This window comes from Plecotus auritus (assembly GCF_963455305.1).
Source record: "Plecotus auritus genome assembly, chromosome: 7".
NCBI classification, from domain to species: Eukaryota; Metazoa; Chordata; class Mammalia; order Chiroptera; family Vespertilionidae; genus Plecotus; species Plecotus auritus.
In genome coordinates this window covers 9854445-9910685 of record NC_137774.1, presented here as the reverse complement: position 1 = coordinate 9910685, position 56241 = coordinate 9854445, and the positions used below count along the sequence as shown (strand labels likewise).

At 55.4% G+C, this 56241-nt stretch overlaps 1 protein-coding gene and 1 pseudogene across 2 annotated transcripts; one reads left to right on the top strand and one right to left on the bottom strand.

Annotated features, from left to right (window-relative positions):
• Window positions 1-643: 643 nt before the first annotated feature.
• Window positions 644-55885, bottom strand: PLXDC1 (plexin domain containing 1). Its single transcript, XM_080680035.1, has 14 exons — window positions 55533-55885; window positions 48505-48683; window positions 29952-30095; window positions 29617-29686; window positions 28923-29045; window positions 28182-28300; window positions 27102-27201; window positions 15477-15572; window positions 12728-12809; window positions 9418-9478; window positions 7805-7940; window positions 6138-6173; window positions 3867-4027; window positions 644-2099 (listed from the first exon to the last, which is right to left on the bottom strand). Exons 1-14 carry the CDS (start codon window positions 55606-55608, stop codon window positions 1980-1982), a joined length of 1503 nt encoding a protein of 500 aa, XP_080536161.1. The 5' UTR covers window positions 55609-55885; the 3' UTR covers window positions 644-1979.
• LOC308254161 (U5 small nuclear ribonucleoprotein 40 kDa protein-like) lies at window positions 20342-21449 on the top strand (annotated as a pseudogene). The gene has a single exon. The product of its transcript is annotated as a U5 small nuclear ribonucleoprotein 40 kDa protein-like (transcript).
• Window positions 55886-56241: the final 356 nt, after the last annotated feature.

The following is a 56241-nucleotide window of genomic DNA, read 5'->3' as shown; positions in this document are numbered from 1 at the left end:
AACAGGGGGCCAGTTCACTGTTCCTCAGACCGTTGGAGGGCCGGACTATAGTTTAAAAAAAAAAACTATGAACAAATTCCTATGCGCACTGCGGGCCCGGGACGAGTCGGCTGCTAAGCAGGACAGGCAGCGGCACCCGGCGGGCGGGATAAATGTCCTCGGCGGGCCGCATGTGGCCCGCGGGCCGTAGTTTGAGGACCCCAGGTCCAGACGCTTTGCTGGTCAGGCAGAGCAACACTCACCCTCCTGCCGGCCAGGGCCGTGGGGAGCCCGGGTCATTTCAGGGCCCGGCTGTGCGTCTCTCCCTGAGGGCTGTTCCCGACCTTTCTGTCTCCAGAAGCTTGGAAAGAACCTGTTCTCCCCGTGGCACTGTCTTTTTTCTTTCTCACATTCTGACCTCCCCATAGCTGTCCCTGCTCTGGCTTATGAAGGAATACAGGTCCGAGGGCCAGCCTGCTTCCTACTCTGTCATCAGCGTCATGGGCGAGGATGAACCATGGAGTGACTGGAAGACCACCGCCAAGTGCTCGGATGTGGCTGGCTATTTGTGGACTCCCGACCCCCCCCCCCCCCCACCTCAGGAGGCCAGGTTCTTCCTTTTGCAGGGTCCCCAGTGACAATGCGTGAAAGGGCGTGACGAAGTGGAGGCTGTGACTTACCATTTATTTACTGCCAATATTTTTTACTTTGGATGAGGGTGAGCTATAGATTTTCATTTTATGTGTGTGTGTTTTTTAACATATTTTTCTATTGATTTTTAGAGAGAGGGAGAGAGAGAGAAATACCAATGTGAGAGAGAAACATTGATCCATTGCCTCCCGCACACTCCCCAGCCAGGGATTGGACCTGCAACCTGGGCATGAATTGAACTAGCGACCTTCTGAAGCACAGGAGCCCCGTGGGCCAGGGCTATAGATTTTTGTTTCAAATGCTCTTCAGAAACAGCCTCGCCTCATCTCTGGAACAGAATTCCCTTAAAACCAGCTTACATTAGGGAGCTGACCCCCAAACTCTGACCCCCAAACTTTCAGCAGAGCTGAGGCGGTGGAGGCAACTCTCCAGGTCAGGATTTTCCGTAGACAAGTCCCTCCTTCCCCTGTGAGTGTCCTGTGTCCCGACCGTTCCGGTGGCTTTGCTGCTCAACAGACTCCAGCCGAAGTTCTCTGCTGGATATGTCTCCATAAAACCACCCGCGTCTCTCTCATGGCTACCAAAATCCCGCGTGGAGGAGGAAAAACAGTAATCAGGAAAGCTCTGCACCGACAGAGGAAAAGGCCAGTGAACACAACGGACAGCACCCGGGCCGCTGGAATGAAGAGCCCTCCTGGGCCGCCCGGCCGAGGCTGCACGCACATCCGACACAGAAGTGGGTTCCCAGCAGAAAGGGCGCATTGAGGGAGCAAAGCCTAAAGATGCAATTTTCCCCCGAGTTTTTTTCTCCCCTCTCCTCTGGCTCTCCTCCCTCCGGCAGCTTGGCGAAGGGCTGAGAGCTGCTGAGCCTGTGTTCACGGATGGAGAGAACTCCTTCTCCAGGCTCCCACGGCCACAGAAGCAGGGCGGGATGCGCCGGATCCATAGCCACGAGGACCAGCTCTCGAGCCTGTGGACCCTGGAAGGTGGCGGCCCCAGTCAAGAGCTCAGTTTCTCTTGTGTCCTATGCAGGGGCGTTAGGTGACCAGGAGCAGGGGGGAGGGGGTCTGGTCATCTCCAGGTGGGAGGGGGTCTCTGGGGCAGCTACAGAGTAGACCATTGAAGGGGAGATCCCGGCATCAAAAGAGGATGAAAGTGGGTTATTCCTTAAAAACTCAAAGGGGGTTGCTTTTCTGCTCCTGCTTCCATATGGGGGGGTGAGGGCCAAACTGTAGCTCTGGCACCACAAACCACCGCTGTCCCATCTTCCCGGCCGGGGTATGTCCGGAGGAGGCCAACAGAAATCCCTTCTCCGCTTCCTTTCTGCCCTTCCAAGGTGGGACCTGGCCTCAGCACTGCTCCGCCTCCACGAAGCCCTCCTTCTCGTGGCCGGAGGGCTCCACCTCTGTGTAGGTGGAGTGGTTGGGGTGGTTGCGGAATCTCATGGCCGGCCAGTGGTGAGGTCTCCTCTGCGGGGAACAGACCAAAGTCAGCAGGGACGAGCTCACCAACTGGGGACCACCCCCCAGGGACAGCGGGGAGCACCAAGACTCTTTACAAGGACACGGTGCGGGGGGGGCCTACTGAGAGCTGGGCGAAGGTCAGGGCCCTCTCTCCGCTGCTGGGAAAGCTGCTGGGATGTGAGGGCTGCGGGACGCAAGGTGAAAGCTTTAGCAACACTCGGAGTGGAGCCCTGAGACAGTGGAAAGTGAGGAAGTAGGCGAGAGAGGGGATGGCCGGGGAGGCTCTGGAAATGCCGAGAGAACAGATCCTACAGCAGTCAGGTGCAGAGCTTATGAAATTGCAGATTCTTGGGCCTGCCTCAGACCTGCCCCAGCAGCACCCCTGGGGCTGGGGATACCAGGTCGGCTGAGGGAACAAAAAGGAGGGAACCACCTGGGCCTCTGGGTAATGAGGTCCGTGGGTTTGTGCACCCTGAGAAGGAGACAGTGGTCATAGAGGTGCCGCCGCTGTGCCAGGAGGAGAGCCGGTGAGAAGCCAAGAGTGGGGCTGGGACAGGAGCTGCTGAGCTCCGTGCCCCGGTATGAAGAGGGCTGGGCCTCGCTCCCATGCTTAACCGTGGGCTGGCTCTTCCAAATTCTGAGCCGTGCAAAACCGTAGCATCCTCGGTGAAAGCTCATTGGTATGGTGGTTTGTGGAGTCCGATCTGAGAAAGCCACACAGCAGTGTGCTCTCCCTCTGGGGGGCAGGCCCAGGCCTCTCTTCCCTCTTGGGCGCTCATCTCCTAAACTCTCAGGGTCCCCAGGAGACCTGCAGCCAGGGGAGCAGTGGGCAGCGGCAGCTCGTCCTGGGCTAACCCCCTGAACCAGTCTCCAGGCTGCCTTTCCTCCGACTTTCCAGTGAGTCGAGCAGCCCCGCCTACACGCTCTCCAGTTGTTTCCTCTGTCCTAAGCTCTTCCTGTTTCACTGTCCCCAGCTTTAGGAAACCTACTCTCACAAAATGATCCCATATAATAAAAGACTAATATGCAAATTGACTGAACAGCAGAACGACTGGTGGAACGACTGGTTGCTATGACACACACTGACCACCAGGGCAGACACTCAATGCAGGAGCTGCCCCCAGCCCTCAGGCCCCAGGCCAGCCAAGGTGGGTGCCAGCGGGGGCCTCCGATCGCCCCACCAGTTGCCCTGCAGAGGGAGGTGACCGGAGGTGGTGGCGGGGTCATCGGGGGGCAGGGCCGGCCAGCAGTCGGACATCCCCTGAAGGGTCTAAGATTGAAGAGGGTGCAGGCTGGGCTCAGGGACAACCCCCCCCCCCGTGCACAAATTTTGTGCACCAGGCCACTAGTAATAATAATAATTAAAAAACAAACAAAACCCTCACAGCAAAGAGGCAGAGACCTCAGTTCCATTGTGGCTTTGAATGAACACCGGGCCTGGAGTTTGGCCACGAGGGACCATAGACCATTAGGGATTGGCTGCACAGCTCTCCATGGCCATGTGAGGCCCTTCTGGCCTCATTTCCTTTCCCTGGGGCCTCATTTCACGAGAGAGAGAGCAAAAGCAGACGGGACAGGAGGCCTGGAGGCGTTCCCTGGGGCCTGGGGACTAAAAGGGCACTAGCCAGTGTGAGATGGGCCTGGATGGAGTCGGTGCAGGTTCCTCAGGTGGGAACAGGAGCCAGGCGTGTGGCGGGAGAGGGATGAGCTGGGGAGAGGCAGGTACTGAATGGCCAGGGAAACACAGATGCAGAAGCAGCGCGGGGAGCCAACCTCGATGAAGAAGAGCGCGGCGTTGGAAGTGGGGTGGCCGCTGATGTAAACCCCCGCCAGGATCATGGCCGCCACAACGAGGACCGCCAGCACGATGCCCACGATGGTGCCCAGGTGCACCGGGGGGCCCTTGGTCTTGGGGGACAGGTTGTTCTGAAGGCCTGTGGAGAGACCATTAGGGCAGGGCTGCTGCAGGGAGCAGGGAAGGTGGGGCCATGGTGTCCTGGGTGCTGACAGAGCCCCAGAGACGCAAGCTGACACCTTCGGTCTACTTTATCAAATACACACAAAGGTGGGGCTGGAGCCGGTAGAATCCTGAGCAGGGCATTCACATTCTTGGCACGGTTCAGGTGGTTTTTCAAAATCGCTTCCAGTTGCCCAAATGTCGATGGAATAAGGATCACCAAGAGAAGTTCTCGCTGATCCCCAGGCCACATAAGTACTTTTAGGGAATTCACACCGGGTATGTGACAGGTGAAGAGTTTGGGAGCTGGAATCTGGCTGCCTGGATTCAAACCCAGACTCTGCCCCTTACTAGCTGTGTGGCCTGGGGCACATTATTTAACCTCTCCGTGTCTCAATGATTGTTTATGCAGAACAAGGGTAATAATCACGACCTGCTGGGGTTATTGTGAGGGTTAAAACAAAATAATGCTTGTCAAGTACTGACAAGTATCTCAGAGGACCTCAATAAGCTCCAATAATGCTTGTCAAGTACTGACAAGTATCTCAGAGGACCTCAATAAGCTCCAGGTATTATGGTAGCAAAATGGCCACATTTTTACCTGTCACTGTCCATTACACCAGACTGTGACCCCCTGAAGGGCAGAGACAGTGTCTTATGCCTTTCTATGTCCTCAGCGCTTAGGGGAAAAAAGGCCAACCCATCGTAGGAGCTCAATAAAAGAGAGGAGCGAGGTCATCTGAAGGCTAATAAACCAGCAGCCACTCTCGGAGAACATCCCAGGCGTTTGAAATATATTCCACGGAGGAAATGGAGTATTTCCACAGACGGTTGAGCTAAGAAGCTCATCCAGTCCCACCTTCCTGTGTGGCTGAGGTCATGGAAGTACAGAGAGGTGAAGTGATTTGTCCAAGGACAGAGCCAGTGCCAGCTAACTTCCTGATACCACCTGGCTATTTGCTTCTCCTCCCGACCCTAAAGGGATGTGGAGATCACGGAATAGACACAGATGAGCATGCAAACGGCAGGAATATCTCATTGTATTTGCACGGCCAGTGGGTGGGATGGGATTTTTAAAAGGCTGTTACATGCATCCAAAAGCATTGCCCTCCCCAAGCCCTCTTCTCTGCAAGCAGAGAAAACCCGGCAGAGAAATTCCCCTGGGGGACTCGGCAGCATGGTCTGTGCATCTGTCTGCCAACAGGTGGGGGAGCTGAGGGGAGACATCCCCCCAAGGTGGCTTCCCCTGACCTGCCCAGCAGCCAGCCAGCAGCCTGCAGTGACCCTGGGGATCTGATGGTCAGGACTTGGGCTAATGCACACATGATGTAGAGAGGGGAATGTGGTCAGCTGCGCCCCTCCACCCTGCGCCCACACCCCCCAACACACACACACACACTCACACCTGCTGCCCACAGAAGAACACTCCACCTCTGGTGGGAGCCACCATCAAACTGCGCTGCATTAATAGCCTCTTCTCTCCTGCTGGACCCCAACCGCCCAGGCCCTGGAGTTAGGGGCACTCCCACCTCCCCTTTGCAGAGTTGGCAGCAAAGGCCTGAGCTGGCTCTGGGCAAAAGCAGGAAAGGTGGGGCCACCACACCTCATCAGCGAGACTGGCCTCCCAGGTAATCCCGGGGGAGGGGACCCCACCTTCCGGCACCCTATAAAAATGGTGAACAAGGTTGAGGTACTCTCTGCCAGCCCAGGTGGGGAGTCAAAGGAAAGTTGATGCGAGAGAAGATGCTCTTCGCTCTTGGTGAGGCCACAGGCCGCACACCACCACGCTGCCCTGGTGCAGCCCCATCGCCTCCTCTCTCTCGTTTTAGGGGGGTGGATATTCAAGAGCAGAGAACCACAGGAGGTTCCTAAGATGGGGAATTCTAATGGAGATACATGTTCCTTCAATCTAGGGGGCCTGTGCCGGGAAGCCCCTGCCTTCCCACCCAGCAGGAGGTGTAGGAAGCGCAGGCTGCTGCTGTTGCCCCTCCCCCACCGAGAATGCAAGCGGAGACCAGGCACTGCGGCAGCCCCTCTGGGGTGGCTCCGAGCTGGGCTCTGGAGAGGGCAGGCAGCTCTGTACTCACCATCTCCTCCCGCATGGGGACTCAGCTTAGTGTCATCTTCCAAAAGAAAGGAGAGAAGGCGGGAGATTAGTGGAATCATTACGGCCTTTGTCACTCTAGGTCTGGATGGGACTTCAGGGAGGTTCAGCCCAACCCTTCATTTCAGAGGCAAGGAAACTGAAGCACAGAGAGGGGAGGTGACTTGCCCAAAGTCACACAGCAGTGCAATGGTAGAAGGCCGTGAACAAGCCAGCTTTTCCTAGTCTCGTGTTCATTCATTCATTCATTCATTCGTTCATTCAGCAAATACTCATTGAGTGTCAGCTATGAATTGAGCACTGGGAATAGGCACTGAGGATAGACTTGGTCTCCGCCCTCAGGGAGTTAACAGGTTGGATGGAGGGAGGGACAATTGAGATTCAGCCTAATGAAGCTCTGACTGGGGGCCTCACCAGACCAAGGGAGACAAGGAGGAGGGCTGAGGAAAGGGTTCCAGACGGAGGGAAGAGCATGGGCAAAGGCCCAGCGTCAGTAAGAACTTGGCCAGTTGAGAAATAAAGAGCAGCCCAGTGCCCCAGGGGGTGGAGAGTGAGGCTGGGGTGGGGCACGGCTGCTTGGCACCGCGTTGAGGACCTTCCATGTTCTCCTAAGGGGCAAAGGGAAGCTGAGGGGGTGAATGTGTCACAAGATCAGATTTGCCACCCAGCAGGTGTGCCTCAGTGATTGAACATCAACCTAGGAACCAGAAGGTCACAGTTTGATTCCCAGTCGGGGCACATGCCTGGGTTGTGGGCTCGATCCCCAGTGCGGGACTTGCAGGAGGCAGCTGATCAATGATTCTCTCTCATCATTGATGTCTCTCTCTCTCTCTCCCTTCCTCTCTGAAATCAACTTAAAAAAATTTTTTAAAAGATCAGATTTGCCTGGAGACCTCCCCTAGGGTACGACGTGGAGGACAGATTTCCACACCAACACCCAGTCTCTCTCCACCTCAAGGTGTGTGTCCTGTAGCTTCCTAAATACGTTCCAGTGGCTGACCCTGCCTGTGGCTCTTCCCCGAAGTCCTATGGGGAAAGGAAAGCGGGGGTTCCCTGTCGGGAGAATGCTCTAAGACTGCTTTAAGCAGCAACACTCTAAACCAACGGGACCCGTCCACAGTTTAGGGCTGCCAACTTGCATCCTGTTCCTCTTCCCCCTCCAGCACCTCCACCACCATCTATGTCATTTTATTTTATTTATTTTGTAATAGAATTTTATTTTATTTCAGAGAGGAAGGGAGAGGGAGAGAAACATCAATGATGAGAGAGAATCATTGATTGGCTGCCTCCTGCACGCCCCCTATTGGAGATTGAGCCCGCAACTGGGAATAAGAATTGCCCTGTCCTTTCACAGATGAGGGGCCTGAGGCTCAGAGACCCCCCGTGGGGTCACTTGCTGGTGAGAAGCAGAACCAAGTTTAGAAGGAGGGGACGCCACCCCAGGCTCTAATGCTGTGCTGGCCCACGTCAGGGCTGCGGGGGGAGGTGATTGTCCAGCCCAGAGCCAGGGATTTCGTACAATATCTCAGTTCATCTTACTAGCAATCCTCACAGAACCTTGAGGCCCTGAGACAATCCCTGTCAGAGAGGGTGATACTCCAGGGCAGTCGCCCTTCCCCAGGGCTCCTCTCCCTCCTCCCCCGACGTTACCTTCTGTGGTGAGGCTGTCCAAGGAGAGGGAGGAGGAGGTGGTGCTGTGGTCTCCATCCAAAGGGCTGAAGGAGCTGCCAGGGGAAGATGAGTAGTGGCCCTCGTCCTGGAAGTCCTCACACGTGCTGCCCTCTGCCTGTAAGAGAGACCGGGCTGCCCTGGACAGAGGCCTCGCCGATGGGCGCGCCACACACATGAGGACGGTGGGGGCACTTTCATCCCTGGGTGATCAGAACATTTAAGGTTCCATGCATGGTCCAAGCATGGCGATCCAGCCAAAGCTGTGCCCTGCATCCTTTAAGCTTTCCACTTTATCCTGAAAGCAGCTTATCTTTTTAAAAGTATATATATATATATATATATATATATATATATATATATATATATATATATATAGTGATTTCAGAGAGGAAGAAAGAGGGAGAGAGAGATAGAAACATCAATGATGAGAATCATTGATCAGCTGCCTCCTGCACGCTCCCTACTGGGGATCGAGCCCACAACCCCGGCATGTGCCCTGACAGGGAACGAAACTGTGACTTCCTAGTTCATGGGTCAACGTTCAGCTGCTGAACCACACTGGCCAGACCTGAAAGCATTTTATCTTAAAGGGCAATGAGTCCGTCTGCAGGGGTCCTCAAACTTTTTAAACAGGGGGCCAGTTCACTGTCCCTCAGACCGTTGGAGGGCCGGACTATAGTTTAAAAAAAAAACTATGAACAAATTCCTATGTGCACTGCGGGCCCGGGACGAGTCAGCTGCTAAGCAGGACAGGCAGCGGCACCCGGCGGGCCGGATAAATGTCCTCAGCGGGCCGCATGTGGCCTGGGGCCGTAGTTTGAGGAACCCTGGCTACTGTTTTGAATCCTTCCTCAAGGAAGGCGCCGAGATGCCAACTTTAAATAAACAGAACAAATCTGTACATTCACCAATGGCCAACGGTAGAAGTAGGCCGCTGGACAAGATTCTTTTAAGGCCAGAAAAAGACTGCTCACCCAGCCTTCCTAATAAAACAGTGGGACCTGGGGGTTTACGTTCAAATGCTGGGCCCAGCACCTTTGCCCTCTCACCAACCGTGAGATGCAGGCCAAGTCACTAAACCTCTCTGAGCCTCAGTTTCCCATTCTGGTCAGTGGGGCAGCAGCCCCAGCTCCTGGGGACATGTGAGGAGTAAATCAGAGCAAACGTAGGGCAGCATGCTGGGGCGTGTGCTTGCATTGCAAGAAGAGAAGGAGAGGGGAAGGGAGGGAGAAAGGACACATGGATGACCCACGTGTTAGTATAAGGGGTGACAACAGGACACTCCCCACCCAGGATCAAAGTGCGGAGCATTCTGGGAAATTCCACTAGTGAGAAAGAACAGGTATGGGATGCTAAATGGGAGGAGCCTGGGACAGCCTCCTCACACCCAGAATGACTGCCGCCCCCAAAAGCTGAAGGCTGGAGCCGCAGTTGCTTCACGAATGTCACCAGGGGTACAGCCTCCCAGAGGATCCAAGTCCCAGGTGGAGGGAACAATTTCACCGAGAACCAGACCCTTCGAGAAGAGCTACCAGGCGAGGGCCTGCTGACAGCCCTGCTGCTCCCCACAGCCTGGCTCAGGTAAGCCTCACCTCCTGGGCACAGCCGTAGGCCAGCCACTCCTGGCGGTAGCGGTCAAAGCCACTGGAGCACCTGCAGGGGGAACCAAAGGTCAGAGGTGGAGGTGGGGGTGTGGGAGTGGATAGAGAAGCTCGCCCCTTCCTTTCCCCCCATTCAGCAACAGCTCTCCCTGGGCTCGGTGGTCAAGCTCCCCGAGACCACTGGGCAGCTGCCCTCAGCACCAGGCAGCTGTGGAATCAGGAGTCAGACCCTCCTGGCCCCTCTATTCCTTTCCCAGGAGGAGGGGAAGGCATTTGGGAAACCCTCGCTTTCTTTCTGACCCTGCTCCGGAGGACCAAGACCTCCCCTGCCCAGACGAGTGTGTAGGGGGCTAGACAGACCCCATGACCTCCAATGACCTTTCAGATCCCCTTGAATTGGGGCCGCCGGAAATTGCTAAAAATCCAGGGAATTCACACGCGTGTTCTCATCTGGAGAAGTCTTGTTCATTCCTCGAGACCCCTTTTTTGGCATGGCAGGGCCTGAACTTGGCAGGGAGAGGCTGGGTGACGCTGGACATCAGCAGGTTTAGCCAACACCCTGCCCTGTGTGACATTAAAGGGCAGACAGGAGGGTCCTGCCACAGGCTGGCAGAGATGAAAAACTGGCCGACCAGGGCTCCCGGAGAGGACATTGCGCAGTTCAGCTGGGCTGCAAGGCGCCGAGCACTTGGCTAGGGAAGGGGTGGCGGCGTGAGGATAAACCAGAGAATGTTCTCCATGGCCTCGTGCTCAAATTTCCGATCTCCACTCTTTGGTGCCAGGGGAATCCATCAAGCCCTACTCAAGTGCAGGGACATCTGCCTGGGAAAATAACATCACGTGCCACCAGTGCGAAGAAAGGACTCATGGCTAGTTCACTTTCTGCACCAGCAACTGCCTGTGCGTCTGCCCGAGAACGGGGCGGCTGAGGGCCGAGGCTCCTGGGCACCGGCAGCGTTCCTTCTGAAGATGCCTCTGAGCTGCTTCGCCTGTTGCCCCGAGCCACCCACACTCCTCTGTCTCAGGTCCTCTGTGCCCTTGCTGTGGGGGACGGAGGGTTAGGGGCACTATTGGAGGATGGGAACTAACATTTCTTTTAAGCCACAATGATCCCTTCGAGGACTGAGCCTTTATCATTGGTCTAAGAGCATCACATCCTAAGCCCTGAGCCAACCAACCCAGATTCAGAGAAGAAGGGCATCAGCAATGGCCGTTTATTGAGTGCCTTCTGAATGCCAGGTGCTGCCTCAGCCACATGCCGCTCCTGCACCATCTCCTGGGACCCTCCCAATGGTGTGGGAAGGCTCGTTTCCTGAGCCAGATCCTGGAGTTAAGGTCACCCTTAGACTCCAGAGTGGGCCACCGGGGGGCAATGTGGGATGACAGGAAAAAGGTCAGTGAAATTGTCTAAATCAGCTCCAGGCCCAGGGCAGGGAGGGGAAGGCCTGGGAGCCTGCAGAGGGCCGAGCCGGTGGAGGGCAGAGGGTGAGCCACGGGTCCACATGGTGATTGCAAGCAGCTGTTGGTGGGAGAGGCCACGGTGGCCGGCCCCAGTATGCCAGCCCTGCCCTCTGACCTCTTCGGGGCTGGAGAGAGCTCTTCGATGGAGCCGAGGCTCCAGAGAGCTGGCAGTGGCTGAGCCCAGGCCCACGGGCACCTGAAGAGCGGAGGTTTCCAGAACCACGTCAGCCTTGCACACTCTGATGAAGCACCTCTGTCCTGTAGCTGATAGACGACGGCAAAGGCAGTGACCACACCGAGGCCTGCCCTCCCCCAACCTGACCGACCCTATGAAACTGGCATGGTCCCTGGCACCAGAGTGAAGATCTGGGATTGGGCGCATGCGTTCCGTGGGGCTGTCAGTGAGAGGTCTGCTTCCATCTGACCCATTTTGCAGTTCTCATGGCTCAGCTGTCGCTGGATGCTGAGTCACGCCATGGCAGCCAGCCCCAGGGTTCCAGGGCTCATCCGAGCGCCTCTGGGTTATCGCCCCATGCCGCCGAGACGGTGGCTCTCGAACTTCAAAGTGCACAAGATGGGCCACGCTGCGCGAGGCTCCACTCATAAAAGAACCCACCTGGGGTCCCCCCTGTGTATTCTCTCTGAGGCTAACTTTCATGCGAAGGGCCCTGGACACTTTGCAAAACGCTGTTTGGTATTTGAGGAGTTAAAATAACGATGCATTCCTCACTCATGTTTCTCTGACCACATAGCCCCAGCCCCTCTTACAGAGAAAACAAACAGTGAATAAAAGCTGTGGGAGGAGCACCTGGGAGGCGTGACGGGGAAGGAGGTGGGGGGCGGGGGGGGGGGCTCTCTCTCCTCCCAGCCGGACCTGTGTCCTGTGTGCTGGCAGGCCGCCTGTAAAGGCGATGGCTTCTATTTCTACGCCAGGATATTGGAAAGGAGCAAAGAAACGCTGACAGATGCATCACAGCTGTAGGGGACTCGGGGACGCTGTAATTTGCAATTTTCAAGATTGCCTTAAAGGCTCTCGGAGTTCATGGGCCATCCCACTCTCATGAGAGACCTAGCGGCCCTCTGCCATTTGCTTATCTCGGACAGGAGAACAGGGCTCAACTTCTGAGCCTCATCTGGGAGGAAATGATTTCAGGACCAGGAGGGGAAGATGAGCTGGGTTTACGAACTTGATCCCTGAACCCGCCTCTCCTCCTCAAACCAAGCAAACACAGCTTTGTTTGCCCCGGCTTCCCACTGATGCCTGGCATTTCCATTCCCCTGGTTTTCAGGAAACCCTGCTGCAGCCTGAGAAAGCCCTCCTGGGGTCCTGGAGCTCTCACCCCAACAGCAATGGGTCTTTGGGTCACCCCGTCTCTGAGCCGGCAGGTCTCACGCGTGTGTGCACATGAGGCACCACGTTGACATGCAGGCTCCGGGGCTTCTCTCCCAGAGATGCCGATGCAGGGCCTGGGGCATGTCCCAGGGATCCACGAGCCTCAGCTCTCGGATTCCGGAGCGCTGGAGGCTGAGGGCCTCTCTGAGAAGCCCCGCCCTAGGACCAACCAACCCTTTCCAGGTGTGAGGAGGGGGCTGCGGTAGCTGGGATTTCTAGGAGTCCAATGTCATCAGAGGGACCCCGCCACACAGGCACCTAAACTGGTCACAAGCCGCAGGGAGAAGCTCATTTCTGTGACCTTCTTGTCCTCAGGGTCAGAGTGGACTAGCCAGCGATCCCGTCACCTTGGCAATGAGGCCTGAGGCAAGGAGCCGGGCCATGCTACCCTCTGCCCCTCCTCCACAGACTGCCTGTGGGAACCAGAGGGTCAGTCCGGGCACAAACCTCTGGAGGACGTGGCACCAGCTGCAGTTGAAGGTCAGGTCCGAGGACATGCAGGCATCGCAGCTCCGATGCTGCAGGCAGGCTGCAAGAGAGAAGGCAGGGGCCCCTCAAGACCAGGCCCCCCCAAAAGTACAACTTTCCTGAGTGCCGAGTCCTTACTGAACTCTGCAGTTTCCGACTAGCAGGGACCCTGGAGTTCCCTCACTTGAGTCCAACCCTGATTCCTCCGCCTCTCCCTCCCTTCTTTCCCTCCCTTCTTTCCCTCCTTCTTTCTGTCTCCTGGGGAGGGGGGCAGGGGTTCAGGCCCTGAGCTGATGCTGCCACAAAGCCCACGCACTTTTTTATAAGGAGAGACAGGCCCTCACCCAGAAAAGCGGCAATAGAAGGCTCATCTCATGAGCAGCTGAACAGAGCACATTGATAGAAGACGCGACAACCAACTACAGAAAAGTGACCCCTCGTTCAATAAACATCATTTCTTCGCTGTGTGCGTTTTCATGGGACTCTCCCACAATCCGTCAATCAGGACCCACCACGATGGAAGCTGGGAACCAGCCCTTGGCGAGTGGGAGAAAAGCCGTCGTGGGCACAGAGTGGACACCATTAGATGCTTTGTGGGAGGGACTGACTGCAGGCGGCACCGCGTCCGTTTGTCTGCCAGGTCTTTGCAGGCCTGGAAGGGTGGATGGAGAGCCACAGGCAGGAAATAAGCAGACACTGGCCTGGCCTGAGAATGAGAGCTCTGGCCGGTTTGCTCCCTTGCGTGTCCAGAGGGCCTAGAACAGTGCCTGGCATGTGGGAGGCAGTTAACATGTTTACCGTTATCTAGATGCTGTTGTTGTCCCCATTGTACAGAAGAGGGAACTGAGGCTTGCGGGGAGTCACTGAGCTAAGAGTGGCCGGTCTGGGTGTGAATGAGGGTCTGTCTGAGCAGAGGGTCTGAGCACTCAGCCTCTGTGGGGTCCCTCTGCCCCAGCACCTGCCCTCACCCCACACTGCCTTTTCATGAGCGTCTTCTAGAAGAGGGACCAGCCAAGGAGTGCAGGGGCTTCGAGATGGCCTGTCCACACCTCTGGAAGAATCTTGGATAATCCCAGCCTCAATAGGTAAGGGAGCGAGCCTGGGCTGGGGGAGTGGGGGATGCAGTTTTCGGAGGACAAAGCTAATTGGCCTCCCAGGGGCTCCAATCACAGCCTCCATAACACTGTCCCCGCCCCCACCAGCTGCACCCACAGGGGAGTCCATGTCCTGGCCAATCCCAGTGACTCTGCAGGCCCCTAAATGGCCCTGGTTAAACTGAAAACAAACCCTGGGTGCCTCGTGGGTGTTGATAAGACCCACTGACCTTTATTTCTCATCTGCATTTCGGATGTCCTGCGTGCTAGTCAGTGCTCACCACATCCACTGGAGCGGTGGGAACAGCTCACACGTACAAACAGTGTCCCAGAAACTCATTCCCAGGACAGTTCACTTCTTCCGCCCGCCCAGGCAGTCAGTTAGCCCTGTTCTTGGATGTCCTTGCTCCTACATGAAGTGTTATTCAAGCCCTAGGATCTGAGATTTGCTCTCAGCAGTTCTTAAGAGACCACCAGTTCTCAGGCCCCAGGCCTTTCTGGCCCAGAGGGAGGGCTGAGGCCTGCAACTCGTCCTAGCCCTGTGACCCCATGGTGTCTGGGTCCTTCCTCATTTCCAGGGGAGGACATGTGACCTAGCATTCGAGAGCCTCCTCTTCCTCTTCTTTCTCCACCCTCTGTTCCCACAGCCTCCAGGGAAGAGGGGAAGGTGGGGGTCTTTCTCCACCCTCTGTTCCCACAGCCTCCAGGGAAGAGGGGAAGGTGGGGGTCTTTCTCCACCCTCTGTTCCCACAGCCTCCAGGGAAGAGGGGAAGGTGGGGGTCTTTCTCCACCCTCTGTTCCCACAGCCTCCAGGGAAGAGGAGAAGGTGGGGGTCGGGGAAACAGGCAAGGAATGGCCCCGAGGGCAGGGAAAAGGCCATAGCCTCCGAAGCTGGGAGGTACCGCGAGACAAAAGAAGTTAAAACCCTCTTTAAAAATCCAAGGTCGGGAGTGCTGTCCTCTCCCTCAGCCTCCCAGCTGCTCCGACCGGATCCTGACCAGCATCCCACCCTGATCCTTTGGGTAAACAGCAGCAACAGGGGCCTTGGCCATGACCTGCTTACACCTGTAGGTGCGTGGGGTGCAGAGAGGGCAGAGGGCCAGGGCCCATGGTTCTTGGAGAGCTGCTGGCAAAAATCCTCTGATGGCCTCTGACTCCAGCATCCCTCTCCTCTGAGGAAAATACACCAATAATGCATTGACCCATAATGCATTTCCACCCTTCTCTCCCTGATGGATCATTCTGCTCCTGGATTATTTTTCCTGGGGCTCCGTCTACGTTCTGAGAGACACCTCTCTCCTGGATTTCAATGATGTGTGAACAACAGTAGCTGTCGTCTGTCAAGCACAGACCACACCCCAGGCCCGAGAAGTGCCAGGTAGTGACAGACCTGCCGTCTGTGTCCTCAACTCTCCCTGCTGTGGTTCACACCCTGACCAATGCTCCGGGAGGGAGGCGGTGTTAGGCCCAGGTGACAAATGAGAAATGGAGGCCCAGAGTTGCTCGGTGGCCATACCCACACAGGGGTCAGTGGTGGGCCTGGGAATGGCACTCCGTCTGTGACTCCAAAGATCTTTCTAGGCCACAACTGTCCTAGACTGCCTTCCCTGTCAGTAGGAATCACGCCTGCTTACTTGGCAATGGGGTGAACTCCACGGCCGACGTGCTGGTGACCTTGCTGGGGTCCAGCTCCACACGGTGGTATTCAAAGATGGCCCTTCGCCGGGATTCTGAAACAGAGGCAGAGTCTATCATCAGGAACAGGTCACGGGCAGAGGGCTTTGAGGCCTGTACCAGGAGCCTGATGGGGGAGCAAGAGGTTGTAGGGAGTGGAACTGAGGGCAAGAAGTAAACCCTTCAAGCTGGGATAATGATGCTGGTGCTGCGGGGAGACGGAGGACAGGAGTTGACCTTGAGAGAGCTTTGTGTTATTAGCAGGTTTACCTACTCAGTGCAGAGGTCTGGCTGCTCCTGGGGTCAGGACAAGGAGATGCACGTTCCTGTGTGCCTCTGTGCCTTCACAGCTGCTGCTCCCTTGACCCATAATGCACTTCCACCTTCGCTCCCTGTCAAGCTCACCCTTCTACATCCAGCTCAAAGGCTACTTCCTCTGACAAGCCCCCCTGGGCCACTCCCTCCTCTTCCCCACCCAGGCCAGGTGCCCTCCTGCGGCTGCACTCACCACCCTGTGTGGTCACTAGGTTTTATCTGGAGGGTGGGGGCATGAGGCGTGAACATCTGGTCCTGAACCTGACCCGCAGTGAGCACTCTGCACATGTCCGGGGAAGGACAGGCTGACCTTGGAGAACCTCTTCCTTCCTGGCCAGAGTGAGGTTCAGGGCCTGGAGCCAGGCTTACGTCCTGCCTCAGTCCCTGAAGAAACTGCCTACAGGACCTCAGAGTCAGGACACCCCAGTTTTGATTTGAGTTTTGTTCCCAACTCACTGGACAACCTTAGGGCCTCAGTTTCTTGTCTGTGAAGTAGAAAGACAAAAATACTTGCTATAACACCCTTTGGAATTGTGGATGAAAAGACTTTTCCTAAAATGGCAATCTGAGCTGCTCTGATATTTCCCACCACACCCCCATAATCACCCAAGAGCCGTGACTTGGGGTTGGCTTCCTTTGGCTCCGAAAAGCAGGAAGCCAGCCACTGAGCTTTGTGAATGAGCTTCTTATGAGGGGAAAGGGCCACTTAGTGCTTGGTCGACCCAGCACCCCTCCTTCTTCTGGATTGCTTCTTCTATTCCCTTTTGGGGGAACTTCCCCCAACCCCTGCCTACATGGCCTGTGGAAGTTGCCTTCTTCCTCCATGACCCTGCCTCCCTGGCCACACAGTGATTGGTCCAGGGCTGAGCATCTGATGGAAACTGGACCAATCAGAGACCTTCCCTGGGACTTGGCAACTGTAACCAAGAGCCCCTTTGCTCCCTACTAATGAAGCTAAGATGCAAGCTTGGAATCCATGAATGGCCACAGTTCCAAGCTCATGGGGAAGGCCAGAAAGTGAAACTATCTTGTGGAGAGAAGCAGAAAGTACGGGTTGCATTCCAGGCTCTGGAGTTCCAGATCCTGCCCCGGTCCCTGTCTTACCAGTTGCCAGCTCTCCTGTGCTCTGTGGGCCACATCAGTGTCCCCACTGGACCCTTTCCCCCACATATCCTAGTCCGAGTTGGGTTTTTGTCACTAGAAGCCCAAGTAGGCGAGGAGATAATTTTCTCATTCAGCTGAAGGGGGTTTGGAGGAAAGTTCCCCAAGGTGGCAGTAGAACTCAGTTGGGGCATCCATGAAAGAGAGGGTGTCCTGTCAACTGCTGGGTGCCCCCATTTCCCTCCTTTATGAAGAATCTGGGAGGGGGAAGGCAGCTGCTGCTTAAAAAAATATCTCCTCGTGGGGTGGTGAACACACAATACCATGTAGAGGAGGTATTATAGAATGGTACACCTGAAACCTATATAATTTTACCGACAAATGTCATCCAAAAAAATTAAATTAAAAAATTATATATAAAGAATATCTCAGCTATGTTTCTTTCAATATTTATTCCCTAATCTTGGAATTGCTCCTTCCTACTTAACCCAGCATTGAACCCCAGGGGGGTCTGATGCCAAAGCAAGCTCTCTTCCCATCTCACCCCACTGCCCCACTGCAGAGTAATGGCGGACACCTCAGCCCCTGAAACACACAAGACGGAAGAACATCCTCGAAACACATTCCATGCAAACTGCTCTGGCTTCGGTGCCAGCAACGCTGCCCTGGAACTAAACAGAAATCTGCAGGGCCCCCCACCCCACCCCCTGGAGGCCTGTGCCTGCAGTGCTGGTGCTACCCGCTCGCATGCCACTAGGAAGGTCTGCTGCCCACGGGTCAGGGTCTGCTCTGGGCCGAGAGGGAAGGGGGAAGAATGTGTGGGGACCGACAAGCATGTGGAGGAAGAGAAGTTCTGCATCAGGAGAGGGACCACACAGGGAGGGGAGGGTTAGGCTCTGCCCTTACCATCTGTGTGACCTTGGACAAGGGACTAAGCTCAGCGAGCCTCATCCACAAACGGAACCAGTTATTCTATACTTAGGGGCTTGTTCTGGGAATGCAACTCGGGCCAGAGGAGCCACTCAGCATGCGGGCTCCTTTTGTTTGGTTTTCTTGTGGCGGAGACTCTGGGGCACTTTCAGCCTCTCCCAGCCCCTCACGCTCTGGCCAAAGAACATGAGGGAAAAGATGGCACGTTTCTTTCCTCCCCCCACCCAACCCCAGCGTGTTTCTTGTCAGCGATTCTCGAGAGGGTCCCTCAGCTCCTCGGCAGCTCCCGAGGATGTTGTGGATGGAGCGACCCCCTGAGAGGCAGCCGACCCCCGGGAGTATCAGGGACCCTCCTCTGAGCTCCACGGTGCCCTGTGCAATGCCCAGTGTCATCTGTTCCTCTGCCCCATCAGCGTGCACTTTGCTGGCCACCTGCCCCTCCAGGCTGCAGGCTCCCACGGGCAGAGCCTGTAGATTATTTGTCTCTGTCTCCCAACTCCAAGCACCAGGCCCTGCACATAATAGGACATCAAAAAATGGCAGTAGCCCTAGCTGGTTTGGCTCAGTGGATAGAGCGTCAGCCTGCAAACTGAAGGGTCCTGGGTTCGATTACGGTCAAGGGCACATGCCCAGGTTGCGGGCTCGATCCCCAGTAGGGGGCGTGCAGGAGGCAGCCAATCAATGATTCTCTCATCATTGATATTTCTCTCTCTCCCTCCCTCTCCTTTCCTCTCTGAAATCAATAAGAATATATATTTTTAAAAAATGACTGTGAATGAATGCATGAATGGGTTACAGATAGAAAACCTCAGCAACATATTATAACTTCAGCCCGCAGCCCAAAGGAAGCACGCCCTTCCTCCCCAGCCCACCACAGATTATGGCCTTTCTCCGAAGGGCCACTCCACTGGGCCAGCGAAGGCCAGACAAGTTAGAGCTCCAAGTAGACGAGTTGACTTGCGGGACTTCTCCGCCTGCAAGGATGCAGGGACAGCCACCCTCGGTTAGAAGGAAAGTGAAATGGAGGGACAAAGGGGGTCAGGGTTGGGGCACAAAAGGAGACGGGGATCTGCCAAGGGAGACAATTTCAGAGACAAAAAGCAGCATCCAGGGAGAGCTGGGTCCCCAGCAGAATCTGGGGGTGGGTCTCCCCACCAGCTGGGCTCAAAGTGCAGTTGGGGTTGTGCCTCAAGTGAGGGGCAGCCAGAGGTGGTCAGATGTCCTCCAAAAGCCACCACAGCCCGCCCAGCAGGGCGGGGGGACCAGTGTGGCAGGAAGGAGGAGGCGGGTAGGTGTGCGGAAACATACCTCCGATTCAAAATACTTGCTCATTTCAACTGCCAACTTATACAGCTTTGGTAATACTTTTCTTTCTCTATAAACAGAACCCTTAACATCCCCGCTGGACTTATTTGCTCCTGGATTATTTTGCCAACATCTGGGGCTCACCCGAGGACAATGACGTCTGTCTGAATGACCAGCAGATCCCTTCCGGAACGGACACGGCGGCCACCCCAAAGCCACATATTTGGCAGTTTGAGACGTTCTGTTTTATCTCTGCTTCCACTCATCGAAGATTCAGAAACCGTAAGGTCCAGACACGGAAAGTCCTGCACCGGATTAAGAAAGCCCATGGTGCGCAAGAGGGGTTTCCGTGCCCCATTTGTTTCCACGCAGGCACCATGGAAACGGCATCTTTCAGAAAAATCAGACAGATAGGCCCCGCTACAAACGTCCCTCCAAGATGGGTGGTTATGATATAAAAAAATACCAGATGTTTGGGGGAAAGTGTTCACCCGCTCATTCACGTATTTGCTCATTTGGTTATTTCTTCAATAATTAGGACTCGAGCCCCAGAGATAAACACGACGAGGGGCCTGCCCCCGAGGACGTCCCTCCTCAGCACGAAAGCCAAGTAGGCAAGGGGCAGACTGGGGGGGGAGCAAGAAATGGCCAGGCTCAGCGAGCAGGGTAGAGGGAAAAACAGCAGCGAAAAGAGGGGAGGGAGAAAGGCCCCCAGACGGATAAAAAGCTCCAATGGAGCGTTCTGTGAAGGACCCTTTATCCGGAGAGGCCAGAGGCGAAACAGGCCCGATCTGGGGATGACAGGTCCCCGCCCACCACGCCCTCACTTGGCTGGTCCTTCGCCCTCTTCGGCAGCCAGTTCTGAGCCTCCCACCCCACGGCCGGCACAGGCCTCTGACACATTTCTGGACTCACATCTGCCTGCGAAAGGAAAGGAAAGTTCTGGTAAAGGAGAAGGCCCACATGTTAAGGGCCATCCAAGGCCATTCTGGGGCCAGCCAAGGGGCAGCCTATAATTTAGAGTCTTTAATAATGAAATCTCCCTTCATTGATTCCACTTACTCAGAATCTGTCAGTTTTGCGCAACTCAAGTTGCTTTTTTTTTTTTTTTTACTGTCCATAAAAGAAAAGGCTTCTTAAACAAATGAATAGGCCGAGGAGAGCGGCTACTGCCATGATTGAACAACAGACGTGCAAGGGTCCAGAGTTGCCGCTGGTTCCAGTCAAGAGGCAGCGGCATGAGTGGCTGTTGGGAGTGGCGGGGTCGGGCCCCGGAGCGGGACAGCAGCAGGCCACACCAGGAGCTGTGTTGCCTGCGGGGCCTCCAAGGTGTTCCTCCCTTAAGCCCCAATCATGCTTCTCTCAGGACATGAAGGGGAAGTGTACTGCGGCAAGTTTCACCCCAATGGATCCACCTTAGCATCTGCAGGATTCGACCGACGGATACTGTGGAATGTCTATGGTGACTGTGATAACGGTGCAACACTGAAGCGACACGGGGGAGCAGTGATGGAACTGCATTATAACACAGATGGCAGTATGCTCTTCTCAGCATCCACACACAAAACAGTGGCAGTGTGGGACGGTGCAGCAGGTGAGACGGTTAAAAGGCTGAAGGGACATACCTCCTTAGTGAATTCCTGTTATCCGGCCAGGAGGGGCCCCCCGCTTGTCTGCCCTGGCAGTGACGACGGTACAGGTAAGCTTGGGGACATCTGGAAGGAAGCAGCCACGCAGACATTTCAGAATACCTACCAGGTGTTAGCTGTGACCTTCAATGGCACAAGCGAGCAGATTATTCCTGGTGGAATAGACGATGATATCGAGGTCTGGGACCTGCGTCAGAACAAGCTGACCTACACCACGAGAGGCCATGCAGCTACAGCGTCTGGCCCGAGTTTAAGTTCTGAAGGCTCTTGTCTTCTGTCCAATGCAATGGACAATACAGCGCGGGTCTGGGATGTCCGGCCATTTGCTCCCAAAGGAGAGACGTGTAAAGATATTTCAAGGAAATGCCCACACCTTTGAAAAGAAATCTTCTGAGATGTTCTTGGTCACCTGATGGAAGCAAGGTAGCAGCTGGCTCAGCCGACAGGTTTGTGTATGTGTGGGATGCCACAAGCAGGAGGATTTTGCATGAGCTGCCGGGCCATGCTGGCTCCATCAATGAAGCGGCTTTCCACCCTGACGAGCCCATCATGCTCTCAGCATCCAGGGACAGGAGACTGTCTAAGGGGGAGATCCAGTGGAGATCAGGAATGGAAGACTCCAAGGCCGCTTGACCTCAGACTGCATCAGTGGCATTAAGTGGTGCCCAAGCCAGCATCCTCCCTTCAGATGAAGATCAAGAAACCAGTAGGAGGTGGCCGTGTTCCAACAACCACATGCATCCATTTCACCAGGATGGATGATGAAAGCAAGCTTACAGAGGCCTCTAAAAACCACTTGCCAGATTTCAGGGACTGTTTGGGTTTTTTTCTTCTTTACTTTTTTTTTTTTTTTTTTTTTTCTTCAAAGGGACAGACATTAGTTGGTTTGTAGCTTCCTGTTTTCTCAACCAGATTGAAGATAGGGAATGTGACTGAAATTTGCTTCTTGGGGATTTATTTTAATAATTGGCTTGTATATTTTACTTCTGTGTTTCTCTGAGTCATTTCGTATTAAAAGCCAAATAGATGTCTTTTTACAAGAAAGAAGACACACCACACAAATGAAGAGAGGAAATGATATGGACTTCTGGGACCCCCTCCGGCCACATAAAGAGTGCGTTCCGTGCGCCCCTGCAGAAGGATGCTGCTAACTGCACACGACTCCTTTCCCTGCGTCAAAGCACCCTCTGCAGACACTGCTCCAAGCCCGCGCAGCAGTTTATAGAAGGAAGTGATGGAAAGACAAGCTCTCCTCCCCTCAGCCCTAGGAGCGAGAACGCGCAGAATTCCCCGGCCCTCAGGCTGGGCAACGAGAAAAGAGAGATGCGTGAAGATATTTCAAGGAAATGTCCACACCTTTGAAAGTCTCTGGATAGGCTGCTGTCATGGGGGGATTTTTTTTTTTTTTAATGGATTAAAGGGTTTTGTGCTTTGTTTTTTTTTAATATATTTGTATTGATTTCAGAGAGGGAGGAAGAGTAAGAGAGAGAGAAACATCCATGATGAGAGAGGGAAAGCGGCTACTACCACTGTTCGGCTGCCTCCTGCACACCCCCTACTGGGGATCGAGCCCGCAACCTGGGCATGTGCCCTTGACCGGGATTGAACCCAGGACCCTTCAGTCCACAGGCTGACACTCTATCCACTGAGCCACACCAGCTAGGGCTGGACTCTTGAATAGGGACGAACCAAACTCCACTCCTCACAGTGCCCCAGGCAGGGCGGAGCCGAGCTTGGGAACAAGGACGGCGATACCACCCATTCTGTACCTAGGTGGGCTTGGACCATGGGGTCATCCTTGGTGACCACAGGGTGCCGACCACAGCACTCCCCCAGAACTCCGTCTTGGGTCAGCCCCGGCTGTTTGGGATTTCCTGTTATCTGCAGCTCAACCAAATCCAAACTAATTCCCTGCCTCCCCGGTTGCATATCAGACCCAGAGGAACCTGACCGCTTAGCCACGTAAAAGCCATTTTAGCTGCCATTTAGCTGCCTAGCTAGCTCCACCCGCAAGGGTAGGCCTGGATCCCCAAGCTAAACACCTTGACAGACAGATGCAATGACCAAAGCACGCCCCCCCAGACTCGAGTGGTGTCAGGCCCTGCTCTCGTTTGGGGGTGGCAGAGAGCAGAGGCCAGTGGCACTCGCTCTTGTGTGACTCACTGTTGGAGCACCTGCCTGCCACAGGTGCTGGGCAAAGAGCTGGGGCCACGGCGAGCTCTGGGGAGCACACGGCTACCTGGGGAGGAGGCGGATGAGCAGGTCGTGTGATGGGTTTAATATTAAAGGTATTTATTTATAAAGTGCTAGGTTAAGTGGAAAAAAGGCAACCAAGGATTTGATGGCAGGGAGGTGGCAACAGCTGAGCTTTGCCAATTGATAAAAGAGGGGTAGTTTATCCAAGGAACTGTGCCACAGGAATTTAGATTGCCCTTGGCACGTTTGGGGAACACGGGGCATACACACCAGTGCTGCCCGGACAGAATGATGGGCAACAGGAGGGTTTGGAGCTGAGGCCATAACGTCAGGCTGCAGGCAGCTGTACGGGGCCTCGAGCGCCACTCTAAGGATTGGGACTTGGTGCTTCAGGCAGCAAGGAGCCAGAGAATGACATGATCAGATCTGTCTGGTAGTGACAAGAAGGACTGGGGGACAGAGAGAAGAGAAACTGGAGCCTGGGAGCTGCTGGGCAGGGACTGGGGTCCAGGCTCAGGCTTCTGTGGACACAATAGCCCAGCACAGAGCACCTGGAGTCACCAAAGCCAGCAGTTCCCACGACAGAGCCCCGGGGCCTTCTCCGCGTCTCTCAGGAACAGGCGCAGCTGCCCTCCTGTTTTCTCAGGTGCACGGTGCTTCCGCCCGCCACCCTTCGCTCCGCCTCCCTGCGTCTCCCAGGCTTGCTCTAAAACAGCCTTTCATTCCAGAATCACAGAGAAGCCTCAGATGCAGACACTCCCAGGGGATCCGACTTCCTCTAATTCACCCTCATTCAACAGCTGGATCCAACACACATTTCCTGAGATTCTGCCGTGCACAGCCCTGTGAGGGAGACACAGACGGAACAGACCAGATCCTGCCCAGCGGTTCAGTGATGCACGGGCGGTGGGAGGGTGCACCGCTGTCCTGGCTGGGGTGTGTGGGGAACTGAGGAGGAAAGGATTCACCCCTCTGGGTGGAAGGGAAGTGGGTCAGACTCAGAAGTCTCGAGGATGGACCCTGAGGTTAAAGAAAAACACCAAAAAACCCAGAAGATCTGGTTTTCATGTCTCCCTTTCACAGCTGTGTGACCACAAGCAAGTCACTCCACCTCTCTGAACCTCTGTCCTCACGTACACAGGCACAAACATAGTCGTCCTCCTTTATCTGCGGGGATATGTTCCCAGGCCCCCAGTGGATAGTACCAAACCCTCTCCATACTCTTTTTTCCTAGACCTACATGCCTGCGATAAAGTTGCACTTATAAATTAGGCACAGTAAGAGATTAACGATAATAAAATAGAACAATTATAACAATATTCTGTCATAAAAGTTATGTGAATGGGGTCTCTCTCAGAATATCTTCTGTCTGTACTCACCCTCCTTGTGATAATGTCAGATGATACAAAGCCTACGTAATTCGATGAGGGGAGGGGAATGATGGAGGCATTGTGATGTAGCATTAGGCTACTACTCATCTTTTGTTATTTTTATTTATTTATTTTTTTAAATCCTCACCCAAGGATATTTTCCCATCGATTTTAGAGGGAGTGGAAGAGAGAGGGAAAGACAGCGAGAAACATCGATGTGAGAGAAACACATCCGTTGGTTGCCTCCTGCATGCGCCCTGACCAGGGCCCAGGCCAGGGAGGAGCCTGCAACTAAAGTACGTGCCCTTGACTGGAATCGAACCCGGGACCCTTTGGTCCTCGGTGGATGCTCTATCCACTGAGCCAAATTGGCGAGGGCTACTCCTCTGTTTTTAATTAAATTTATTCTGTGACATTGGCTAACAGAATCATAGGTGTCAGGCTTCGATTTCTATGTTACAAGATCTGTACACTGCACTGTGTGCCCAGGCGTCGTCCATCGCAATATATGAACCCCCCCACCACACACACACACCCCTCATCTTCTGATGAGACGGCTACTAGGTGACTACGGGGCAGGAGTGTACGCAGCGTGGATACGCTGGACAAAGGGATGATTTATGTTACCAGGCGGAATGGAGTGGGACGGCGGCAAGAGATTTCATCACGCTACTCAGAACGACGTGCAACTTAAAACTTACGAGTTGTTTATTTCTGGAATTTTCCATTTAATATTTTTGGACTACGGTTGACTGTGGGTAAAAGAAACCATGCAAAGCCAAGCCACGGATCAAGGGGGGACCACTGTACGTTCGCTCACAATGTTGGGAGGAAGATCCGATCAGAGGCTCAGCGCCTGGGGACGGGGTCATAATCCGTGTGGGAAGCAGCCCGCCTCCTGGTATTGGCTGGACCTACTGACATATTCCAACCAGTGGACTACAGCAAGGAGTGACCGGATGGCACGTCTGAGATGAGGTGACAAAAAGCCTGGCTCCCATCTTACTCGCCAGCCCCGGCTGTCTGCCTTGCCTGCTCTGACGGGAGCCAGCTGCCAGGCCGGGAGCTGGCTGAGGGGAAGTCCACGTGGCAGGAACTGAGCGGGGAACTGGGTTCTGCCAAGAACGTCCTGAAAGCTCTCGGAAGTGTATCTCCCCCCAACAACGGTTGAGAGGACTGTCACCCTGGCCTGTGGGAGACCCTGAGCCAGAGGACCGGCTAAGCTGTGCTTTGCTTCATGATCCCCAGAAACGCTGAGGTAACGCGTTTGTTGTTTTAAGCCGGGAAGTGTCCGTGTGATTTGTTAGGCAGCAGCACAAATACAATCAGGGTGATACTGAGACTATTAAGCAACCAGCTCAGCACCAGCGTTGATCAGTTAGAGCAGATGCTGACAGCAGCAATGGAGCAGGGTTGTTTTTTTTTTTTTAATATATTTTATTGATTTTTTACAGAGAGGAAGGGAGAGGGATAGAGAACTAGAAACATCGATCAGCTGCCTCCTGCACACTCCCCGCTGGGGATGTGCCCGCAACCCAGGTACGTGCCCTTGACCGGAATCGAACCTGGGACCCTTCAGTCCGCAGGCCGACGCTCTATCCACTGAGCCAAACCGGTCAGGGCTGGAGCAGGGTCTTGCAGATCCCTGCTGAGCTACTCGCTAGAGCACGGGTTCAGGAAGGGGGTCAGGGGAGGGGAAGGGGAAGAGGTGGGGATCTATCCATGGAATACTCACACAGGGGTGTAAAAGTACCTGCTTGCAAGACTATTCACTGCAGCATTATTTATTTTTTATTTATTTTTTTGTGTTAATCCTCAGCCAAGGATATTTTCCCGTTGATTTTTAAGAGAGTGGAAGGGAGAGGGAAAGACAGTGAGAGAGAGAGAGAAACATCAATGTGAGAGAAACACATCGATTGGTTGCCTCCAGCCTGCAACCGAGGTACGTGCCCTTGGCTAGAATTGAGCCCGAGACCCTTCAGTCCACAGGCTGACACTCTATCCACTGAGCCAAACTAGGGCGGACTGCAGCATTATTTGTTGCAGCAAAAGATTGGAAACAATTGAAAAGCCTACACCCAGGGGACTGGCTCAGTTAAGGACATCCATGCCGTGGGCTGTCATGCAGCCATTGAACAGGATGAGAAACGTGCTGATGTGGGACGAGGGGCAGGATGTACTTTGTTCAGGAGAACATGGCATCATAGACCACCATTTGTGTTAAATGTATGTACACACACTATCGGAGGGCTTGTTGCTCCAGAAATAACCGGGTAGCCCTGGTTGCCTCAGAAAGGGAAACTGAGGGTGGGGGTAAGGGATGGGAGAGAACCCCGATTTTTCTGTCCCCTGGAGCCCCCTGTGATGTTCCTTCCATCACCTGGGTGGGGAGGCAATTACGGCTGCGTTCTGGGAAGACTCCTCAACCCCGACTTGGTGTCTGGAGCGTCTCTAAATTGGGGGGTATTGAGTGGAAGGGCTCCTGCTCATCTGCCCCTCAGTAACCAGAGCAGTGCCTCCTGCTGGAGCTTTTATGGGGAAAATGGTTCCTCTGCTTTAATGAAGAAGCGCTGGGACCTCGCGATGCCCCCTTTCTTCCCTCAGTTCCCACTCAACTCTCCACCGTCCACCTGCTCCCCGCCACCCCCACCCCCAGCCTGGGTCTGTCTGAGCTGAGGCCACCCCAGTGGAGGTCTCTGCTGGCTCCCTGGGGACTCACCTGGAACGTCTGGGGATGTGTTGAGCGTCATGAAGGCGTCTGACAGGCCGGCTTTGACGGGGTGCTGGGAGGAGCTGATTTCCAGGACAGACATGGGGATCTGCAGCAGGGAGAAGAGGCTCCATCTATCCCCAGACCCTCTGGGGCCAGCCCAGCTTCCCCTCGCAGCGCTTCCCCTCGGAGCACCAGCCCCACCTGCCTGCTTGGCGCCGCCTCCTGGAGGGTGTGAAGACCTCTTACACCCAAGGGGCCCCGTTCACATTTCAAGTCTCCCCCACACCACCTCCAGCACATTTCCTTGCTCTATGCTCCATCTTCGTGAATGGCACCTCACGCAGGCCTGGGAATCACCCCTGCCTTTCCCTTTTCTTCATTCCCCCGCTCTCCCATCTAATACATCTCTAAATCCTGTTAATTATCCAGCTAACTGGCTCTCAAATCTGTCTAGTTCTGTCAATTGTTCCCCCACCAGACTCCAAGTTGGCAACACCTCTTTCCTAACTCACCTCCCAGCATTCCCTCTGAGCCCCCAACAATCTGTTCTCCGCTCAGAAGCCAGAGTAACCTTTGTCAAGGGCAAATCGGGTGTTCCCTTGCCCTGTCTTGCCCCTCACTCGCTCCCCTCCAGCCATGCTGCCTTCTTTCAGTGCTTTGTCCCAGCCAGGATCGATCCTGAAACAGGACCTTTGCACATGCTTTTCTTCCTCCTGGAACACACTTCACGCTCCCCTTGGCTTCCTTAACTCCTGTGCCTCCTGCAGATGTTAACTCTTTTCCTTAGGGAGCCTCTCCCGGCCCCCATGAGAGAAAGAGCCCCATGACAGGCTCTCATGCACCAGGCACCTCGACTTAAAGCACTTGTTACAGGGGCAATTGTACATTTGTCTCTGCAATTGCTGTCCATTGTCTCAACAAGACTTACCCTCTACAAGGGCAGGGGTCACAACCATCTTATTAACTGCGTATCCCCAGCACCACGCCCTCTGCCAGGCACATTTCAGATTCCCTACAAGTACTTGCTGAATGGGGTGTGTGTGGGCGGCGGGGAAGCTCCCTGAGACCCAGGTATCTCTCACTCACCTCTTTGTAGCCAAATACAATGCGGCCGTCACGGTGCAGAGCCGCCTGGAAGGTGAAGCTGCCCCTGTCTTCCCGGCCTTGGAGGTAGACGTGGTCCCACTGAACAACAAAGACTGTCCCTGTGGAGAGCAGCAGAGACCTGGCTGGACGGGGGGTGGTGTGGGGAGAGGGCATTGCAGGGACAGTGGCCTACGTGGTCGGGCCCCGTAGGGACGATGCGGGCAGTTTGCAAATTTGACTAAAGGCAGGAGCTGGGCAACCCACCAACATCAGCCTGGCTTCCATGCTGGAGAGGAAGCAGAACACCCTCTTTCAGCCCCCAGACACCATGCTTGATCATCCCTTACCCCAAGCACGCCCCTTCCTGCCTGCCTGCCTATCCTGACCCTTGAGATAAAAAGGAGGAGAAATAGAAGGAATGCCTGTTCTGGGATGGGAGGGGGTGTGTGGGGGACAACGTGGTGAGAGAAAGAAACAATAGAGGTCCCTAGTATTTATTTCACCTCCACAAAGAGCCAGGCATTTTCATCTCGTTATCTCATCAGATCCTGCTAGGTAGCCAGCCGGCAGCCTGCTGCCACCGTATAGGCGAGGAAACAATACGGAAAGGTGGGTGGGTGGCTGCCTTGCTGTGTGACTGTGCCAAGTCCCTTGCCCTCTCTGGGCCTTGCATGCCCCCAATGGGGCTGGGCCAGGGGAGCCCTGGTGCACGGTGACTTAAACTCTGCAACCTGGCCTCACCATTGTCAAAGTAAGCAACCGTGGAGTTGTCAGAGTAGCCGGGGTTGAAGTTGGCCATCAGAGGGGCCACGTACTGAGTCGCTGTGAGCATCCGATGGGTCACGTCACCAGTGAAGATGAAGCCTGGGAGGGGAGGAGTGCGGAGGAGTCACCAGAGATGGCCCCGAGGGGGTGCTTCCTATGCTCCTCCCCCAAGGGCAGGAAGGAGCAGTGCGGGCAGGCAAGTCTTGAACCTCTGTCCTCTATGCCCAACGGGTGGGCTCAGGGTCAGGTGTGTATGAAGCAAAAGGGTCCCAGGCCAGAGAAGGTCCTCCCTGCCCCTCAGGTGGACACAAATTCCCACTCTCCCTTCCCCTGGGAACACACACAGGAATCAAAGATGGGCCCCTGCTCAGCGCGGTCTCCCTTCCCCTCTCAGGCACAGACTCAGAAGCACAGGGACCACAGGGACTGCCCACACTGGCTTGAGCTGGCCCAGAGGGACACACACACACGAACAAGTCAGCCGATGTGAAAGAGGTATTTGGACACAATCACTCACCTCCCTCCTAGAGTGGGCTCCCAAGAGAGCTAAATGGGGGTCCCTCTCCATTCCATCTCTACAACCTTATCTCCAATGTACCTCCCCAGGTAGGCCCCCAAGTTCCAGCTGAGAGCTCCAAATCCTCCCCCAGCCCTACTGGCACAGCCTTACCTCCGGTTGCTATGGTGATCTGCCGCAGAGGATGCCCGTAGAAAGGGAAATCAAAGGACAAGACCACTCTCTGCGGGGGATGGGAGAGAGTCAGCCTGGGCCAGGCTACAGGCCAGGGGGCTGGGCATCTACACGACCCCCATGCTTGTCTGGACAGGGTAGGGGGCAGGCTGCCAGACCACAGGTGGGCACCCCAACTCTGGTCAAACCACCCAGAAACCCCTGGAAGGCACCTCCCAGATCACAGACCGTAGGCCATGCCCACGGACCAGGTGGTGTGGGTTGGTCCCCAGCCGCCCAGCCCAGGGCAGCGCTGCCAGGAACCGGGCACTCACCGAGGCCTGCCGGTGGGTGTTGGAGAGGATTCTGTGGACCTTCACGTGGCTCCGGTTGGCCTCGGCCACGTCCACCCACAGCTCCCGGCTGCGAGGCTCGCTGGGGCCGTACAGACGGGACACGTAGTAGCTGTGGTTGTCCTCCTGTCACCACCCAAGACAGAGCCCACCGGAGGCATGAGGGGTCAGGCCTGCCAGGAACCACCCACCCTCTGCACCCCCCCACACTCAGACCTCTGGATACCAGAAATCCTGGCCCTCCCAGGAAGCTGGACCACTGGCCCAGATGGCTGACTTAGGCCTGTAGCCCCTGGACTTCCCTGGGCCCCCAAAAGCTTAGTACTTGGCCCCTAGCCATGACCATGCAGCTCTGGCCCCAGCCAGATCCACACCTGTTATACTCAGGCTCAGCCCTGCCATTCCCAGAGAGGCCAGGAGGCTTCTCCTGCGGCTTGAGTCCCCGTGAAGCACCCCAAGGCAGAGCTTGGCTCAAGGCACCAAAGAGAAACAGAGCAGCCCCAGACAGAGCCTTTTCTTCAGGGAGCCCCCAGACTGAGGGGGAGAGCCCCTGCTCTGGGAAGTAGTATATATAATTGATCTCAGAGGAAGGGAAATGGGGAGAGAGATAGAAACATCAATGATGAGAGAATCATTGATTGGCTGCCTCCTGCACGCCCCACACTGGGGATCAAGCCTGCAACCTGGGCATGTGCCCTGACCGGGAATCGAACCGTGGCCTCCTGGTTCCTAGGTTGATGCTCAACCACTGAGCCACGCCCATCAGGCTGGGGAGTAGCCTTTTTTTTTTAATATATTTTATTGATTTTTTTACAGAGAGGAAGGGAGAGGGCTAGAGAATTAGAAACATCGATGAGATAGAAACATTGATCAGCTGCCTCCTGCACATACTGGGTATATCCCCGCAACCAAGGTACATGCCCTTGACCAGAATCGAACCTGGGACCCTTGAGTCCATAGGCTGACGCTCTGTCCACTGAGCCAAACCAGTTAGAAGCTGCCAGTCTAAAGATGGAGGCAGGCCCTTGATCTTGGGGAGTTGCTAGAGTCTAGAGTACGGAGGGAGGAGGTGGGACTTATGCAAACAGAACACACAGACACAGACCCTCAAGCCGAGGGTGACACAGGGCCCATACTGCAGTCACTACAGGGCTGAGAAAGGGGGGAGAAGCAGAAAGAACCTCTACTCTGTGCCCAATGCAGACAGAATAAAGAACAAGCCGGAACACAGCCAGCAGCCGTGACTTCGGCAAGGCCTCCTGCATAGGAGTGGTCAGCGCCAGGATGGAAGAGGCCGGGGAAATGGTGGGCAGAGAGGGGGAAGAGCCAAGTGAGGGGGCGACGTCACAGCATTTCAGCAGGCGGGGGGGGGGGGGGCGGGGGCAGGCAGCCTTAGGAGAAACGGAGGCAGCGCGGGCAGGTTCACGTGGCAGCTGCCACGGAGATGGGGCTGCTGACCCGTGAGGCGCCCCGAGCGCCGTGGGTCATCAATCAGGCTGCCCAGCGGCAGCGGCAGCGGCTGCAGACACAGCAGAGCAGACCACATTCGCTCTGCCAGCTGCCAGCTGCCCAGCCAGCCCTTGCCCTGGGCCCAGCATGAGCAGAGACGGCATGCCTGCTCTCCCCATGCCCCAGCAGGGAGAGTCTGCTCTTTTGACAAGTGACACTCTGGGAATCTGGGGTCGGGCAGAGCCAGGGAAGAGGAGCAGAAGACATGTGTAGACGGGGCTGGGGAGGGTAGATTTCACACTACCATTGCCTGGTTGCACATCCATCAAATAAATTTAAAACCACATGGCTCTGCTCACAACCCACCGGGGCTCCCACTGCCCTCATGACAGAGCCCAAACCTCAGCCTGGCATGCAAGGTCTCATCAGTAGCCAGCTCCGCATTCTCCCTGGCTTCCCTTCTGTCTCCGTCTCTCCTCCCCTTGGGCATCCTTGTGCCCCCCCCCCCCCCCCCGGCTCCCACCAGACCAGGTCTGCAGTCCCAGGCCACCAGTGGTCACTCAGGCCTTTGCACATGCTGATCCTCCCACCTGAATGACCTTCCTTGCCTTCTCCTCCTGGTCGATTCCTGTTACTTTAAGGCTCAGCTTACACTTCACCTTTTTAAAATGTTTTTATTGATGTTGAGAGAGAGAGGAAGGGGATAGAGAGATAGAAACATCGATGAGAAGCATCAGCTATCAGCTGCCTTTTGCATGCCCCCTACTGGGATCGAGCCCCAAACCCGGGCATGTGCCATGACCGGGAATTGAACCAGCAACCTCTTGTTTGTTTTAAATATATTTGTATTGATTTCCGAGAGGAAGGGAGAGAGAGAGAGAAACATCAATGATGAGAGAGAATCGTTAATCGGCTGCCTCCTGCATGCCCCACACTGGGGCTCAAGCCCGCAACCTGGGCATGTGCCCTGACCGGGAGTTGAACCATGACCTGGTTCATAGGTTGATGCTCAACCACTGAGCCATGCCAGCTGGGCCCTTTTGCCCTTTTATAAGAGAAGGAGGAGGGAGCAGTGCCTGGCTTTGGGTTGAAATTTTGGAAATAAACCTGTCTCCCTAATGCCTGGGCATCTTTTCATGCTCTGTGGGTGAGGGGGAATGAGTGGCCGAGCAGAGCGAAGCAGCGTCGAGGGGCCAACTCCTGGGTGTGCTCTCCTCAGGTACACTGTGTCTCACAAAGACGCATGCTCCAGCCCCAACCCCGGTACCTGTGACTTTATTTGGAAATAGAGTTTCCGCAGGCCCCGATTCCCATGATGGATGTCCTTATAAGAGAAAGGAGAGGGAGATTTACAGAGTCACAGAGGCCACACAGGGAAGAAGGCCATGTGACAACAGAGGCAGAAATTGGCTTGTAACCTGCCTCACCCCAAAGAACACCAAGGGGTGCCAGGAACCACCAGAAGCTACGAGAGGCGAGGAAGGACTCTTCCCTGAACCCCGAGAGGGACCATGGCCTGGCTGGCGGCTTGACTCAGACTCCTGGCCTCCAAGACTGTGAGAAGACATTGCTGCTGTTGTCAGCCACCCAGGCTGTGCTCATTTGGAAACAAATACATTTGCCCACGGTGTGTTGCTGCGGCTCAAGCGGGGTAACCTCAAGTGGTCTCCCCCTTCCGTGTCACTGCCCTGTGGCTTCCCAGCTGCTCTCAGATTGAAGGCCACACTCCGCACCACGACTCACAGGGCCCGGTGGGGCGGGCCCCGGATGTTGCCTACCCGATCTCCATTCCCCCCTCCACTTCTTGATGAGCAGAACATCGATTCTGCAGCCAGCAGCAACGGAGCCAGGTAGAAACCTCATCCCCTGGGTGGGTTATGTGTGACACATGTGACATGGGACACGGGCTGGCTAATGAGATAAACTGAAGGTTCTAGCGGTGCCTTTTGAAAGAGGTCAAAGTCGACTGCTTGGCTCTCTTGCCTTTGCCCTTCTTATCCCGCCTGGAATGGAGGTACGATGGAGGGAGCTCCGGCAGCCATCCTGTGAGCATGAGGACAAGAGCCACAACCTAAGGATGGCGGCGTGAAGAGCTGGTTGGAACCTGGGCCCCGGAGGACATGTTGGAGGGATGCTCATTAGCCCTCAGTTACACACACACACACACACACACACACACACACACACACACACCACCTCCCTTCCCCCGGCTCTCTGCACGCCAGCCCTGCTCAGCTTCTCTCGGTTTCTGAGCTCACCCAGTGCTTGTCTGCCTCAGGACCCTGGGGTTTCCTGTGCCTCAAAACCTCTCTTCTTCCATTCAGAAGCCGCTGCCCCTTCCTGTCCCTCCGGCCTCAGCTTCACGGTCCTTGGCTCCCTGAAACCCCGGTTACACTCTCGTCACCCCCTGGGCTCCTCCCGCTCCATGAGCCGCACACTCCTGGTGATTTATTTGGCTGTTAGACTTATCTCCACACCTGCCTTTCCGATAAGTTGCCCACAGGTGAGGTCAGCCTTTATCTCTGGTGCTGAAGCCCAGAGTACCTGCTCAGTGGGAGGATTTGTCAATGAATGAATGACCATTCCGAGTTTCATAGTGTAGCGTGTCCAAGGCCTGGCCACCCTGTCTGATTGCCGCCGCCAAGGCCTGGCCACCCTGTCTGATTGCCGCCGCCATGGGTTCTGGGGGCGGCGCGGCATGGCGTCACCAAACAGGGCAGGACAGCAGCGAGCAGGGGCCAGGTGCTGTCGGCAGTGGAGGAGCCCATTGCACACAGCTGCCCGCGAGGAACCGGGCAGGCCTGTGCTTGACACGGCTGTTTGCAGGCGGGGAGAAGGGGCCCGTTTCCATCACCTGCTTCCCAGGACGCCCCGGGGGGAGCGTGCACTGAGCCTCACGTGGTGGAAATGAGGCCCTGACAGAAGCCACGCTCTGCAGCTGTGAAGCCCAAACATGCTGACGTGTGTCTCGCTGCCTCACCTAAGGGGCAAGCCGTGGGGTGACTGGGGACGCGGCTCATCAGCCCGTTGCCATAACTCCTCTATATCCCATGAAGGAAAATGCCCCACCCCCCCACCCCCAGCTGGTCCTGCTCCGCTGAGGAGCCGGGCTGGGTGCAGCTGGGGGTCCTCGGACAGAATCACCTCACTCTTAGAGTTCCCAACGACACACAGTGGCCGTTTCGCTGACAAAAGGTCTTTGTCTATGACTCAAGGAGAGTCGGAAACTAAAGAAGCTGTTGCCTCTACCTCCTAGACCCGTGGTCGGCAAACTGCTGCTCTTTGGCCCCTTGGGTGTGGCTCTTCCACAAAATACCACGGCCTGGGCGAGTCTATTTTGAAGAAGTGGCGTTAGAAGAAGTTTAAAAAATTTGGCTCTCAAAAGAAATTTCAATCGTTGTACTGTTGATATTTGGCTCTGTTGACTAATGAGTTTGCCGACCACTGGTCTAGACAGTTTCTCTCCGATGAGTCAGCAGGTCCCTGGGAGAGTGAGGGCCTCCGTGTAGACAGACCACGCGCAGGCCCAGTGGGTGAGGCCCAAGCTCTGCTTCAGGCCTCAAAGTGCCAATGCAGCGGGCCTATCAGGGGAGAACTGCCTCAGGGCACGGCCCCACGCAGAACCTGCCCCGCGTCCCACACAGGCCCCCGCACGCCACCGCTCCTGGCAGGGTGACTGATGGTCCCCAGGGCAGTGGCCAGAAGCTGTATCTGTCAGAGCCCTGGCCTGAGGATGCTCCGTGGGGATGGGGGAGGCCAAACTGCAGCCTAGAGAGGAAGGGACAGCTTGGAGCTGGGGTCACTCCTGGGCAGAGCCGAGAACCAAGTCCGAAGGGTTGGGGGGGTGGGTGCTGGGAGAACTGGAGGAGAGAGGAAGGCAGCCGGCGTTGGCAGAGCTGCGACACTTGCATTTCAGATGCATCACCGCATAAGTACTGACATTAGTCCCATTTTATAAATGGGGAAACTGAGGCCTACAGATCTATCTGCATCCATGTCAGCCTCAAAGACAGTGCCCTTTCCTCTGTCTACGTTTCTCAGGTCTTTAAGTCACTGCCCCACGGGAAGAAGACTTAGACCACCTGTCTGTCGTTGGTTAAAATGTGTCCCATCAGAGGGACCAGCATGGGCCCTTTAGGGAGCACAGAGCTCAGGGACCGTGGCACATTCTCCTCCTCACCCCTAACACCTGCCTAGCGCAGGGCCTGGCACCTGGGCATATTATAGACATCAGGCGTCTGCCTGCCGCGTGAGTTCAATCACGCAGATCCCACAGCTGATGGCGCCGCCGGTTGTGCGGGGAATGTGCGGCATGGCTCCAGCAAGGAGAGCTTCCTCCCCCACCCCGGACAGCAGGCGGCACCAGCACCTCCTGTGAAAGACCCGGCTGCCTCCTCTGGGAGCCCAAGTCCATAGAAAGCATATTCCCGTTGCTGGGACAACCTGCACACAGGAAGGCATTCCTCAAGCTTGTGGACAGAAAAAAAAAAAAAAAGGCCACATGTACCAGCTCAGGGGAGGCCTGCATGGCGGTCCTGCAAACTTAAAGACCTAAAGTCACCCCAAAGGATGGTCTGAAATTAAAACTTTAACTGAAAGCGGTTCTAGTGGGTAGTCATGGCCTCGGCCGGTATCTTCCCTGATGAGGTCAATTTTTACCTTAACTGAGCCTATTGCCTTTTGGCATCTAAGATAACATATCCCTGAAATGTCTGGGTAACTTGTAACTTCCCTCGTTCCGGATCCCTTGGGGCACAACCTAACGTGCCTGGGTGCCAGGACAGATGCCACAAATTCCTTCATTGTTACTGTTATCTTGTTAGTTATCTTGTTAGTTGTTAACTATCCTACATCCACCGAAGGATGTGTCTTATCGTTTTACTTTTTATCCCATCCCAGCGGCTTGCCCGCTTTGCTCTCTCCCGCCTCTCATCTACCCCCGAGGGGTTTCACGTAGCCCACCTCCTTCAACTGCAATGTGTAAAAATAGATGAAAAACACGCCGTTCTCTGGAGCATTATCCCAACCCCAATCCGTTGAGATACTGCTTCCCGGCAATTGTCGACAGTTGGCTCCAATAAACTCACAAAAATTCTCTGCAGGTTTGAATGTTTTTATGTTAACAAGCTCTTCCCTGGGAAGTGAAGCTAACATGGGGGATGCTTCGGGGTGAGGAAGACAGCCTGGCTCCCCGCAGCTTAAACGTGGAAGAAATGCCTTTGACCAAGTGGCTGGCCGCCCAGCAGGGCAGCACGCAGGGCACACGGGTGACTCTGATGTCAACAGGGTATTGTCCTAAGTGTAACGGCCGGTCCGTAGGAAAGAGAAGGACCTTACAGGCATCTGACTTCAATACCTATGTGCTGGGTACGTGAAAAGGGGACGAGATGTGAAGCGTTGGGGGGTGGGGGGGAAGACTAGAGAGACAGAGACGGCAGCCCTGGTTTCCAACAGCTTTTCAGGTCCCTGAGGTCAGGCTGTCCTTCCTCTCCTCCCTGGAGCCCAGAGTAGGTCCCTGCACCCTCAATGTAAACCTTTCTCCCGAGACGACTCAAGTGGGTCCTTGGAACCAAAAGGGCCCTAAGCAGAACAGTCTTGCTCATGGGGTGATCAGAGGAAGGACTTCCCGGGACTCCCCGATAGCCCTGCACCAGCACAGACAGTGCGAGTCCGAATGGGAAGAGGGAAGTGAGAAACCCCACATCTGAGAGAACTTTTCCCGGGCAACGCTGGCTGCCAAGGTTTTTTTGATTCTACAAAGTCAATCACTGCTAGCTTCTTCTTCTTCTTTTTATGGAAGTTTACTTAGAAAGCCACAGAGGTAGAAGTGAGCCATAGAAGATTTGGGTTCAGGAAACAAATTACAGAGGCAAAGAAAGGGGCCTTGGAGCTTAGGAGAGGAAATGACGGTGACTTGCCTGGGGGTGGGGGGAGGAGGCGAGGGGAAGTGAAGGTGAGGGCAGGCTCTTAGGAGTGAAAGCCCTGCTGGGTCCGCCACCCTAAGGGCTTTTAAGCGTGGACCCAATAGAATATTCATCAGCTCTCCAGGTGTGTCCTTTCTGGGTCCAGGTCCCCACTGATTGGTCAGCTCGGCTCCGGGACAGGGGTCATTAGTCAGTGCAGCTGGCCCTGAGGTCAGCCCGAGCTTCGCTTGTCTGGTCTCCCTGCTGGAGCTGAAGCACAGCTGAGGCCTAGATGTGTGATGAGGGCCAGAATCTCTTTGTCCTGGGGGCTTAATGCTTAAGGGAGTGTTGTGTTGTAAGGGCCCATATGGGAGTCACAGGAATCCACTCTTTGGCCCCCGTTCATCCTCCACATGACTGGCAACATGCCAGGGGAGCAAGGTCAGGGGAGGGTCCAAACTGAATAGCAAGCTGCCGGCTTCCTGAGTGACCACCCGGACAAGAGTCACGTGGTTTGGAACTCTCCAAACTTGGTGGCACTTCCCCTCTAGCACTGCAGGCCCCTGCTCATGCTGCCACTGACCTTACAGAGGGCCAGGGAGCACAAGCCAGACCACTTGGCAAGTCCACCAGAGGGAACCAGGCTTCCTCCAAACGCACGTGAGAAGCCCTGGTCAATAATCCCCCTTCGTCTAAGGAAGCAGCATGATGATGTGATTTCAAACATCTGGGGCCATGAAATCCTTTCTTCCAATTCATCTTCCATGGAAGCTCCATACATAAATCCCATCAGAGGGAGGCCACTCTGGGAGAAGGAAAGAGAAGGGCCTGGAGCTCCACTGGGAGACTTCCTTCTCCACGCCCTCAATCCACAGCAGCCCGGGAAGCACCTGTGGGAACCCTGAGGGTTCCGTGGAGTGCAGTTTGAAAACCACCGCTCTGGGATCCAGGGCAGGGGCTGTGGCATCAGACAGACCCAAGTTCAAACACTGGACCCACTGGAAAATAGTCTGTGCCACGCATGGCTCTCCACTCCTGAGTCTGCGCTGGCACTGCCCTTTCTCGCCGAGTCCATGAAAGGATTCCAGAAAACATGTCGATGGCGAGCCCTCAGCCCAGTGCCTGGCCCACGGTGGATGCCTGGTAAGTGGGAGCTGTGATGCTGATGTTGTGGGATCTTTCTAGGAAAAGGATTTGATTGTGGAGGCTGCCTCCTCAGAGCCATCCCCAGCTCCATCCTAAACGTCTGCTGTTACCATGTCGCCCTGTCTCAATTATTCATGCCGGAAGCCTGCCAACACTTCATTTCTGACAGCGGGGCAGCATTTACCTTGGCTGAGCTCAAGACGGTTCTGGACAGGAATTCCGGCTAAGCTGTCACCATCGGCCCATCACCTGCCTGCCAACTGGCAGGTGGAAATGCCAGGGCAGGCAACCAAGGGCATCCCGCAGGACCTGCTGGAGAGGCCGGGCCAGCCAGGCGTGTCAGCTCCAGGCAGCTGGGCTCAACCCAGGAGGTGCTGATGGGATTCGTGGGGCAGGGGCACCCCAGCCCCTGCCTCTACCGTTCCATGAGGCCTTAGCACACCGACAGGAATATTTTCTAGAGCCCTGCTCCTCGAAGTATGCCCCGGGGACCAGCAGGATCTGCACCACGGGTGGCTCGTTAGACATGCAGAATCCTGGGCCTAACCCCAAACTTGCTGGATCAAAACTGCATTTGAACTAGTTCCCCCAAGAGATTCTTTTGCACAATAAAGTTTGTAAGCACTGATCCGGAAGCACCCTCTGTTTAGGCTAATACGTCACTCATTTTTGCCCAGGAGGAGACAGTGGTGAAACGTTCAGACTCCGAAGACAGAAAGACCTCGGTTTTGTCCTGGCTCTGCCACTCGCTAGCTGTGCAACCTTGAGTAAGCTAAACATAGAATTACCAGATGACCCAGCAATTCCACTCCGAGGTATATACCCCCAAATAGTAGAAAACAGGTACGCAAACAAATACATGTACACGTGTCCATAGCAGCTCTAGTCACAACAGCCAATAGGTGGAAACAGCCCAAATGTCTATGAATAAATGAATGAATAAGCAAAATATGGTATATCCAAACAATGGAATATTATTCAGCCATAAAAGAGCCTCAAAAACATGCTAGGTGAAAGAAACCAGACACAAAGGTCCTATATCGTCTGATCTCTTTATATCTGAAACTTCTAGGTTAGGTAGATCCATAGAAACAGAACAGATTGGTCGTTGCCAGGGGCTTGAAGGGAGGGGAGGATGGGGAGCAACTGCTTTAAGGGTATAGTATTTCAATATTTCCTTGTAGGGTGATGAAATGTTTTGGAACTAGACAGAGGTGTGTTAAATACACTTCACTTTAAAATGGCTAATTTTGCCCAACTGGCATGGCTCAGAGGTTGAGCATTGACCTATGAACCAGGAGGCCACAGTTCAATTACCTGTTAGGGCTCATGCCTGAGTTGTGGGCTGGATCCCCCGTGGGGGGCATGCAGGAGACAGCCAATCAATGATTCTCTCTCATCATTGATGTTTCTGTCTCTCTCACCCTCTCCCTTCCTCTCTAAAATCAGTAAAAATATTTTTAAAAAATAAATGAAATGAAAACATTTTAAATGGGTACTTTTATGTTCTGTAACCCATACTTCCACAAGAAAGAGAGAGAAGAAGAAACAAGAAACCCAGGGAAAGAGAAAGAGTGAATAAGAGAGACCCCCCCTGGGAGATGGACCTCCTGGGACTGAGCACCGCAGAGGCGTTGCAGGGGGAGAGGAGACACAGCGACTGCGATGCCATCAAGTGCCTCGAAGTTTGCTTTTAGATCTCACCCCTGTGAGCGCACTATTTGCCACGCCATTTGGGAAAGTTGAAACCAGCCGGGGCTTGCACAAGACCACTGTGGCAGGTGCATTAGCTGCGGGGCCAGGTGTCCCAGGTCGTGCGCTAATGAGTGCCGGGGCCAAGGTCGGGGCAGGAGACTGCCAGGCTTTCCACAGGGCTGGGGACTGGACGTCTGGACTCCACCTCCCACCTCCCACCTCCCACCTCCCACCTCCCACCTCCCACCTCCCACCTCCCACCTCCCCACCTCCCCACCTCCCACCTCCCACCTCCCACCTCCCACCTCCCACCTCCCACCTCCCACCTCCCACCTCCCACCTCCCACCTCCCACCTCCCTGGGCGCCCTTTCTCCTCACACAATCTACCTTCTCTCTCCTCCAAGTTCCACTCACAGCTTTCCCCTCCGTCCACCCACCTCACCCTCTGGGCCTCCTCCCCACCTCCCTCCCCGAGTGAGTGTACGGGCATGTGGGGTTCTGGAATGAGCGCTGCTTGCTCTTCCTGTGTCTGTGCTAGGACTCTGTCCGTCTGTCCTGTCTCCTCTAGGCCCTGAGTCTGGGAGGGGGCCTCTGGAGCCTCCTTCGGGAACTGCCTGCTTCGGGGGGTTGTAGAGACCAGGCAGGAATTGCACTCCTTCGTGCCTCTTGGAGGTGCCTCCCCCATGCAGGGCGCTCAGCGTTGCTGGGGCTGCCCTGGTGGTGGATGAGCTGGGGAGTTTTGTGTGAACAGAGAGGAGAGGAATTGTTCCAGGGCCTTACACTGGTCTTGGTGGAGAATCTCTGGGAAACGTGAGTTCAGACAAGAGTCGATTCCCACTGGGAAGTGGTTTTGGAGTGGGCGTGAGAATAAAGCCCAAGGAAATGGCTCTGACCTGGAGCTGTGGAGCTGTCAGTTCACCCTGGGGGTGCAGGCGGGATCCCTCAAGGCCTCAAAGCAAGAGGGTCTGAAACACTGTGCTGAGGTGGCCAGGCAGGGGTGCTGGGCAGAAGGGGCTGAGCGGAGGGGATGGGCAGGAGGGGTAGGTAGGGGGTCTGGGCAGAGGGGTAAGCAGGGGGGCTGGGCAGAGGGACTGGGAAGAAGGGGTTGGGCCAGAGGGGGTGAGAAGGAAAGATGGTGGGTGGGGGGGCAGCCTGAGAAGGCCTGGGATGCAGGTTGAGCAGAGGAGCTGACTTGAGAGAACGGGGCCGGGGGACCTGGCCAGGAGGGAAGCCACAGCCAGAGGATGGACTGAGGGACAGCGAAGGAAGATGAGGGGACAAAGGGTATGGCAGTCCTAACCGGTATGGCTCAGTGGATAGAGTGTTAGCCTGCGGACTCAAGGGTCCCAGGTTCGATTCCGGTCAAGGGCATGTACCTTGGTTGCAGGCACATCCCCAATAGGGAGTGTGCAGGAGGCAGCTGATCGATGTTTCTCTCTCATCGATGTTTCTAGCTCTCTATCCCTCTCCCTTCCTCTCTGTAAAATATCAATAAAATATATTTTTTTAAAAAAGGGTATGGCAGCTCACCTGCCAGGCCCTCGGCCCCTAGATACGGCCCCCGAGAACAGGCACAGGCCAGGCTGTGATATGGATAAACAGTGGACATGTTTTCCTGCTGAGACCAAGAAAACTTCCTGAAACGGACCAAACCAAACTTGCTGAAACGTCCCTCCTCACCACTCCCCTCTTGCCCAGCCTTTGCTGCCAAGCTCTGGTCTAGCCTGGGTTTCCTTTAGCCCAAGAGGCCCCAGCTCTCCGAAACGCTGGCCACAGAGACGCGGGAGAAGCAGGCCTGTGCTGGGCGCCCACAGGGGCTGAGGCTGCCCATCGTCCAGGTCAGGCGGGACGTAGCGTGGGAGGGGGCGGGGCGGGGGTGGTGAGATCTGGCTACACTGAAAGGGGGTGATCATCAGTGTTCCCTGTTGATCACTGCTCAGTGCAAAGCTACCAGGTTCAAGGGAAGCAGGGAAGGCGCACGGGCCCCTCTAAAGATTCAGGCAGGAGACCAGCCGGGTCGCGGTGCACGTACCCATGTGTACGAGAACTGACGTCCTCTTACGTGTGTGGGAACCCGAAAGTCCGTAGAGCCGGGGTCCTCAGAGGCCGCTGAATCCAGCAGCCCGCCCCAGGCACAACCTGTTCTCTTCAATCACCCTCTTCCGAGGCCTCTGGGGACCAACAAACCCTGACGTCCCTCATCCCTTCCAAGGAGAAGCTCCTACCATGTGCAGGGCACTGGCGACAGAGACAGAGCGATAAAACAGTCTCGGGTCGCATGGTGCTTCGGTCCCAGCGGGAGGACAGGCAATGTAAACAAACAAACAGAATTCCATGCAGGACGGGATAAGTGCGACAGACAGACGGACGGAGAAAAACCATCTATTCCCCCTGCCCCAGTCGCAGCCCTGCAGCCCCACAGTGATTGGAAAACAGCCACATGTCAAGTCTTCTCTCTGCCAGACTCACTCCTCCCCTCCCACCCCTACCCCCCACCCCCGTCCAGCTCCTGCAACCTTTCGGCATGAGATTGGTTTCTAGGTGACCATCTAAAGGGAGGCCAGGGTCCCGCGGCCATGGTCAGGCTGAGAAACACCCCGCAGGACCCGCCCCCCCCCACCCCCCCGCCCCGAGCCCGAGCTCCGGCCCCAGGGTTCCTGTGGGTTTCCATGAGCACAGCTGGCTTTGCCACCTCCGTCCTTGGCAGCCTCGTCTTACTCCTGACTCATCCTCAGCCCACAGGCAGTGAGGAGCCCCAAGTCTTTCCTCCCGAACTGCTGCTGAGCCACCTCTCTCCCACTTTATTTTAAACCCAAGCGCCAGGATTCGCCCTTATCCTGGTAGTTTCACCCGGCAGGAGGCCAACGATCACCCAGCCTGTCCCGGCTCCCGGCCTGACACCTGGGGTCTCTCCCAGCTCCGGCGGAGTCTGAGCCCCCTGTCTTCTGGGCAGAGCTGGGCACAGCCCCTCACACGGTCAGAGGCACCTCCTGCCAGGGTGGCCCTGCTCCTCCCCGGGGACTCCCGGTGCGTGGCTGCTCACGGAGCCACGGAGCCCGGGGACGTGGAAGCCTGGTGGTCAAGGTCAGCCACATGGTGCCTGAGAAAGCCCCCTGCTCTGGCGGGCAGTCTGGTGACCGATTCTGAAGTTGGTTTGAAATGTCGCCTGTCAGCAGTTCCCACACCTAGATGACCGTGAGAATCCCGTGTGGGGACTTTAACGAAACCCGTTCCCAGGCTCCATCTGCAGAGTTTCTCAACAAGTCGGTCCAGGGTGGAGCCCAAGAATTTGGGGCTATTGACTCCACGCCGGCTCTGACCGGTCCCACTGCCCTTTCCGAACGCCCACACACAATTGCTTCCAGAAGCCCGCGGCCCCGCGGCTCTCCGGCTCTCCGGCGAGGTCCTCTCTGCAGCCTGGGACTCGCCCTCTGGCCATGGTCTCTGGCCCAAAGCAAGTGTCAGTTCCATAACCGACGGCCCAGCTGAGCTGGGGGACAGGGAAGGGTGAGCCTCCAGGTGTCCCCTCACTCAGGGGCCCTCTACTGCCCGGCCTGCCACTCCCTCATCCCGCCATGGCCCCTTGGTTCTGGGTGTGGAGAAGACAGGGCAGCCTGGGGAGTGCCTGAGGCTGTGTCAGTGGGGGTGGGTTCTACCTCAGGGCCCGGATGCGGGCGAGGAAAGTGAGGCCCGATCCCAGGTGCAACACGTAATGACCCGCACACTCAGTCATCACGACAGAGAACATTCAGTGCCCTGGTTTTTAAAAGTCAAAATGAATCCAAACAACGCTAGGATGCACAAAATATCAAAACAATAAGGGGGAAATCAGTAATGGTGCCAGCCATGTGGGAGCCTGCGATAAAAGGAATAATCAGCCTTAGAAATGATGCAGAGAGGGGGAGAGCTCAGAGCATGGGCTACCTGCTCCCTCCCCACCCGGCTGCAGGCTGGCAGGGCCCCTCTCCCACCCCATGGCTACAGCTCTGGCTACAGCTCTGTCCAGCAGCCCCTCCGGCAGAGGCAGCCACAGCTCTTGCTGGCTGGGTAGCCACCCTCCCTGCCGCGTGCAGGCAGCGGTCTTAGCTCCTCTGTGCTGCTCTCTTCCCAAAGGGCTTCCCCACCCCTTGTCCTCCTTCACCTGGCCTGCTCCTATGGAAAATGTCCCTGAATTAAACAGTCCCCCAGTGAGAGAGAGAGAGAGAGAGAGAGAGAGAGAGGGAGAGAGAATGCAGAGAACAAAGAAAAAAAGGATGCAGAGAGCAGGAAAAAATGTTAACCATTTTAATTTTAAATGTCTTTAGAAAGAGAAGATCTTACATCTCTGGCACAAGAACAGGAGCCTTTTTAAAGAAAAGAAATAATCAGAAAATACGAGAGAGCCCTTGGAAATTAAAAATGTAATAGTGGGGAGTGGGGGGGGGGAATCGGCAACATTAAGAAAATAAGGTTGCCCGGCTGGTGTTGCTCAGTGGTTGAGCATCGACCTATGAACCAGGAGGTCATGGTTTGATCCTGGTCAGGGCACATGCCCAGGTTGTGGCTCTATCCCCAATAGGGAGCGTGCAGGAGGCAGCTGATCAATGATTCTCATCATTGATGTTTCTATCTCTCTCCCTCTCCCTTCCTTTCTCTGAAATCAATAAAAATACTTTAACAAAAAAAAAGAAAGAAAAGAAGGTTGAGGAGCAACCACCACTGAGTGGTCTTGAGCTGTTCTTCCACAAATTTTTTTTTTTTTTTGGTAATTTATTGATTTGAGAGAGAGAGAGATAAAGGGGGAGAGAAAGAGAGAAACATCGCTTTCAGGGATCAAACCTACAATCTTGGTGTATCGGGATGACACTCTAACCAACTGTGTTACTCAGCCAGGGCCCACAGACTCTTAAACAGAATGGAAATAAGGATGACAGAAAATAAAGTTTCTAAAAGTTGGGGGCAGGGGGTGAGAAAAGAAGACTGAGAAAATCTCCCAAAAAGTAGAACAACAATAACATGCAAACTAACAAACAACAACAAATGTGCCCGGCAGGTGTGGCTCCGTGGTTGAGTGCCGACCTATGAACCAAGAGGTCGAAGTTCCTTTCCTGGTCAGGGCATGTGCTGGGTTGGGGACTCCATCCCCGGTGGGGGGCGTGCAGGAGGCAGCCAATCGATGATTCTCTCTCATCATTGATGTTTCTATCTCTCTCTCCCTCTCCCTCTCCCTCTTCCTTCCTCTCTGAAGTCAACAAAAATATATTTCAAGAGCCGTAACTGGTTTGGCTCAGTGGATAGAGCATCAGCCTGCAGACTGAAAGGTCCCGGGTTCGATTCCGGTCAAGGGCATGTACCTTGGTTGTGGGCACATCCCCAGTAGGAGGTGTGCAGGAGACAGCTGATCGATGTTTCTCTCTCATCGATGTTTCTAACTCTCTATCCCTCTCCCTTCCTCTCTGTAAGAAATCAATAAAATATATTAAAATATATATATATATATATATATATATATATATATATATATATATATATTTCAAGAAATTAGCTGAAACCGGTTTGGCTCAGTGGATAGAGCATCGGCCTGCAGACTGAAAGGTCCCGGGTTCAATTCCGTTCAAGGGCATGTACCTTGGTTGCGGGCACATCCTCAGTGGGAGGTGTGCAGGAGGCAGCTGATCGATGTTTCTAGCTCTCTATCCCTCTCCCTTCCTCTCTGTGAAATATCAATAAAAAATATTTAATTAAAAAAAATTAAGTAAAATAATGCAAAAGGACAGACAAACATCAGAAGAGAGAAGAGGATTGTTCCCCAGGAAGAACGTCAAATCCAGGGAAACTGTAGAAAGAAGAGAATGTGGTAGGGAGACGATCACCAAAGAAATGAAGAGGAAGGCTTCCCAGAACGGGTGACTATAAGTCTCTAGGTTGAAACAGTCCATCAAACATCCAGCTCCAACAGGGCCCTCCTCCTCGGAGGTTGCAGGGAACACCCGGAAGCTCCCGGAGGAGGGGGAACAGGAATATACAAAAAGGGGGCATAAGAATAGCACCAAACCTCTCAGCAGTGACATTGGAAGCCAGAAGACAATGGTGAGGTGCCTGCAAACTTCTGAAGGAAAATTATTTTTAATCTAGAATTCTATATTCAGCCAAACCATCAATCAAGTGTGAGATAGAATAAAGGCATTTTCAGACATGCAAGCTCTCAAAATAATTTTCTCTCCTATGTAACCTTTCTCAGGAAGCTAAACAAACGAGGGGGAGAAGCAGGAACAACAGAGGGTCAATAGAACAGGCCGGCCCAGCTGGCGTGGCTCAGTGGTTGAGCATCAGCCTATGAACCAGGAGGTCACGGTTCGATTCCCGAGCAGGGCACATGCCCAGGTTGTGGGCTGATCCCTAGTGTGGGGTGTGCAGGAGGCTGCCGATCAATGATTCTCTCTCATCATTGATGTTTCTATCTCTCTCTCCCTCTTCCCCCCTCTCTGAAATCAATAAAAATATATATTTTTTTTAAAAAAAAAGAGAGAACAGGATGCCCAACACAGGAGAGAGACCAGAGGTTGCAACGAAGGAGAGGTCCAAGGATGGCTGTGGGGAGGCAGGGGAACAGCCAGTGCAGGTTGGAGCAGGACTGTGAGAGGTTTCGGGGGGCCGGGAGGGCACAGGGGAGAACTGACAGGTTTGACTACCCCGAAAATTATAATTGAGGCTGTTAAACAACAAAATTCAACAGAGTACATGTTAAATATCTTATTGGTTTCATCGAACTATTCATGAATCGGGCAGCATGCCATCTAGCAGGTAGAAGGAGGTTTCTAACCAAGAGTGGATTGTTCGTGTCAAGGTCACCTTCTTTCAGCAGATGACAGGGGGGTCTAGCAAACCGTTTACCCCATTAGAGCTGACCAGGTCATTCCAAACTGACTGGTTTAAGATTCCACTCCCGGGAGAGGTGGAAACGGTCATTAAATTAGGTATTAAGTGCTGTTTTTCTGTCTTGTGGGTTTAGCACAAGGGACTCCATGTTGAGCCTGTGGTCTCTATAGCAAGGCCAATGGATGTGTAAGAATACAGAGCTGTAGTAAGTACAGAAAACTAAGCGAGTGGAGAGGGTAAGGACCCAGGAAAAAGAAAAGTTATATATGAAAGTCAACAATGCTATTCATCCTGCTTAGATTAGTGGTGAACGATATTTACATGATTATCATGATGTAAAGCAGAGCATATGGATTTAACAACAATATTGGGGAGTATGTAAAAGGCAAGTCATCTACACAACAGGCAGTCAACAAGTAATGTGTAAACGGATTAATCAGGAGGCAGCGGAATACGCAGGGTTACTTAGAAATGGGGGGGCACCACCTGCAGAAACGCCTGAAGCCCAGCCTCCTCTGAGCTGGGGGGGCTGGGGGGTGGGGGGTTGGGGGGGGTCCTACCGTGTCTTGTTCTTTAATCTTAGCATTATTTGACCTTTTTGGCTATCTGTAAACACTTATTTGATTTTTAAAACTGTTATGAAAACATAAAGCAATATATACTGAGAAACACATCCTCTTGTTCCTTCTCGTTTCATAGTTTTTTAGCATCCGGAGAATCCACCCCCTTTGCTCTCAGCCACACTCACGTGGACACACACACACACTCTCGCATGGACACACACACACACTCATGATAGACATAAAGAGCTCATGGTGACAGACAACCAGGAACATGTATCACCGAACCCCTCAGACACGCATGCAAACACACTCCTCTCAACACGCACACGTGAATATAGACTCACCCACACATACGCAGAGGCCCCCCCAAAGCCAGCTGGAGGACAGCACTGCCTCCTGGCCTTGATCCCCCTGACCTCCTGCAGCCCCACCCCCAGAACTGCCCCAGGAAGAGGCGGGTCCCTCCTGGGACTTCCTCCCCCCCCCACCCCCCCCCCCCCGTTGCTTCCTCTGCTCAGAGTTCCCTGCCACGAGGCTGAGCAGCCATGAACCCTTTGGGGACCCTCGGTCTGTAGATGGCCCAGAGATGAGGTCGGGAAGGGCCAGAGCTGGCAGCGGGATGCGACCAGGAAGCCCCCTTCATTCAGCTGGAGGCCCTAAGCAGGGGAAGAGTCCAGTGTCAGGACATGTTGTGCGTCCTTGAGCAAATCACCTCTCTGGGTCCACGAGGAAGGAGGCAGCCTCTGTCACTCTTGAGACGCCAAGATGTCATGACCCAGGCTGGGCCCTGCTTCCATCCCTTCCAGATCCCTAGCTTCACACCGACACCAAAGAACATGTGTTTTTAACAAGTGTACATGGCCACGTGGCGGGCCCCCCACCGCCACTTCCCTCCCCCTCCATGTTCCTCCAGCACTCACCACCACCCTGGTCCTGTTATCCGGCAGTGTGTCAATGGCCAGGGTGCCCCCACCCAGGTCCTGGCTCAGCTGGGTCCTGTCCGGCTCCGACACCTGCCCGGGGCTCTCTCGGGCTCTCCGATTCCAGCCCTGCAAGGTCCCCTTGGCGGCCCATCCAGAGGCTTGGCCTGCATCCTGACCTGGGAGAAGGGGACAGGAAGGTGAGTCCTGGGAGTCCAGAGTGAAGGACTGTGAGTGGAACCAGCCCACTTACTCTGCAGAGGCCCTGCCCCCATGCCACCACTGCCTTTGGGGACACTGACTACCAGGGCGGGAGACACCCACATGCACTGAGAGGCAGGTACCCAGCTCCACTCCATGCACTTTGCACACATGACTCTTTAGTCCTCACCCCAACCCTCCACAGTAGAGAGGATGCTCTCCATTTCACAGACAGGAATCGGCTCCCAGAGGTTAAAGAAGGTCACACAGCAGGTTTCGGATGAAGGTAAGTTTCAAACCCAGTTAGACCTGCCTCCAAAGCGGTGATTATTCTTAACCTCAGCGGCACTGGAATCATCCGGAATCTTTAAAAATCCCTGGAGCCTGTGTCCCATCCCAGAGACTCTGGTGTAGTGCAGTCCGTGGTGTGGCCTGAGCATCAGGATTCTTAAATGACCCCAGGGGAGCTATTGAGAAGCCCTGGTCCGGCCTTGGTGGCTCAGTGGTTGAGCACTGACCTAGGAACCAGGAGGTCCTGGTTCGATTCCTGGTCAGGACACATGCCAAGCACAGGATTGGAAAGTGGTGGCACCCAGGCCATTTAGCAGCTGTTCCTAGACTCAGTGTTCTCCCCAGTTCCCTCATTAGATTTATTCTAAATGACACAGATACCGTGCTTGTCCATTTCGAAAGATGGACAAAGATGTGTCACTCTAATAGCCACCCTTACAAGGGATGTGTGTATGGACACAGACCACCAGATAAGTGCATCTGCTAGTCCCTGCGACCTTCATCAGTGTCAGGCCCACCCTGTGTCAGAGGCCTGTCTCCACGCGCTCCCCAGAGCTCCTGGATGTAGCTCTCTTTGCTGGAGCATCCACTGGTGGTGTAACTACCTGCCTGTCTCCCTGCTGCCCCAGGACTCTCCCACCTTCTGCAAACGTGTATCCTCAGGGCCTAGCAAACACTAGGTGCTCAATCACTGCATAACTGAGCACACGAGCTGGAGGTAACTTGGGAGCCAGCAAGCACAGAGATTGAGACAAGGTTTGGCCAGGACCAGGCCTGGGGCTGGGGCCAGGACTCTTTGCTGTGAGGCTCTGGTTTGTCATTAGACATTTTATCCAATTAAGTCATTCTTGGCTGCTGGCGCCTGCTGGACCCTTGCCGGCCCCCTTTTACTTCTCTGTCTCTAATCGCAACCAGATGCTATGGAGAAGCTGGGGAGAGGGGCGGTCTCCAGACCCCTTCCCCAAGATGCCCACTGGCTGCGATGGCCCTGAGCCCAGTGCTGGGAAGACAGCCGGCCCTTGGTCCTTATCCCAAGCCAGGGCTGCCTTGCGTTTCTCGGGTGAGGCCCACAGCTGCCTCTGGAAGCAGAACTGTTTATGCTGGGCTGGTGTGCCCCGCTCCCCGAGTTCTCCTGCGAGCAGCCCTCAGGCCTGGGCAGGAGCCAGGACAGGAAAGGAGCATGTGCAGAGCAAGCAGAGGAGCTGGGCCGGCCTGGGCGGGGATGCTGGGATGGGCAGGCATCACAATCCTGCAGCTGAGACAGGAGGGTGCCTGGATGGTGGGGGCCCAAGGCCTGGGGAGAGGGCAGGGAGGGGGTGCCCAGCCAGAGGTGGGGTTGGGGAGCACACACCTGTACCCACAAGCTGTTCGACCTTGGACCCATCAGTTTATTTCTCTAAGCCTCCGTCTCCTCGTCATGAAAATGGGGACAACAATCATGCCTATGAGAGGCTTTATAAATAGAGGGGCTCAGGGTCAAAGGCAGAGTCCCTGAAGGAGGGCAGGGCAAAGGATAGACAGGAGTTGGCCCTACCCTGGCCTAGTCCTGAATCTTGCCCTCCCAAACCACACGCTCCGTCTCCCTGCCACCCTCCCCCTCCCAGCTGGCTGGGACAGGACATCATCCCCTCAGCCCGTGGAGGGATCCAACACAGCTGGTGGCTCACGTGTGTGTGTGCAAGGGCCCACGTGCCTGTGCATACACACGTGTGCGCGCACACACACGGACTTGCCCGAAGGCCCTGGCCTCCTCCCTATGTGTTCACGCATGTGTTACACACCTATCCGAACCTCGGCTGCTCCCTGCTATACCTCTGCCTTGCGTTGGAGAGCCTCTGCATGTGAGGGCAAGAAGCTTCCAGAACACACTGCTCATTTATTCATCCCCTCATTCACCCGGGGCCCCCCGCAGCACAAGGTCTAGTGGGATGTCACAATGGTAATAGTGACCATGAAAATGAGAGCTAGCTGTCAGAGAAAGGCGGGCACTGTTCCAAGTACTTTACACACATTAACTCACTTAATCCCCATAATGAGCCCAGGAGGTCGGTGCTAGGTTTAGGTCTATTTTACAAACTGGGGAAGCGAGACACAACGATGTTAAGGAATGCCCCACGGTCACACCACCAGTCCGCGGCAGAACTTGCATTCAGGCTGGCTGGCTCCGGGGTCTGTCAGACCACAGAAAGCGCAGCAAGATGTGAGCAGCAACGCCAGGCTGCGTCCCAAAGTTCAGGGGCAGCCCCCGGGCAGGCCTGGCACGTGGGCTGGGCTCCTGGACGCCCTGCTCTGAGAACCACCGCACCTGCACCCGGGAGCTGCCCTGGGAGACTGTGTCCCCTGTCTTGGAGGGGACACCCCAACCCCCTTCACGTGCCACTGCCTTGCTCCAGGGCAGGACGCAAGGGGCTGGTTTCAGGAGGGCAGGTCGTGCCACCCCAGTGCCTGGTCCCAGCCACCCTCAACCCACCCATCACCCAAGCTTGCCATTCCAGGCCCAGAACCGCCACTCGGTCCAGCAGCTACTTCGGCCTCCACCTTTAATGCCCTTCAGCCGGCCTCCCACCTGCCCGCCAGCGCATCTAGGGGACAAACTGGACGCCAACTCTCCCAGGCACCCCACTCGCCACAGGCCTCCAGCTGAAGACTCAGCAACTCTACCCGGCATTCGAGGCCCTGTGACTGGATTCCTGCTCCCCCTCCAGCCTCCTGACTCCCTAAAGCACCCAGCCTGCTCTCTCTGGCCACCAGGCCTCACACAAGCAGTTTCTCAGCCAGGATCACTCCGCTCCATAAATGAGCCCTTCTCCCAACGAGCTCTTGCTCATCCTTCAGGTCGCATGAGATGTCACTTCTTCCCAGCGCATCCCCGGATATCTCTCCCCCTCTCCCAGAATGCTTCATTCATGTGGCACCCCAGCCCCGATCGATCGATCGCAACATATCGCTGCTGCCTGAGCATCTATAGGCTCCAGGTGCCTGAGGCAGAGCAAATACTCAGTAAGCTCAGAGATCGGGACTGAAGGGAAGAAGGAAGCGAGGGAGGAAGGGATCAAGGGAGGGAGAAAGGGAAGGCAGGAGAAAGGAGGGCAGGAAGGACCTTTAAATGCCCTGAGTACTGAGACCCAGAGGCTGACAGACCCTCCCCTTGGGGCAAGGCCCCACTGGAAGCCCCACTGTCATGTCCCCGCAACAAAAGAGCACGGGCTTGGGATCAGACAAGCTCGAGAAAGAAGCCTGAATCCACTCCTCACTGACTGCAACGCTCTCTCAGCTTCAGCCGCCTCCTCGGTAAAATGGGACGATAAGACCTCCACTCGGCAGGTCGCTTCGAGTCTTTAGTAAAATAACGCACACACAGCATCCCGCCAGGTCCAGCTTTCCCTGGGTCTCACAGGAGGACCAACTTTCCGAAGGGCTTGGGACAGGCCCCAGACCCTGAGCGGAACACCTGCCTCCTCGCTGCAAAGCCCCCTCCTGCACCCTCTCCCCTCCTGCTGCCGGCAGGTCCCACCGAGGACCTCATCTGGGGAGAGGGCAGGAGGCACAGGAGCTGGCAGGCAGGGACCACCGAGGAGCTTCGACGAAAAGAGGAGAGGAGAGGAGAGAGAAGAGTTTGGCTCCCTGCGTGTTTCTCTCGAAGGAAGCGAGTCTGTGACCACCTCTGACTCACTCGCTCATTCATTGCACGTTTATTGAGGCCCTGCTGGGTGCTGGGTGCCATGCTGGCTGCTGGGGTGACAACAGTGATTGGGCCGACACGTCCCCTGTGCCCATGAAGATTCCGTTGGCTAAGACATACACAAGATTAACAATACAGCCGGGCCCTCTGTCGACTTAGGCCAAATCTTCCCGTAAGTAAATCACCGTGTAATGAATTCTCTGATAGTCTAGGGCAGTGGTCGGCAAACTCATTAGTCCACAGAGCCAAATATCAACAGGACAACGATTGAAATTTCTTTTGAGAGCCACATTTTTTAAACGTAAACTTCTTCCAACGCCACTTCTTCAAAATAGACTCGCCCAGGCCGTGGTATTTTGTGGAAGAGCCACACTCAAGGGGCCAAAGAGCCACATGTGGCTCACGAGCCGCAGTTTGCCGACCACTGTTCTAGGGAGTTGCCGGCTTCGTCTCGAGGTCTGAGAAACCTTCATGTTACGGTGGCCTGTCCACCTGGGACAGATCTCAGCTCCCTCCTGAGCCATCCCCCCACCCAGCACAGAGGACGCGGGAGCCTCGGCGCTGAATGGCAGAACCCCGTCAGGCCCAGCTCCCAGCTGCCCTTTCACTGGTCCAAGGCCTCCACCACCCATCAGAGCTGGGCTGTCCCTCCTTAGTGACCTCCCCCAGAATGTCCCACCTCCACACCTGTTCTCTGCCAAAGATACCCCCTGCCTCCATTCAGCTCCTCTGTCCAATCCAGCCTGGCCTTGGGGAAAGAAAAACGGAACTGAGAGTCAGCAGCTACCCGCTCTGGCTCCTAACGCTTCCTTAGCGCTAACAATGGCCCCTGCTGCAGGGAAAGTCCACGTCTCCCGCCGAGTCCGCCAAAGCGGAGAAGACAGCATGTCCTCTGCTTAGAGACGTGGTTCGCTCTGTCCCCCGCTCTGCCTGGCCTCCCCAGGTCTCTACTACCTCAGCCCAACTCCGAAGACGCGGCCTTCAGCCAGGCCTGGGTCTGGCCACAATCTCCCGGCACATCCCTGTTATCTCCCAACTCCCTTTCCCCAGACTTTTCTGTGGCTCTTCCAGTTCTGTGGGAGTTCATTCAGAGTCCTCCCTCACCGACCCCCTCACATCCTGAGTTCAGAAGATCCCACCAGGTTGGGGCTATAAAGGAGCTCAAACACTGGCCTGTCCAACCTCTTCCTTTTTATATTGTGGGTTGTTGTTTTTTTTAATTATCAATCACCCAGACATATCATAACAAATCAGAAAAGAGACAACAATCAGCAAAAAAGAAAAAAGAGCCCTAATCGGTTTGGCTCAGTGGATAGAGCGTCGGCCTGCAAACTGAAGGGTCCCAGGTTCGATTCTGGTCAAGGGCATGTACCTTGGTTGTGAGCACATCCCCAGTAGGGGGCGTGAAGGAGGCAGCTGATGGATGTTTCTGACTCTCTATCCCTCTCCCTTCTTCTCTGTAAAAAAGTCAATAAAGTATTTTTTTAAAAAAAGATCTTTCATAATCTCACCACCAAGATTCAGAGATTTTGCCCACAGCCTCACTGTGTAACGAGGCAAGAGGCCAGGAGAAGGAAAGTAACTTGCTCAAGATCACACAGCAAGTGAGACGCTGGGCACAGAAGCCAAGCCTCTAGCCGTTCTCTGTGTGGGCTCCCTGAAAAGGGTGGCTCTGCCCCAGCAGCCTTTGCCACATCAGCTTCCACGGCTCTCTGCCCACATCTCTGCCGTCAGCCCCTTCCCCACCCAGGCCTTCATCAGCTGCAGACAGGGACCAGTGAAGTCAAGAATGCTGTCACAGACACTGTGCCTGATGCTAGCATACCCCTGAACTAGCGGCCCCCTACAACATGCCCCTTCACACACACACACACGCACACACACACGCACACGCACACACTCTGTCCCATCTGAGGGACCCCGATGCCAGTGGGGCAGAGAGCTCTATCTTCCTGATTCTCTCTGTCAAGAGGTTTGACTGCAAATTCCCCAGCTCCCCAACCCCAGGTGGTCTGGGTGCACGAGGAGAATGTAAAGTTACCTGTGGAAAAATGGTTCTTTTCTAACATGAGAGACTCGTGGTAGATCTCAGAAAGGACTTCCAGGAGGGAGAGACGGTTGTGGAAAACTGGTGTAGGGGAAGAGGAGTGTGCAGACAGGAGCCCCAATCTAGAGCCAGAGCAGCTAAAGGCCAAAGGCCGCAGGGCAGGGCAGGGCAGGGCAGGAGCCGAAAGAGGACGGGGCGGGAGCCTGGGGGACAGGGGAGCAGCAAGTGGCTTCTTCCCGGCCCAGGACTGCTCTCCAGGTACCAGACAGAGAGAGGGAGAAGGCTCCAGCCGCAGGCCACCACTGCCCTTCCTCTGGCAGAGACGCTGGGTCTCCACCGTCCCCCTGGCTGCTCCCACCCAGCCCCCCAGTCCAGCTCAGCCCCAGCCTGGGTCAGCTTGGGAGTGGAGTCGGGAAGGGAAAGAGGAGGCAAAGCTTGGCACTCTCCCCATCTCATCAGAATCAGCCTTGCGCCCTGTGGCCGGGGTCCTGGACCCTCCCGCTGTCCCCTTTGGGACCACAGCCCACCCCTTGTGGAGCCCCCTCTCCAGGGGGACCTCTCGTGTCCTTCCAGAAAGACCATTTTTGATGCCTCCACCCTCACTCCCACCCTATGTGTTTGGGAAAGTGGGGTCCCTGTCCAGCTGCCACAGCCCACAGAGTTCCTGGCCTCCTGCGGACAACACCCCCACCCCACGCCCCTCCCCACCCCGACCTCACCAGCCGGTTGGTACCTGTCCCTGCCCACGCCTGCCCACCTGCCCCCTCCCCGCCCCCGGCCCACCCGGCCAACTCCGGCCGGTCCTACCTGCTCCGGGCTGGGGGCTCAGAGCCCGGGCAGCCCCCCTGAGCACCAGCACCAGCAGCCAGAGCTGCCCCCGCATGGTGGGCGCCAGGACCCGCCCGGCCCGCTGCTGCCCAGGAGGAAGCCGGCTCGGCAGCGCGGTCCCCGAGGCGGAGGCGGCGGCGGAGCGCGGGGCCCGACGAGGCGGCGGGAGCGGCGAGCGCGCGAGCGGGCGGGGAGCGAGCAGGCGGCGGCGGCCGGGACCGACCGGAGGGGGCGGGGCGGGGGCGCGGAGCTCCCCAGGCTTCCCGGCCCGTCCCTCGAGCTCCCGCAGCCGCTCCCAGGACGGGAAGGGGGTCGGGGGAGGGCGTGGAGTAGGCGGACGGGGCGGGAGACCCTAGGACTGAGAGAACCCCGAAGAGCATCAGCTGCCCCCGCCAACTCCGCACCTTCGTTCTCGCCTCCCTTCCCTTCTTCCACGCCCCCTGGGGAAAGCAGCAGAGAGAGGATCGGGGACCAGACCCCAGGAAGGAGCTGGCACCCCTTCCTCGGTCCTGGGCTCCGGTCACCCCACCCCATGCCCCAGCTCCACCGGAGTTTCCGACGTTCTGGGCTGCTCCTCGGAGTTCTGGGGGTGCCCACCCCCACCCCGGGAATCTCCCTTACGGCAAAGACCCACAGCTCCTCGCCCAGCAGATGCCTGGATTCCACCCCTCCCAGGGCTGCTGTCCAC

Bases quoted from the DNA above. Each gene is read 5' to 3' on its own strand.
- PLXDC1 (XM_080680035.1), bottom strand. From the start codon at position 55,608: ATGCGGGGGCAGCTCTGGCTGCTGGTGCTGGTGCTCAGGGGGGCTGCC. The intron at 27,202-28,181 runs GTGAGTGAGAGA...TCCCTGCTGCAG, and splicing joins TTGTATTTGGCTACAAAGAG to ATCCCCATGTCTGTCCTGGA. The intron at 12,810-15,476 runs GTAAGCAGGCGT...TCTCTCTTGCAG, and splicing joins GGAGTTCACCCCATTGCCAA to CCTGCCTGCAGCATCGGAGC.